We start from the raw sequence: 72,089 nt of genomic DNA, 5'->3' as shown, positions 1-72,089 counted from the left end.
TCTGGGGAGAATTCTTCCTTTTGTTCTTCTGTTAAAATCTCGTCGCCATACAAATACTCTAAATATTCGAACAGGATAAATAAAAAGAAGTAACAATTTTATGATAATTTAGCTCGTCCTTTAATTTGTTAGTATTTTATCTTTTTGTAATACAGATGGAAACAATAGCAACGAGAAGTGTTAATTCGCTATTACAAAATTTGAAAAAAAAACATGGATCTAGCATTCCCGTTGATTTACTTTTGCCATAACGGACAACTTGGACAAATAAGTTTTACTTACGGTTATCTCCATTTACTTTTAAAATGTCATCCATAGCAGCACCCTCGTTTTCATTATACGATGGCAAGCCGAGAGCGACTAAAGGATCAAGATATAGCATGTAATTATATGGTATTAATACTTGTAAGGAACTGTAGCAAATTCTTTTGCAAAATCAATTCTAAACATCACAAAAGAAACCGTATAGTAACATGTTCTTACCATATAGTTCCATTACAAACAATGTTGCTACTAGCAGCTTCATTTTAAGCAAAGTTAACTTTAAAGCTTCAAGAATGTCTTTTCAGATGCTTCTGTTCAGTTGTGTATGATTTCTACTTTTGAAACAAGCCTCTTTTATACTATGTATAGGTGCATAATTTTTCCTGTGTATTACTAAGCAGAATATATTAATTTCTTGACTCATTAGTGAACACCTAGTTAAAAATGTTAAGTACATTGATATCATTTCCGTTAATTTTTTGGTTTATTTCCAATACTGACGTATGCTAACGTGACTTAGCAGGTTCTGATTTCTAATTTCCCAGGATTTAATCAGGCATTAATTATTGCATAAAGCAATATCTAGTTTTCTAATGAATACAAAATTAAGTTTATATTAATTATATTATTCAATTAGATGACTTTAGGGAACGTCTGAGAAAAGAAAAAAGATAACATTTGAAGCTACCATTTGAATGACTTTCTGTTCATTCTTACGAAAAAGCAATTGACTACCTGTTTTTTTAATGAAAGCCTGATGTACTTTTCTTGATATTTCAGTCAGCTATGACATCATGAATGCAAAGGAAAGTTTACTTTCCGTTAAATCTTGGACGTGCAAAGCGTTTGGATAATGCTTCCTGCATTTTTCATTTTACGTGCCAATAAATTTTCAGTAAGCGTTGACCTATTAAGTTCTCAGTATTTAGATTCTCTGTCTCTCTGAATTATCATTTTGCTAGACATGAAATGTAAAATAAAAAGTGTTGTTAAAATAGCATATGATTCTCTTTTTATTCTTACAGAAAATAATGGGTTACATATTGTTTTAATGAAAGATTTATGTACGTTTCTCTACATTTCTGCGTAAGTTTTTATCTCCAGAATAACAGAAAAGAGTCTCTTTCCGTAAAACTTGACTACGAAAGTAGCTGGGCCACTCGAATCACTTTCCCGTTAAAATTAATCCCAAGCATTGTTGCCGCGAAGATCACCATATTTGGAAATTTTTATTAGTGCAATTATTGTATTTAGATTTCCCATGGGTTTTGTAAATGATCCCGCACTTTTACTACAGAAATGATTGTGCATTTCTACAGGACAAAGTATCAATTTTACGACAATGCGTCATATTAACTTAACTGACCATATTGTATTATTAAGCCAAATCAATTGGGTTTCACATTCCGTTATTGGTTGATTTAAGAATCTTAGTCATGTCTCATTATATTAATCGATTTGAATGGCGGATCATGAGTATAACAAAGTTTGTCTATACTCACTAAAAATATGGCAAGTATTTACCTAACCTTATTTAACCCTGTGTTTACATGTTTTTTGGCTCCATCGTCAATGGTGAATAAAATAGTTCCCTAGATCTATCTAACGAGTTCAAGGTATAAGAATGTAATTTTAGGTTTTTTCACGAAAAAGGATTAAAAAAATGCGAGACATAATAACTCTGCCTTCTCAAGTCAATGATCAAAAATTGACCATACTGTTTTGTTATCTAATATGGGATGGAGTTGATGGTACTCAAAAACAAGGTAGTACGATCGAGTGACCAGAAGCTTAAGATACATTATATAATAATTAGGATACCCTGAAGGAGTCGATGATGCACGAGGGAGTAGTTACTAGCCACTACGTTACGTATAGAGTTTAATAAGACTTATGCAAAAGTCGTGCAAGAAACGTTACCTAAGTCCATACAAGAACACTTAATAGCATACTAAAACGGCGTCATTTGTTCGTCATTGAGTGACGCAAATATAGTACTACTAAAATTTATTGTTACAGAAATACTAAATGTGGAAAAGATGTTTTCAACTGATATTACTAACTATTAGTTACTGAGAAAATTTAGACAAACAGGGTGGGCGTGTCGTTAAGCCATGTAGGTGCTAAAATATTTACTTGTCATTGGCTGCCCGATGACAAACAAAAGCTAAGGTTTAAAGTTAGAAGAAAGACGGGCAAGAAGAACTTTACAATATGAGGTCAAAATAGCCGCCAAGAACAAACTTTAACAAACAAAATAATCACATCAGGTACTTCACAATAAACTAGCTCTATAAACTTAATTACATGTTATAATGAGTTACTGCAAATATTTATAATTAAAATATATCTAAGATAGCGATTTTCAAGCGATTTTAAGCGGTTCAAATAAAGTATATAGTTATCTTTGTTCAGAATAAAATTTACGTAATTCTGTTAGACAACAAATACAGATATGCAAAAATAATGAGGGGGAAATGTTGAATGAAATATTGATCCTAGTTATTTCTTTGTTTTCTGAAAAGAAAAATGCTTCGTAGCTTCAGTAATAGTAACACTAATGCTGCAAGCATCTAGTAAGTATTTCCATATGAAGCAAGAAATTATCAGTCAAAATTATTATCAGATTAACCATTGAAGCGATTAGTGAATCACGATATCGAACGGAAGTATTAGCTAAAGAATAACTTCTAATTGTTACAACTCATTATTCATTAATTACTTCAATTGCATTTGCCAGCAATTATTTCTCTTTCCGCAACGAGTGCTTCTCCAAAATTTTCATTTAATGTTTTTTTCTGTGACAGTTGCATTTTTGTAGTGAAATGGATCCTATTATTTTTCATGTTATAAATAAACGAGAACGACCAGTACCGATTATATGACGAATATATGCACGGCTGCGTATCTTGTTGACAGGTACCGGTGCATATACTCAAGCAAACTACTTGTTAAGGCCATCGACACAGGAATAAAAGTGAAGGGCCATATTAGTTTTCATCCTTTTGTCGTTGTATGTAACTATATTAGCCGAAATTGTTCCAATTTAAGCAATTAGAGACCTTGTTATAAAAAATGCCAGTAAAAATACATAGAAAGAATAGAAATATTTTGACATAAAGAAACTTGATTATTATACCAGGAGTAGCGTTTAAGTATTAATAACTAAATCAGAAAACTAAATACGTCGCTTTTTCCTTTACAGGATAGGGTTACTAACAAATCCTTGGAAATATATGGGGAAATCTGTTCTTGTTAAGCTCGGTTCCTAGCAATAGAAGACATATAATATTAGAGGCCGTTAGAGAACCTCATTCTGTAAGGGAAGTATAAGAAACTTAGTAATACAATCCTCCTACAATAAAATTCTAGCTTTTTAACAACAGTAAAAATCATTTTTGACGGCCTTCGTTCTTAACCTGATTTTCTACCAGAGTAATTACCAATTTTTTTACGGCTGTTGCTTAACATCTAGACAGTTTGTAGGCATTATATGTGTTATAACCCACGCGCTGAATACCAAATAAGGCAAAGCTGTAGATTTTATGTAATAACTTTGAAGTATTATTTAGAGATTAAATTGTGGTCACATTTCATTATTTATTGTAAGCTGTAAGCAATTGACAAAATTCTTAAAATGACGTCACACCTGCTGTCATAGTGATTCATCGGTAAACAAGTGGTCGGTACAAAATGAATGCTTAAATGTTTTTTTTTTCAAATAAATAAAAATTTTCCTTTCTAACATTTTTAAACCCTCAGGGCTACTTATTAGATATTCAACATTTTTCGCTGATTTATGACTCGATTTTAGCATCCTGTTCTTAAAAGTTTTGTCGACTCTCGATGATTCCTTTGTCTATTTTAAAGATAGGTTCCAAGTTAAATTTCAAAATATTGGAATATTTTTAAATTACATAGACGACAGTTTTGTGGAAGCAACACTCAACCTAATAAAAATGATGAAAAACAGTTGTAAGGAGAACGAAAATATAAACTGATAAAAAAAGTTAAAGACATTTTTGAAAAAAAGTATGGTCCTTCGAACACTAGAAGGAAAGAAAACTCGATGAAGAAAGATAATAATCCCTAAAATGATTAAACAAAATCAAAATCATAAATGATATAATAAAGAGAAAATAATACAAAAACAACACAAAAATAAAATAATGGTTTATCTTGAATTCATAAAAAGAAAAATGTTTTTTGTTCGAGTTTTTTCTCTCCGAAAATTGTTATTAATGTTAACGTCTATGGTTAAGTTCTATGTTGCATTGCTTGTTGTCGGTGAGATAAAATGGTAACAGTGTTGGACGAATTCAGCCGTAGACTTTTTCACCGAGCTAACAACTACTTCAAATAAATATCATTGTCTGTCGAAATTTAGAGTGAAAAACGTGGCAATATCTGAAATCTAGTGTGTTTCAGCATGTAAAATACCATCGAGACAAGAAAATAACTAGTTTTTTTTATTTATTGTTTTTTTTTTATATATAGACACTACAACTTAGGTAAATGTTTACGATCTAAGGATTTAACATAACACAATTTGCGATGAAAACTCCCTCCAAATTACGGCAATTAGGCATTCCGAAATTTTCTGAAATTTTCCATGACAACCAGAAGTGATTGCGTATTTTTAGAGAAGAACGATCATGGCATTGTGCATAATTAAATTTAGAATTAGGGGAAGGTAATTATCTTCTTTTTTAACAACTTCTGGGACCTATTTTTATGTCATTTCCTCCGTTAATTACGATCCCTGAAAAAAAAATAATCACAATAAATATTCTGGGAATTGCATCGACTATATATTGATTTAAATTGAACTTCTGTTTTTCTCTAGCTTTAATAACATCTTTTTAACCTTTCCTTTTCACGTCAATTCACGAAGTTGAAGAAAACTTGAATTGACTGTAGCTGGAAGATCTTGTAATTTACAATAATAGATTTATGACTATCAATAAATTAAAAATATCCTGCTACTAATTATCTATTTATTCTTTAATTAAAAATATAATTGCAACTTTTACCGCACATGTTGACGTGTGTGTTCGTTTGTTGCTTATAATTTTTGGTAACCTTTGTTTGTCTGGCTAAGTAGCTAGTGTTTTTCACTGACCCTAAAACCCTTAATTCCTAAATCTAAGAATAATAAATAATAAAGACTACTCAATAAAGATTAGGAAAATTAAAAATCCCTCAATTTTACATTTACCAGTCCAAAAAACAATGTGTAAAGTTAAACACAAGTTATTATATGTTAAAAATATCAGATTTACTTGCTCTGTTCTTTAAAGTTAAAAAATCTCTATGCAAATTGCTTTAGTCTTTTGTAATTCTAATATACTAATATAGGGGAGAACATTTGATTAAAATGAACAACATTTTAAATTTAACATCAAAACTAAATTATTGCACGCAAATATGATACATATTCGTGATACCATGTTGAAATACTTAAATGGTTAGACTGTGACAACTTTACAATTCCTATGTTATGCCTTTTGATTTTTTTTGGTCCTAAGAAGATGTACGATATTTCCCATCTAGTACAGCTAGGACCTTTTTCAGGCGGGTCGTTTATTCTCTTTACAAGTTTTAAATATTACTTCATCTCCTTACTTCGTATAATGTTTTGGCTTTACACATCGCTGTAATCCATTCCTCTCTTATTACGGATTCTTTCAATTTCTTTCGTTTGCATAAATAAAGTGGCTATTCGGTATAATAATAATGCTGAAATTATTACTAGATAGCGCTAAAGCACTCTTGTAAAATGTTTAATCATATGATCATGTCTTGAACTATCTCGACCATCCAAATTCAGTTAAAAAAAAGAAAGTGTAGATAGCTCTAAACAAGAAGTAAAAAAAGTCAGACGGCTAAAAGAACTGGAATGAAAGACAACAAAGGATTATCGCTTTAAGAAAATTTACGCCTAGAATTTAAAAATTTAGAAAATTAAAACAAAATTGAAAGATAAAGTACTCCAAAATACCTCGTTTCCAGAGCATTTTGCCTTTTTAGGGCCCAAAGGATCCTGGGGAAGAGCAGTGGCAATAAAAAAAGGAGAGAATTCCAGTGTATTAAATGCATATTAAAATATTTCTTTTCAAGCATAAATTTTAAAACCTGTGCTTAAACTATTTTGTGAAACAACGGCATTACTACGGTGGTACTTGAACCACCGCAGTAATTTGCCCACGCGTGCGACGGTTTTCGAAAACAATAGAAAACATGGAAGATTAGCTGCGTACAAGGTTTCAACCGTACTGCAAATTCTTGCACGTAACCGGCTAAAAATGACCGCCCCCAGGCGGTCGATAAGGCGAATATGTAATCAATTTCTTTTTATGTACTTTACATTTTATGAACATGACAACGATTTTAAAGAATGAGTCCGTAACTTTAGGTTATAATTTTATAGATAAAAAAGTTTAACTGATTTTTTTTTGCCGGCTTACTTTTTGTTATTGAAGTTCAGCTACGTTACTATATGACATAACTTACACTGTATCTTGCATATCGTGCACAAATACATTTTCTTTTAAAAAAAATAAAAAGATAGAACAAAAAGCGTTTATTTAAAAGAGAGAGGAATAGACAAATAAGAATTGATGAATTGAAAGTGTAACTCATTTTAAACAACTAGACAACTATAGAAACAGGTGATACATGATTCTATACTGAAACAATGTATGGTATTCATTATTTTTGTTGCTTATTATTTTATTTATTTATTGTAGTTTTGTTATAAATAATTTATAAAAAAAAACTTGTAATACCTCATTATTAGACATTATCTGATTTAACTTTCTGACCATGCTTCAAGATAATATTTCTCGGTTGCTATGCTATGCTGTTTTCATAAGTTTCCCGCACTGAATGCAAAATCTTTTCAATAACTCTTTTCAGTATTAGGCCCTTTGTTTGCTATTTTATCGTTGAGATGCAAGAATTAAGAACGTGGCATTACTTTTTTGAAATCCTATGTTGTTATAAAAAAAAAACGTGTACTGGACTATATAATCTTTTTATCTATATATACTAAGAGAGGCTTTGGATTACACGTCAACTCACCTTCTTAATATAACTCCTAAAATCTTGCTTCAACAGGTCTTAGTTTTAAGATCCTACCTTAGTTGTTACTGTGCAAACTGTATTGCTAAATTTGGTTACACAAATCAAACGCGCTGGCAGCCTCTGCAAATCAAATTATACTTTTCTAATATTATTGCACGATGTTCTTCTTCACACAGGAGATTATGTGTATTTGTGATATGTATCTTATCTTCCAAACAAAATGCAGAACCTTCCTATCACTCTGAACATAAACTAGTGCGCAGAAGGGCGAAATTTCACAGTTTGTAAATAATAAGCAAAGACGTTTCTATGTAAGTAACACGCACTCCGACTTGTCAACATTCATCTATTCGTGAATAGCACTAATTTCTACTAAGGGCAATGCGCCCCAATTCCCCAGTATTGCGTACCTTTCCTGGTCGTGAAAGAGTGGACTGTTGTATAATGTAGCTATTGTAAAAAGCTCAGCTAACGCATTTTAATGTTGGTTACCCCTGCCGAAGTAAGAATTTTGTAGCTTACTGACTGTATATTAATTGGTATATGATGCCCTTTAGCCAATTCAAGAAATGCCTAAAAAACGACTTTGTACAATATATTATATCCAGGATTGTATATTTATGTGTTAAAAAAAATAAAATTTCTTAGTTCCGAACTTGTGTTTCATCTTTTCTATAATCGTCATCTAAAATTGAGCACATTTGGGGATTTAATCACAGGTATTTTCTCGCTTATCAGGATTGTAGTATAAGGCTTTTTTTGGCGGTTTATTTCTTGTGTTTCTTTAAATATGGAATATATTACACCGAATCTGTCATTTTGTTTCAGACAAACGAGAAGGATTTTAAGAGGCCACTGCTACAATATAGTGTATGCAATATTAATTAATTGTAGTCACTGGTGTACAATTCTGTACAATTATATACAAGAAGGATATATATACAAGTTTCCTCAAATTGAACTAATTTTATTTAAAGACACTTGTGAGCTGTGAAGCCTCGTATATTGTACGTCGTGGTTACATTTGTACAATGCCTTTTACAAGAACATAAAGTTGTGTACAATAGCTACATTGAACAGTGGAAACTACCATTTATGATTGGTCGAAAATATCCGTTTTGAGTACGCACCTTCTTAATATGTACCGTAATAATAAATTGAATACATTCTTCTTTGTTCTTTTTATTTACTTTAGCATTTGTTCATAAATAAATAATAATAACAATTTGTAATGCCTGATTATTACAGATTATATAATTTTGTTTTCCGACCATGCTTCAAAATAATATTGGCCGGTTGCTTTATATTCTTTTTATGAGTTTAAGGCACTTAACTTAATCGTTTCTATGAAGCCTTTCTCATGCTGATATACGAGGCATTGAACTATATTATTACGTTTTGCTCGAGGATCAAAACAAATTTTAATTTCTGTTTCTTTTAAAACTTTAAAGAAAGGACTGTGTAGATATCGACGAGTTATTTCAAAAGCATTTTAAGAACGTTTTTAGACTTTAAAGTACATATATTAAGAATTCTGGTCTAGGTAGTATTTAACCCTACTTGGTATGAGCTTTTCTTGGCCTGGAGATTATTGGAGCAAATGGGAAGTGTGTGGGGGGGATAATTTTTGAGTTATACTTACTACATAAAACTTAATCCCGTTTTAGTATTTTCCCTTGAGACGCCAGCCTTTTTTTTCCAATTCCTGAACGAATGAATGAGCATTTGCGAAAGAATCCAATATATGTTATATATGGAATTGGGATCGTTAAAATCGAAAAAATAGATTTGACAGGGGCAAAACGTAGCCAGATATAAGATCAGAATCATTAGCACTTTTCAGTTTTCCGTGTTTATTAGAGATTGTTCCTTGTTCTTGCCCTTCCTGTCAGTAGGCACAACCGTCCACGTTATTGTCAGGGAAGGCCAAAAGGAATACTGTATGCTAACAAAAGAGAACCACTGACAGTTTAAATTTAGCTAAAACATAAAATGCAGTTTGCTAGAATCTGGTATTTATTTTAAAATTTGATTAACTGAGGACACTGATATATTTCGATATACTGAATGCAAGTAATTTGAGCTTTTAACTCATAAATGTCCTTAAAGCAATAAAATTTATCCATTAAAGTAATTGGTGCACGTCAATTTTTTAATTTACTTTTATCAATTCAGTTGTGATAAGCTTAAGTGTATAGTGGGCGAAGCAAGGAACCTGCAGAACAGTAACTTGTTGTGCTTTAAATTTATGAAGAGAAATATTTCTTACATTTTCTAGTTAGAATACTAACAAGGTTGATCATATCAAAACTTCTACGATTCAATATTAATTTTCTTTTAAACTTAAGAATACAATATTTACAATTTTAAAGCTAATTTATTACAATGCATATAATCGCAACAGACTTTTTCAGAACTTTTAACTTTTCAAAACAGAAATTACCCATCTTACCAATCTTACCAATTTAGTACCTTACCAATTATCTTATTAAGGTACTAAATTGCATAAGAGACATGTTGGATAATTATTGTGGATCTTTAAAAAAGCAAAATATAAGGAAAACGAAAGATGAAAAAATAGCAATACATTCTGAAAAATCGAATGTAACACATGCATTTCATTAGTAGAAAGTATCCATCAACACCTGAGGAATATTTGACACCGGATACATTTCATTCACCGGTTGAAACGACGGTATTGCGTTTGAATCACAGCTTTGATTACTTGTATTATGAAAATTGATATAATCTACTCGCTGTGTAATGTTTAGTCCGTTGATACATGTTGGTACACTATCACCCATCATGTCTCTATGAGATTGTTCATTCATTAAAGCCATCAGAAAGTCCATAGATTGATACTGCTGACTATGTTCTTCAACAGGAGTTGACGAACAGAGAATATTTGATAAATCGGTAATATAGTGGCAAGCAAACTGTAAAATTTGCAATTTTGTCATACGCTTCTTTCCATGATATAACGGTACACACCCTTTCAGAGCTTGCAATGCGCCATTTAATGAATTCATTCGCCTTCTTTCGCGATCATTTGCACGAAATCTGCGATTGCTTTGCTTGGGATCGTGGTGGATGTCACTATATATGCGTCTTTTTCTACCATTGCCATCAATGATTCGCTTCACTCTACTTTTGACTCTATCTTTACTTTCATTTTTTGTAAATTGATCTTGAAGTTGTTCAGGTTGACCATCGAATTCACAAAGTCGTGAAGCGCAATGCATGATTGAAGTTTTAAAGAAAATTAAAAATTATAATTTCAGGACAAATCCTTTTTTCAAATTATTACCCCAACCTTCACATAAGCTTTCCTTCTGCACTATAAACTCCATCCAATGATCCACTGCCCTCCATTTATTCCATTCCGATGAGAAAACCAACATTACAAACGTCTGCAAACAATGACATATTTTTAAGGGGCTACTTTATCATCTGTAAATTCCTCAGCGCTTTTAATTTTGTTAAAAAGAAAAGAAGTTAAAGTAAATAATAACACATTTTTTAATGTATGATTTTATATAGTTTTTATATTCATTAGTTTATTTATAATTTATATAATGTTTAATTAAAAAATGTAAAAAGGGAAAACGACAAAATGAGAATAGAAGTATCAATTTCATTACGCTACACACGTTTTCTTATTTGTTTTTATTTTCTCCGCTACATCTTGATTTACTTCAGTTTTATGATTTGTGTACACAAAATCATTATGTCCACATTCAAATTTGACGAATCTTCTCATACCTTCTTGTTCATGCTTGCATGTGTGCGTGTGATAAAACTATGTTTAATCACACATCTTGGAATTTCCACATAACCTCGTTTTTTTATAAATAAAGAATCACTCTATATGAGTCACATTTACTACAACTCTTTTCTGAAATAAAGGAAATGGAAACGCATATATACAAAATGGCTTCCTCCCTTGTAAGTTATAACAGTGCGATAAAGAAAATATTGTAAAGAATCTGGCATGTCCTATTTTTTATTTTGGTGAAAGGAATACATGTTTTTGTTACAACAAACTAGTCATTTGCCTTAAAAATAGTTAACAATAGTTAAATAGCAATCTTCAACTTATCGGAAAAAAAATCTTCGGCAATATTTACTTCCGAAGAAAGTACTTAAAAATAAATATTTTCTTGACTACTCTTTCCCTGACAAATGATTTTTCTGCTATAAATATGCTAAAAGCTTTAAGAACTAAAATAAAGAGGTACTTTTTATATTTTTGCTTCTCCCGTTAAAAAACGCATTCCGTAAAACTACATTTTTATGAAAGAACAGAACTTAAAAGAACTTCGGAATACAAAGAGTTTAAAACTTATTAACATTTCGATGGTTTCGGCAGTAAATTGTACAATAATTTCAATCTCGCATTCCACTGGGTGTGCAAAGGGTTATATTCTGTCAAGACAAGAGCCTTTCCGCTCATGTGCCAGTTGGTTGCTTGTTGATAAGGTTCTTAGAAAATTGAAATCGTGAGCAATATTTTGATTCTAAATTGATCTGTTGACTTTTCCCCTTACTATATATTTAACATTCTTAAAGAAATATTTGCGGCTATATAAAATATCTCTATCATGATAGCCTAAAATGTCTATCCGTGAGTCAATTTAAAAATACGGGTCTTTTATAACCGATAACTTCATTATAATCGCACCTGCAATTATAAAAAAAACCGTCCAAGGAAATTTCGTTACTTTGTGTAAAGAGGCGGCAAGGATGCACGGAATAGCAATGCGAGATATATTTGTGTAAGGCAATTCGGCTAGTGGAATTCGTCAAGAATCTTCCAAATCTAGGATTGCAAATTCAACATAAAATAGTAAAACATTAACAATGTAATAAAGCACATCGCCGGAATTTATTAGAAATTCTGGTGCAAAAAAACTTTTAAAACAATGAGTTTCAGAACAGTAAAAGAAGCCTCAAGAACTAAACGCTTAGTTGGCATGAAATGCTTAATTTCAAGAAAAATGTGAAACTTTCCAAAAGAAATTAAAATTTTGTCCCTAATTCTATCAGCTTCTCTATAACCCGCAAACAGAGTCGCTAAAAGTGAAAATAAAATGACGTCATTATTTTCCTCTTCTTTTCGGTTTTGTTTTTCTTTTCTTTGTTTTTCGCATGTAAACACGAGTCAAATGTTAAAAAGAATGTTTATAACAGACATTTGTTCTCCTATTATTTCTGTTTAAAAGATTCCCATCTCTTTCTCTTGTGGAAACATTCTATGCGATTCCATTCCAAAACACGGAACATTTGATCTGAATCAACAATAACTTTAAAAGATATTTTGAGCTAGTCTTCTAAAAGTATAAGAAAAAATAAAATTCAAATGTTTCTTTATATCTCTTTAGTATTTCTTTACCCGCAAAGATATATATTAAGAAGCAGCTAAGTATAAAATTTAATTCTCTTTCAGGTAGTTAGTTTTGGAGTAAAAAAAAACGTGAAGATTATACAGACGTTTTAACCAAGGCAGACATGAAGTTACTAGCCGAATAAAATTTTCATGTTAGCTTGAACTTAGCCTATGCGTACAGATCGCAAAAATTTAAATTGTTTTTATCTATTTCGAAACTTTGAGTAAAGATTTCCTACTCAAACCTGGTACGTATTCGAATATACAAGGCAGCTCTTTTTACGCTATTTCCCAATTTACATCTATCTATTTCTATGTACTTCTATGTTTCTCGATCACATTATGACGGTGGAAGAGAATCCCCCCCCCCCTTAACAAAAATTTCATAGGCTTATCCAAATTGAATTAAACTTGGCCCTTCTTATTGTACGTCAATAAATTTTCGCTTATGCCAGCACTTTTTCGGTCACGTCATCGAAATATTGAAATTTGATCGAAATCTCACTTTCTACTTAAAATTCAATTACTTTAGTAATGGAGCAAATTTTCACATTCTGTTTAAAGCTTCTGAAAGCCAAATACATGTTATTTAACATTTGTTTCAGTTTTTATGTAGCTCACATGACAATTTTCAAAAATTGCTTGAAAATCCGCTTTTCATGATTTTTGGGCTTAATCACAATCCAATTTCGGGCTTAGAACATACAGAAGGATTCTGCTTGATGATACAAAGTTGTGCTGTGAACTTTAAGTTCTAAGAATAACCGTAACGGGTCTTTTTTCCTGATTATAAGCATTTTATAGAGATTTTTAGTGGTAGTTTTGAGTAATAGCCAAAATCAAAGCCTTTGAGAGGTATGGATCCAAAGAATTTGGCAGACAGAAGTTTAATAGATAAATATTGAAACCATATCGTATCATAGAGGAGTTATTAAAGAAAAACCGGCGGGAGCTGCACTACCTTCCGGGCCGAATACGGTTAAAGTAGCGCCGCTCTTAGTATAAAGAAGAAATCAGATATTCCTTTTGGGAGAAAAAAAAGGACAAATTAATGAAATTTGAGTCAATTAAAGTTGCATTCGTTATCTCCTTATTCTAGCCTTCTTCGTCTGTTTTCCGTTAGTTCGTAGATAAGCTGTCCTGCAACACAGAATCTTTTAATTTGGTATTTTTTTCCTTCAAATCGAATTCAATGCGCCCTCTAATAATATATAACATGCATCTTGTCTGTTATTCTTATTTCCTTCACAACCGATTTTATAAATCAACTGAGTTACAACAAAAAGTATTTCACGTTGGTGTGCATACCTACATAAATCATACTTCACAGTTATATACTATTACAGTTTGTTACGTACACGTCTGAATGTAGAAAACAAAACATTTGTGAACAGGTATTTCGTCTAAAAACCACCGAAAAGTGGATTTTGATTTTCTTTCGTAATCTCTGAATTAATAATACCCTTAATTTGTTTGTCTCTGCGCAAATTAGTACCATGTTTTTGTATAGCTGTCTTTACTAAATGCGATGTATAAAGGATAAGCCAACCTGCGTAAATCTCCAAGCCTACCGACTTCTCCCTAAAATAGCCGTATCATGTCTGTATTTTCAAAATTTTTACACGGAGTTTTAATATTTAAAGTCATCGTGAGTCAACTTTTATTTTCTTTTGTTTTTAATTTCTTTGTAGTCATGCGTCCACGGTTCATACCACGGATCTAATAGTCTATTTTATTTAAAAAAGGTCTAAATTCCCGCCTGTAAATAAAATTTACAACAAACTAAGTGTTAGAAAAGACATATTCCCATCTTGTCGATTAACTCTTTTGCGGTGTCAGAAAAGCATTTATGAGCGAGCAATGACAAGTCTGATAAGCAATTGCGCAGCTGATTTAGAAAGTCTTAAGATGCTGTGCAATCTTCCTTTGACAAAGTCCTGAACTGACGTGAAATGGCTCACTTACTTAGTCCTGAAATTCTGTGCAATCTCTATATTTACAATTCTTATCGAAGGCCACAACGATATCTTCTAATCAACTGAGAATAAAAAAACGTGGTCTAGTGGATAAACTTCGAAAACAACCCTTTCAAAAAGTTTGCTTAATGTCCCATATAAAATAAGGATCAAAGAAAATTAATGATACAAAATAAATTATTAAATGTTTGAATCTATTACCGCTTTTGTGTAGCTACTGCTTGTTCAAATATACTTAATTTCGCGCTTGTTGAATCATGAAAAGAATAGGTTATTTAATTGGATTGGATTGATCATAACGCTTCCATGTGCTATCAAGTTTCATAACAGTTATTATTACCTCTGTTAGTAAATTTACTTGCAAAGATGTTCTTTCTTCTTCGAGAAGACAATTCTTCACTTCGCTGCAGAACTTTTTTTAATCACACTAGTAAATAAAACACCTGTGGTGAAGAGTCTAGATTAAAAGTACTTCTTTAAACTTTACAGGCAAAAGCTTTTAGAAATTACTAGGCCTTGTTCACACGGGAGTTTTATTTTTGAATACACTTTATATCCTATATGTGTTTTTTTTATATAAAAAGCTGTATTCGGTCTTTGAGCGATTTTGTAGTCGTGCTACGTACACACGAAATGCGATTAATAAAAGACTGGTAAATCAGTGTATGACTATCGTGTTTTGAGTGCAGACATTTTTACAAAAAAATTAAGCTGAAATATACGAATAACAAAAAGCTTCAAGCTAAACTATTGTTTTATGACTAACAACAAATTGAGTTTTAGCTTTTCCTTAAAGTTAGAACAATCCAGAATGTATATTCTCCTTCATTTTTGTATCAAGCTAACGATTTCATCTGACCGTTTCTTTCTTTTGCTTGATTTTTCGTTAACAGAAATGTTGGTCTCAATTATCAACAGAAAATAATTTTTTTTTACATCAACAAAAGAAAATTCGAGGAAAAAATTCTGAAGTTGTGTTCTACTATTATAATTATTATTATAAGAACAAATCGTACGGGAAAGTGGTTTGAAATATATGAACAACCAGCCTTATACATAACGCTTCTTACAAAAAAGCGTGCAGCAAAAATGTACGTTTTGTTTACTACATTCAATTTATTTAACGGGAAACGACAACTTCCATATTTAGAAAAATAATGAGTAATATTTGCAAATAAACGAGCTTTCATGAGAAAATCAAACAAAGTAGATTCGACCCAGGTGTTGTGATTTACTTAATCACATTTTTTGCACATGTGTACACACTTTTATGTATGTGTGTGTGTGTGTGTTTTACAGTGCAAGATGTTTCAGGGAATGTGATAAATTGGAAATTAACCTGGCATAGTTCCCAAATTTTTCACAATACGCGTAACATACATAGCTTTGAAAAACGGCAAAAAAAAATGTAATTGTATACTGTTTTTGAGGAAGATGATTTAGGTGTGTGCCATGTTTCCAATTTTAATGTAGTAGTTAGCGCACTGGTTATGTGCTCATTTTACTTATTTTACGATAAATGCGGTAATTAGTTCCTCATATAAGTCGAGCATATGAACAATGACTGAAATTAAACAATAAATTACCGAGTATATCAAATAAAATATCTTATGCTCGGTTTAGATGATAATCTACTTCTTTGTTCGACAGCAAATTAAGTGATAATTGATTAATTGTGTAATTTAATATATTAGCCCGTGAAAAAAAATCCACGGGTTCGCCCGTCGCAGCTAAGCTACCATTTTGCGTGACAGACAGACAGACGGACAGACGTATACGGGCATTATAATATAGATGATAAATTTCCGTATTGTAAATAATCGAATTGAACGCAAGTCTCCTTTAAAGTGTTATTGACTCTACTATTCTCGACGGTGGAGAGCACTGGCTCTCTTTGATGACTACACGCCTGCATGCGAACAAAAGAATTATCGAATCATTATATGAATATTTATGTTGGTTTTATAATATATGTTTTTTTATCTTAGAATCAACTTCCCGAAAAATTCTCCTTTTTCAAGTCATCAATTGCTTCACTCAACCAATGAAATAAATATAAGCTTTTTCCACGCTTTTACAGTCAATCAGAAAAAAATATAATCTTTTTGCAAATTGGAATAGAATTGAAAAATAAGTAAAAATTCAACTTGTTTCGCGGTAGAAAATGAATGCACAGCAAATATTTCGTGTAGATTAGCCAATCAAAATGCGTGAAAAATATAACCATATGATAATAGTTTCGCCTACCCCTGTGCTCAGACATGTTTAGATAAACGTTTCTTTCTAAGAAGGTTAATCTCTCGAAAACAAAGCATTCGCTAATGTTTGATGAGTAGAAACTCCCAGAAGTTATTCTCGAGACAGGATGCGAGAATCGCTCATTTAGTTTGCAGCTGTTTCGACTTGAAATATAAATTCTCTCCACTTTTACACGTTGATAGACTTGAGTATTGCGGGAAAAAAATTTCATTTCATTTCATAACAGGCCTGAGTTTTAAAGAAAAGTGGATTGGATAGAATGTTAACATGTCAAAATCTATTGACTAAGTAAAAACAACAGAACAATAAAAATGCTTCCCCCACGGCAAAAAACACTTTCACTTTTGCTGTAAACACGGTCTTTATCATTTTAAAATTTAAAACTTATTCACTTGTTAGTATGTTTACATTATTTTCTCACAACGTTTGTTTTAATTTGTTGTTTTCCTCTTGCCATATTCTCAAGTCACTAAGTCAGTTAAATTTAAATAAAAGTTAAGTTTTGAAAAATGACGAAAGTTGAATTGATTATAGTCCAGGAGCTCATAACAGAACTTTAGGTCCCATTTTCTACAAAAGGTTTGACCCTCTAAATAGGTTGGTAGTATCACGGACAATAAAAATCACATGGTCAGCTGACCCAATTTGGGGGCGTTTGGGTCCCAGGCCCCTAAAATTACCCTAATTCGAGACTCCTATTTGGTCCCATAATTCTCAAAGCTTAAAAGTTAGTAACGTGTGTCATTATATGAGAGAATCTGAAAAATGATAAAGCTTACCGAAAAATTGGGTCTTAAGACTGGGTCAGACCCCCCTCAAAGACCATATTTAGGACCTTAATTTGTCCCCATAAGCTACAAACTCCAAATTTTGCACAAACATTCTCTAACATAGTGTAATGTCAGTGGTCATAAAGCTGACCAAAAATTTGGGTCTCTTGGCCTAGTCAGACCAAGTCTCGCCCCAAATCCCTATTTTAAACAACTTTTAGAGGGTAAAAAAAACCAATGACTACAAAGCCCAAACTCAATATTTGTGTTCTATACTAACTATGTAATACATAAATGGTCGAGCTTACCAAAAAATGCGGTCCTATCAGCAGGTCAGACAAAGATCTGAACAGGGACTCAAATTAGACCTCATAAGGTACAAACTTAAAATTTTGTAAGACTATTGTGATTTGGCAAAAAGCAAACCAAAAATTACGGTCTCTTGATCAGGTCAGACAATAGTTAGCGATATCAAATTAAAAAAGAAATGCTCTGATAGCATTTAATTAAATAAAACATTAAATATATTGTATAAATACAATACGCCATGTCACTTAAATATAATATACAAAACAACAAAACGTTAATATGAAGATATATTGTAATTCTTCTGTAAATAGCGTAAAAAATCAGTTAATATAATTAGAACGTAAAAATGTACAAAGGAATTAATATTTACAAGGCTTCAACATAATCTAACAAGTATGTAAATCAAAGAAGGTCTCATTTACATTAAAGCATCTTCAACTTACCATCACTGTCAGTATTTCCATTTGCATTTAAATTGTCATCTACAGTAGCTACAACATCTGCAAAATATCACAATAATAACTTGTTATTGGTTATCTTAAATTAATGTATTCTAATTAATTATGTTTTCCTCTTACCATCGCTTTCATTGATCTTATTGAATATTTCTTTGTTCGAAAATTCTACGAAATGAGAAATTCAATCAATGAAGTAAAAATTGACAAAATATATGTTTAAAAAATTCAGTTCAACAACAGACTATTAAAACTTTTTTTGACTTATCATCCGAAACTGACTACAACATGCAGTAACTAAAAACTTGATATAATTACATATATCTTTACCTGTCATATCTTCTATCTATCACATTTTATCTAAAGTTTCTAATTTTCTATATTTGATAGTCTAATATGCAAATATCCCGGTAATTTGTTCACGTTTTTACTTCACTTGCTTCAAAATAACTGCTTCTCTTAACTTTTTTCTTTCACTGTCTGGTTTGTTATGTCGGTTTCCTGTTGTATTTGGACGAAAACGTTCTATTCTATTTAAAAAAATTCTAAAAATAAGTTAAGGCCCTGAACACATTGGAAATAAGACAAATGTTTTTCTATTGCTTCTCCTCCGCATTAAAAATAGAGATATGGGGCGAGACGCGGTCTGACTAGGCCAAGAGACCCAAATTTTTGGTCAGCTTTATGACCACTGACATTACACTATGTTAGAGAATGTTTGTGCAAAATTTGGAGTTTGTAGCTTATGGGGACAAATTAAGGTCCTAAATATGGTCTTTGAGGGGGGTCTGACCCAGTCTTAAGACCCAATTTTTCGGTAAGCTTTATCATTTTTCAGATTCTCTCATATAATGACACACGTTACTAACTTTTAAGCTTTGAGAATTATGGGACCAAATAGGAGTCTCGAATTAGGGTAATTTTAGGGGCCTGGGACCCAAACGCCCCCAAATTGGGTCAGCTGACCATGTGATTTTTATTGTCCGTGATACTACCAACCTATTTAGAGGGTCAAACCTTTTGTAGAAAATGGGACCTAAAGTTCTGTTATGAGCTCCTGGACTATTATAAAACAAACATTTTATTAATTCTTACGATCTATTTATAGATCACATCATAAAGGAAGCACCACATTTTGCCTAAAATTATAACTTGCTCATAACTTAATTTTAATGGTGAAGTTTCTTTTTGCGGGTGCAAAAACATTGGAACACATTACAACATAGAAAGAAAACAATTTTACAAATGACTTGGCCGACAATATTTGGATTTATTGCTTAATTGAATGTCAGACTCAAGCCACCCTCTCTGGATATTCTTACTTTTGGACATGATAATAGCTATATAGGTCGTACTTCTTGTGAGATACCTTTCTGAGATAAATGCATCAAATCAGACCAAACTTCTTCACATAAAGAAATCAGAACATTTTAAGATGCTTTTAGTTTATTGACAAAAAATCCGACATATGTCTTGAATCTGAGCGAAATCTAGCATTGGTTTACAACTTAGCTTACATGCCTCCTATATCTTTCCTTTCAAAATATACCGAAAGAGATTGGAAAGGAAGATGTGAACTTAATCTGTATGAATGCACACAGAGTAAACATGAGCAGGTTTTCATTTTTAAACATATCACTTGAGCATGATAACTAAAGATAGTATGTTTTTCTAATATATGTATATATAAAAGTTATTTTGTGGTTTTTTATTTGGCAATTTGGCAATACATTGATGACGATGTGATTGTTGGTTTTAAGAAAAAAAGAAAAATAGGATAAAACCGAAAAATAGAGAAATTTAGACACGAGCGTAAAACCGAAGTATAACAGGAAGTAGTAGACAGTAAACATGAAATACACAATATTGCTGTTTTTGTTTTTGTTAATAATAAATTTATCCCTGGTGTGTAGCCGGAGACACCACAGACGTAAACATTTAAAGGAACACCACCTAAGAAAAAAGAATCACAGAAAATCTCACAAAAGACACAGGCACCTATACAGAAAATATTTCCAAAGGCCTGGAGGTGACGAAGATGGTGAATACAATATAACCAAAACTTATGATACTGTCTCTAGGTACAATAGTCAACGTCCTGATTATAGGCCAGGTTATAAAAGACATTTTGAGCACATGCGACACAATGAGGATTTATTGCATGTACCGAACGCAGGAGAAGAGAATGGAGAGTTTGGTAATATGTTTATGTCAACAGAGCCGATTGGAACACCGTTAGGTCGTGTTAATGCTGTACCTACAGACCATGGTGGTATTGGTTTAGTTGGTGCAATGCCAAATATTCAAAACTTTGGTTTAATGAACAATGAAGGTGAAACAGAAATTCCTGTAGGACCATTGCATTCTCTGCAATCTCTGCATTCTCTGCATTCAATGCCAATGATGGATGATATGCACCATTCCTTACCTCCCCAAGATATCGAATCACATCATATGCATATACACCATGATCAACCTGAACATCTTTATGAGCATGGTATTGAAAAAACAGAAGGTACGACATGAATTTTAGAATATGCATGCTGATGGGTGGTTTAGTTTAAGTCAATACTTGTGATTGTGGCGGCTTGTGTGAAATAAAGTTCAAATCCATCAAAAGTAGCCTTTTGTAGCACGGAAATAATGTTGCATTATCATGTTAAGTACGCACTAATTTTGATGCGTTATAAATACAATTTCGGCTTAATCACTACTTTGAAAACGCGTTAAACGTGAAAATGAACACAAATCCTAAAATGACAGCATTTTGAAACATACCCTGCGCTGGAAATTGTGACAACTGAGAAATATATCACTTTCATGTTTTATTTTAAAAAACTTTTTTCTGTTACTGCAAAGTCACTAAATTACATAGTTTTATAAATGTCTTCCACGTGTTTTTTTGTTTAAGCCGAGTAGAGACCTTTTTTGGTACTGTTATTGTAAGAAATATCACAATCACAATTCGTGTGATCAGTGAAAGATGTGCATTTGCTGGAGACTTTTTTTAAGTTTTAACTCACTCCATTCTCAGAAAAATTAAGTTCCGATATGAGGCTATCCCTGTCTCTGGCCAATGTTTTTATAATGTTAGCATGTTTTAGGCGGGATAAAATCTCATCCCGGGGCAAGGTCATCCCTGTCAAAATGACTGAGATGAAATTTCAACCCGGGATGAAACTATGCTCAAATGTCCATGTAAACAGAATAAATATTTCATCCCGGGATGAAACTGCGTTTAATTCTGAGTTTTATGCGCACTGGTTTTTAATAATTTCATCCCGGGATGAAATTATTTAAAACTCGCCCCTGGATGGAATAGAGATGTAAACATAAAAAATTTAAAAATACATGTAAGTGTAGTATTGCGTCACGTTTTGACTGGTGTCCTCTTGACAAGCACATTGAAATATGAGAATTTAATTAGATACAACTGTGTGTACTTTTTGTACCATATTCTAAAATTGGGATAAAGAATTTTGCTTAAGCATATTGTATTCTTATTTGCTAAAAAAGTTTAGCCTGGAAATTGTTCTCAATATTTTCTCGTAGCTAATTTGAGCGTTTTTTTATTTCGCTTTGTTGGATGTACGTTATAAATTTTCACAAACCGAGTTTCTAAGCAAAATCGAGAGTGTTAATTCCATGAAATTGTCTGGCTATTTAACATATATTTGATGGGGTTGTTAGGGTTGTTCTCCGAAAAAAAATTAACCCTTGCATTGTTCTTATTTTGTTTTTACTATATTTCCTTTTCTAAACTCGTGCTTTTATAAGTTCCCTAATTTTTAAAAAAAATATGTTGAATTGCAAACGCATTTGAAATTCTTGCCGACCATAAGTAAGATGATGACTTGAAACAATGTATTGTATTCTAACTTGTTTTTAGTTTGTTGTGGAGAAACACGCTTTTATGTTCCCACTTTTCGTATAATACAAAAAATAAACAGAGAATTTAACATTTGAATTTAAACTTTCAACAACAAGGTAGAATTTTGCATCTTTTTTATCACTGCTAATGTAATAATTTATTTACAGAGGGTGTGGAGCATGGTGGTTTTTTATCTCCTGAACCTTTAAACATGAAATTACCTGGTGTTCATCACATCCATAAACCTCCAATACATGTACAAGATCCTCATTCTACGACTTCGTATGAAACAACTGTTGAACACGGTACGTGGCTAGGGTAATTTTATAGGACATATTGCTTGTTTCAAAAATTTATGAGGACGCATTGAAATAATTGTTAATTTATTTAAAAAACAGACAATAATTTTATTAAACCTCATAGGATATACATTTAAAAATCATTAGTTTCCAATCTTAAGCCTCTGTCAAGCAGTCAAAATACATCTTGTACAATAAATAATTTTACAAGAACTCATTTAAACCAAAACATCATTACATTTCCTTACTTTTTTATTGTTGATTTCAATACACGCTTTTTTTATATAAGGACCAACATAATCTACATGCTGGCTTTTCTTTTCTTTTTACTTGGGACTTCTGAATAGCCCCAGTTTGTTCTTCTTTATGAATATGATGAAATAGTGTGTGTTTGTTGCTAATGGAAGTCTATAATTGTGCTCATAGTCCATCGTCTTAATAATGTTTAGGAGCAATACATAACCATGTTTGTCAAAATGGCGGCTTGTATTTTACAATGAAAGACAATAGCGACTACCAATGCATATGTCCAGAATCAAATTATGGAAAAAATTGTGAACGTGAGTCTGCTCTTTGATTTATGTTCTCTCTAACCTCTGTTTCGTTTTGACGAACTTGGTACTCTAACTGCAGATTTATTACTAAATCATTTTTTTTGGTTAGGCATGTTCAATGGTATTTTATCATAAACTTTGAATAGAAAAAACTAATATAGCGCAATAGTTAAACAGTTTTCCAATTGGTAATTGCACAGGCGTTTCATTTTAAATAAAACGCAGCTGAAACAAAAAAGCCTGCAAAAAAATGTTTTATTTTTAAAATGTCAAATATGGATGAGTTAGGTTGGCTTTTGTTAAGCGACTATAATAATATGCTGAATTTTACCAATGACAGTAGTAAAGAATGCGACAACAGTAACCCTAAAGTTGATAGAAAGGAATTGTACGGTACTGCATTATTCTACATTTTAGTAAAAGATTACTGCAATCCATGTCCATGCAAAAACAAAGGAGATTGCCATAACATTAAAGAAGAACCTTTTTATAAATGTTCATGCAAACGAGGATTTCTTGGTTCTAATTGTGAAAGTAAGTTGTCCTTTCGCTTGATATGTTCCACTTAACATATTCTATTTATGGCAATACCTGATCTAACATTCATTGATATTGTTTAAATTGTTACAGAATCCTTCTCCACAAACGTAACAATGAAGTCACTCACATAGTCTTAGAATGTACAATGTGACACTACAATGTGCTAATAGTTACACAAAGATAAAACTCAAGAGAAGAATTCCAATGAACCATTAGTTACAGACCATCACATGAATTTTTCCTTTTCTTTTTTAGAAAATGATCCTTGTTTTCCAAACCCTTGCAAGAATCATGGAGTATGTACTCATGATGGAACCACAGCTACGTGCATATGCGCGTTGAAATTTCGAGGACCAAAATGCGCAGGTAACATTTCCAGCCTTAGTCGTATTACTAATCGGATTGCCAATAGCAATTTTTGAGACAATTGAAAAACTTTTAACACTTAGACTATGGGTCAAGAACATATCCGGGCAAAAACCACTCTAAGGAGTTCCACTCTTGAATATAGGTCGTCAAGAAAAGATTATAAGTTGGGTTTATTCTTAGGTACCAATCGCAGCCTAAGTTTCTAAAACTAATCTTTCCAAAATCAAAATCGGGTACGTACTCGAAGGCTTAAGGATGTATTTCTCATAACATTGTATTTGTTGTGCATTCTAGTAATGGATAACACACTCTTCACAAAGTATGAACACTTGCTTAAATCTCCATTTTATTATAACTATTTCTGAAATAAAGTAATTTCGGTTCAACTATTAATATTAACATACTTTTTTATCAACAGAGCTTAATAATTGTTCACCCAATCCTTGCAAAAATTCTGGAACATGTATTCAAGAATCTGGAGAAGGAAGATTTTCTTGTGAGTGTTTGACACCATTTAGGGGAACCATTTGCGAAAGTAAGTATAGGGATAACAAATTCTCACTTAAGCTTCTTTCCTACGATGGTTTCTTGAGTTTAAACAATGTTCTCCTGTATACGTTTCATTTTATTTTTTTATTCGCGTAAAATAACCGTTACAAATACTATAAAATTCAATTTCAAAGTTTTTTGCAAAGTCAAAGATATATCAGTTATAAGTAAGTACTTTGTGTATTTTACAGAACATAGTTATTGCCACATGAACCCATGCATGAATGGTGGCATTTGTCGAGAAGCTGAAACAAAATTTGAATGTACATGTGCAAATGGATTCAGTGGACCTACATGTCAAGGTTTGTTGTTTTTCTCACTAGAAAATCTAGGTTTGCAGCATTTTATTAAAATTCTAAAACAACCACGAACTAGTTGACTCTACTCCTTACAGAAATTCCATAGTGCTTAAAAAATTATTTCTGTAATGAAGGTTTGAAAAAAAGCTGGGAAGTTTCAAGTTATTACTTTTTAGGTCTCATATCCCAATGAGACCTAAAAAAAGACCTACATAACGAACTTTTGTTTTTTTAATGTCAGGTGTTAAACTGCCCCAAAAGTATATCTAGCATGTTTCCTATTTAAAAAAACTAGTTACTTCCTTGGAGCCAAGATATATCGGTTAAAAAACAACGTCTTATATTTAGATCGAGTATGCCTGCCAAATCCTTGCATGAATGGTGGCTCATGTATAGAAGATGGCGACAAATTCAAATGTGTTTGTTTACCATGGACTTCGGGAAGCATGTGCGAAGGTGTGTTATTGTTGATATTGCGTTATCTTTACTTGATTTATTTCTTCATCAATACTAAAGCTGATACTGATTTTGTAGTCCTTCATCCTGCATTAAGCCCAATGATTGAACAAATTTTTCATCTTTATGGCCTCCTGGGCGATATGTTTTTCGTGCGTAAAAAATGAAAACGACGATTAACGAAAGAAAAAAGTACCTTCTTATTACTTTGAAAAATATACATTTGCCATGGTTTCTGAGGAAACAATACTTTGTTCCTTTTCAGAAAGCCGGCCGTGCTTGACAAAACCGTGCATGCACGAAGGGAAATGCATTGACGCTTATTCAGGATTTCATTGGTCGTTTGGTCCAATGCAGTATTACTGTATTTGCAAGCCACCATATAATGGCATGAATTGTGAACGTAAGTAAATTCAGCTTAACATTTTAAATATCTTCGTCTGCGCAAGTAGCTAGAGTGCAATATCGTTCTAAAAGAAGGACTGTAACTTTGACAACAGCTGGCATTTCGGAATATCAATTAATGTATGAATTTTATTAGATTGTTATGGTCTTGCCCAGTGATCTCTCCCACACTTCATTTGTAAAAATATAATGTTTACCTTCAGAATAGGTTTGTTTATTTATTATGTGACTGGGATGAATTTTTTTAAGTTTTAATAAAACTCCTCTCTCAACTAATTCTAGAACATGCTTGTAAGAATTGCCACAAAAATGCTCACTGTCAAGTGGATCACTGTGTATGCGATGAAGGCTATGAAGGGAATGGAGAGAACTGCAAAAGTAAGTCAAAGTTACACAAACGAATTCTTTAACCATCAGGCTGCAACGTTTATTTACAAGGTGTTTATTCTCAAAGAATATAATCAACGTTCCAAATTTTACGTTGTACACGGTGCATCTTTGACACCACTGGAAACTTTATTCCATATTCTCTGTAATCGTTAGGTGAACTTTTTATAGCAACAATCTCATCGACATTTGACCATAGATCTAAGTTTTTTTCATCTAAGCGTTATGTACTTAAAAGGTGTAAATGAACCTAAGAAGAACTCACAAAAGCACTGCTTTTCACAGGTTATAGCTCTTGACCTACTTTTGTATTTGTTTTAGAGGTTGATAATCCCTGTCATCCGAATCCTTGCTTTAATAATGGAGTTTGTAGCGAGGTAGCGGATTATTGCAGCGGTAGTGCGTGTGGGTTTAAATGCTCTTGCCCTGCTCCCTTTGTACCACCTCTCTGCAAAGGTAAGATTGACTTTTTTGTGAGCGTAATGACTTCTGATGATATTAGATGACAAATACAAAAAAAATCTGAATTCCTATGAGGAATACATGTCTGTTTTTAAGGTCTAAACTTGATAATCAAGAAAAAGACCTCATGTAGAGGGGTGTAAGTATGGTACACAAATATTACATAATCCAGCCTGTGTTTCTGATTTAGAGAAAAACCCTTGTGATCCAGATCCATGTCAAAATGGAGAATGTGTCGTTCGTGGAGATTCAACGTTTCATTGTAACTGTGAATACGGTTTTAGGGGACATCTATGTCAAGGTATAAAATTACATGTTAACTTTTTTATATAGTGATTATGCCAAAACCTTGAAAATTATTACCGTTGTAAGAAAAGCAAATTTGCATGAAGTTATTTTCAACCAGATGAAAAGTTGAGTATAATCAACGAATAATTCATCAGGGAACTTTTTCGTCATTACTAGTCGTTGCACCTAATGAAGGATCCACAATATCGCTTGTGGTGCACATTCCGGGCACAGCTATTTTGTTTGTGCTTGTCGGTATATCAGATAACAATTTTTGAATCTTTCCAGTTCATACTTTTTTAGTTCAGATGTTTTCTCTTTGACAATAGCTAAGGTTTTTATCTGGAAACGCAAAAATGCCTTTTAGTAGCCATTGGAACGTGCTTGGAAAAAAATTTATTTGTTAGAGAAGTGAGTGAAAATTATTGACGGAAATTTTATCAGTTTTTTGAGATAAGGTAGACTTTTTTGCAAGTGTTCAGCGGAATAAACTTTTCTTTTTTTCAAAATTTATTTAACAGAGAAAGACGGGTGTAATCCCAATCCATGTCAGCACCGTGGCACATGCACGTCACACAATGGTACTGCATCATGTTCTTGTGTTGGGAAATGGCAAGGACCATTTTGTAAAGGTAAAATTGTCCTTATATACCTTATCAAAGGTGAAACGCAAGTTAAATTAATTGCAGGATTGCTTTAAAGTCTTAGAAAGACGTTTTAATCTTTTCAGTAACAAGCCCCATCACCTAATATATCTAAAAAATAAACGCTTTTATAGCCTCCACCCCACACATCTGCGGACCGAATAAGTTTAAGACAGTATAATTAACTAATTGCCAAGTACAGTAGTAAAATACAAATTTCTTTTTTCTTTAACACATTTTAAACACAGTGATAATGTTTCATAGAGTGTGGTTGTCCAGAAAAGAATATCAAAGGTATTCCAAGCCTGACTTGTTCGCAAGAAGGAACATGCATTTGTCCACAAGGATACACAGTAGATATGAGAAATGGGTTGTGCAAACGAATAGGTAGTTAGATTTTTAGGTTTTTCTCCTTTAAAGCAGAAATATTAGGATACATCGAGCTTCAATGAGCTTGTTATTGGTAAAGAATTACAATATTATATAGTATTTTGATCAGAGAATACAACTTTTACTGCATTCATTCCAGCTTGAAAATGTTTTTTAACTGTTGATTTCTAAGTAAAACGTAGTATCCAGCTTTAGGAGAAGTAATTCTATCAATTTACATTTCTTTTACAAAATTGCTGTTTCAGAACCAGAAGCAATATCACCTTGTGCTGTCAATCCTTGTTCAAATGGCGGTACGTGTATTGACATCACTTCTACAGAATACAAATGCATATGTCCACCTGGTGTCACTGGAAAAGCTTGTCAATATAGATTAGGTAGGTATCTTCTGCATTGCGATAATATTTTATCATTAATGGGTGCTTTCAGAAGAGATGCAAAATCTTATCATCTTTACTTTTAAATTTAAATTTTGTAAGAATATAACGTTGCTTTGATGTTGCTGTTAAGTAGCGACATCAAGTTAGAATAAGGTTGCTGTAACGTTGTTTTAAGTGGGTTGCAGCATAACATTTCGACCAATATCTGACGTTCGACCAATATCTGACGTTGTTGCAACATTATACTTTGGTTATGAAATTTACTAATAAAAATCATCACCTAAAGAAGCATTTTTCCGATAAAACTCTTCCAGCCGTAGCATTAAAGAAGTAATATTATTTTTCGCAATGTTGTTATAACGTTGTAAAACAATTTTGTCGTGATTTCCAAATACATCTTGTTAGCGCAAAGTCACAGAGCGGAGTCGTTACAACATTGTTGTGTCTACTGGGAATTTTTAGTATACTCTCATTTAAGTATATTTGCATTTTTTTGACAAGTCGCTGCGCTGGAAGAAAGCACTAAATCTTGAAAACCTTAAAGCATCAAACAGCAGTATTATTACATTTTAGAATCACTTTATAAGTCAGGGTTTTTATAATGTTGTTTCGACTTGTTAAAGGATTGGCATATACAATTTTGTACTAGATATGGATACATTAGTTTTTTTGAGCGTTATTTCATTTAAAATTTTTAGGCTCTTAAACAATTTCTCCTGCATTTCTCAAAAGAACATTTGTTTTGCTCTATAAAAAATTGAAGATAATGTTCAGAACTGATTGTGAAGTTTTACAGTACTGTTGTGAGAAAATAAAATCACTTCACACATACATAAAAAAGCAACACATGCAAAAGAAATTATTTTTGCTGTATGTGTTTTTTTTCTTTCGTTATAAAAATAATGGCCAGTAATCATAGCTGTTTACATATATCCTTTATCATTTCAGTGTGCAATCCAGGTCCCTGCTTAAATGGTGGTATATGCAAAGAAAAGTACGGGAAATTTCTAGGTTGTGACTGTCCTCCAGGTACGATACCACCTCTTTGTGTAAAAGAAGGAAGTAGTGTCAATGCTGTTCCTGGTGGTGGCGGAGGCGCTGGTGGAGGCGGTGGTGGCGGCGGTAGTGGAGGTAAGTTAATTTTGTTTTTTGGTTTATATTTTCGTGCTTATAATCGGGTTCGTATTACTTATGTATTACTCAATCTTTTTTTCATTCGGAATGACGACAAAAAATATGTGACTTTTTTATTTTTTGGCATTTTTGAGAAATATCATATGGAAATTGCGAAAATAAAATAATTTTTATACTGGAAAACAATCTCTTAATAGAGGCAAAGTTCTCCGATGTGAAGAATCTTCATTTTCTTTAGTTTGCAAAGAAATCTTTATTTGGTTGATGTCATTATTTTATTCTACGATGATTTAGGTGCATGCACGCCGAATCCGTGTCGTCACGATGGAGTGTGCGTGGCTAACAGAGGATCTTACGACTGTATTTGTCCAGTTAGGTATACTGGACCTCACTGTGATGGTAAGATATTTTTATATTTCTTTATTGTTTCCAATGACTATTGAGCTTTTACAATCCACATTGCAGTAGGTTAATAGAAAGAAAAATTTAAAACATTGTAATCAACGTCTACTCATAATATATGTGTTATCGAATAATTTAATTTTACTTTGAATTTGGTTATACTCATTTATAGTTGACAGATGTGGTAACTGCCACAAACATGCTAAATGCGTCAATGGTCATTGCAAATGCGAGCAAGGCTTCATCGGAAATGGTTACAATTGCGAACGAGGTTTGTTATTTTTTAAAAGAAAAATCAGTGATGTGATGCTGTACATAGTGTATGGTATTTGCATCTTGTGGGTATATTTCTATTCCAGGTCTATAAAAATTTCACCCTACGGAGTGAAATTACTACACTTCCCGAGTGTTTGTACTACTTTTCAAGCATATGTAAACACATGGCGTTTTAGCATGGAACGGAAATCTTCCAGTAGCGCTTTTTTCGTATTAAATATAAATTTTGTTACTTCATGCCGTTTCTTTAGATATGTGTGATATGATATGTGTTGAATGGTCAACATGCGTCGATGGTCAGTGTGTATGCAATCCTGGATATACTAAACTGCATAACCAGTGTGTCCGTAAGTAGCTTACATCACTTGTCACATTTCAAGTGACATAAAGACAATATTTTCAGCTTGACTGATTCTGAAACAATACAAGATCAATCAATTTTTTTATTTGTTGCTACAATTGTCCGCTAATTTTTGTATGTGCAAACGGTGGCGGCTGATTGCTAACACATATGCTAACACATATGCACACATATTAAAGTTTCTACGGCAATATAATTCTCCTTTTGTGAACTAAAAAAAGAAAGAGAATGAACAATGAATATAGTCCATCACGTGATTAATCTGCTAAACTTAAGTGTTGTTACACTTTGCAAAATGTATTGCTTAAATAAAATGCTTGACACTATTACTTAAACCGATTAGCATAATAGTTTTTTATCTTTTATAACACGAAGTATCTCGCTATCATCGACGTACTAGACATTTTTCTGACCTATTTAGCTGTTCCGATGAATACAGAAGACTACGAATACGATGAAGACACTGACGATGAGATTGAAGTGCCTACAGCATCACACAAACAGACAAAACGACCAAATAAACATATAACTAACACAACTCCGAAACCAATCCCACCGAAGCTAAAAACGACGATTGCAACAACTTTTGCAACAGTCACTAAAAAGAAAACAACAACAACATCAGTACATTCGACTAGCTCACCTAAATCTACAGCCGCTCCTAAGGAAGAGTCTCTTCCTAAAGGTCCTCCAGGGTTTGAGCCAGACAATGAAGAAGACACAAACAGTGGACCACCTTCCTCCTCTGGTGGAAGGTCCAACGTTCATAGTCCAATTGGACCTCCAGGGTATTCGGAAGATCCTTTGCCTGATTTAAAAATTATTTAACTCACTATCGGCATAATTTCTGAAAGACTTAGAAATTCATACTAACGGAATATAATGCTATATGGCTTGGTTATTCGATATTTGCAACTCCAAGTGTCTTTGTAAGGGATTTACAAAAATGAACAGATCGCCCGAACGCGATCAAAGAACAATTTTAAGAGAGTACACTACTAAATGCAATAGAATACTAAACAAGAATATTGGAATATAGATGCATAGAAAAATGAGCGTAAGAATCTTAGCATAGAACACGCAAAATATTCAGGAACAGATTTAGACCATGTGTAAATATTAGCTATGACACATGTATCAATTTTTTACACCGTTGTCGTTTTTACAGTGACATTGTGAATAAAAGTTCATTCTTTTGACAAAAATATTGTACACACTGACTATTTGTCTACCTTAGTCTTTTTTGACATATATTTAACTCTATTCAGGTTTAAGGGACCCAGTCAAAGATTTGGGGAAGGGAGAGCCTAGCCATGTAACTTCTAAACTACTGCCTCTTTTTAAAGGTTATTTGACATATGACACTCATCATAAACTAACAAAGATGAAATCCTCATTTTCATGTTTGGTCTCGTAGGTAATTGATGATGTAAGCAAAATTTTAAAATAGCTATATATTGATTATTAATTAATCAATTAATAATAGATTTTAAAACTTTGAACTTGGGTTTAAGCTTTTGGTAGCTATTAAAGGGCGCCAAAGTGAATATATTTCCGTTTTTGTTTATTACTGTTGGGAAAAGTAAAGTATCTTTCAAAATATATATATCATTAAGATTAAAAATAAAGCAAAATACTATATTGGGTTTATTGTACGCCCTTGTGGCGTAATACTGTGCATTTGAACGTAAAACGTGTGCAAGAAGCGCGCAAGGTAAAAATAACAAAATCTAGGGATCATTAAGTGGTAAAATAAACTGAATAGTGTCCATTGTTATCAATGAGAAGAAAACTATAGGTTTTTCAGTTTCGTCACCTTACGAGAGCTTAAGGCGTAAATTTATAACTTCATACATTAGTCAACGCCATGTACCGAAATTATTCTAATTAACGCGCCGGTAAAAATAATTATTTTAACAGCCCTGCGAAAATAATTAGAAGCAATAAATTACAAACTTTTGAGCACGGTCAACCCGCGTTAATAATTAGAGGCAAATTAACTAATCCGCCCAAAATAAGAAACATTTTCTTAAAAATTTTCTTTAATTTTTTTTTTAAAATAATTGTTCTACAAAGCTATTTCTTCTTGTTCTTGTTTCCCTTCGTTGCACGTTCCCTTGCATCTTTGTACTCATTAAGAGCTTTCGTAATAATTTGAGGACCGGTGATCCCGTGGATTTTTCAACGGGTTAACAACTAGCATTATTGAAAACATGATAAAATGTTACATTTTTCTTGTTTTCTAAAGGTACGTAACAAGCATATTCGGAGGTAGTACAGTGGTTTAGCATTCATTTCACACCAGGGTATTTTTTTTCTTTATTCACTGTCGAAAAAATCTGACTGCATAACATAGAACTAAAACTGAGAAAATAACTCTGTCGCAAGCTGTGTTTATTAAAACAGTGAAAACAATACTACAAATATTTTTATCATACACACATAAACAATACTTTGGAGCTGTACAATGCAAAAACAAACACAGAAAATTGATCAAGTTCTCTTTTTTATGTTTTAAGGGCCCGCACTTTAATGAGTACGCGAGCTAAGAAAACAAAGAAGCCTCTAATAAAAGTAAGGACTCGACAAATCTGTATAAACGAAATTTTAATGCCGTTGCAACGATATTGGCGCTCATTCCACAGTGATTTTACGAACACGCACACACATGCACGCAAGCAGATATTGTTTGCAATACTAAGGATTATCTTTTCCTTTTTAGCTCACCACTATCCAAAGGATGATTAAAGCCAAAACACTGACTTTAAAAGAAAGACGTGGCACTCTTTAAATTCATTTCACAGTCATCCAACTAATAAAAATCGTGGATTGAAAATGTTAAAATCGAGTAATAAAAATGATCGAGGATTTGAATTGCAATTCTGACTGATGCGTTCTGTATTGGTAAGGACACGCAAAGCACCTTCATGTCTCGATAAATTGTTAAATGCAAGCAAAGTCTTTGAAAAGTCAAGAGAAATTAACACCGGGGACATTCGATTAATATAAAATTGGAAAACATTTCTAACTTACTGACAAAATTTACACAACTAATATTTTTAATTATTTTCCAAAAAAAATATTTGTAAATACATTTAATATTTTATTAGATTAATGAAATAAATGATGGAAGAAGTTATAAATAATTCTGCTCTTTCAAATTTGTATCTGTTATGTTATCCTCATTTGGCAATCGTTCTACCAACACCACGAATCCAATCGCCACGTTCATATTATAACGCTGATATTTTTTTCTTTCTTGAAGCTGTTTCGAATTTTTGAATATTAAAGCCTACAGATCAATTCTTCTATTTTTGAAATACCGTCTGCTAAGTTTTGGTTTTCCTAAATATAACAATTGATTTTTACTTTTCTATAGCATGCATACTGATATAATAAGAACATATCGGACTTGCTTAATAAGTCTCTGAATTATGCAGAGCCACTTTGAAATTTTGATCAAATCGCTTCAATGTTTTGCAGCTTTGATATAATAATAAAATGAAGTAGGATCTACCCTTATCTTTTCTTCGTAGAAGATTCTTTCTCTTCAAACACCTTTGACGTCTTTTTATCACTCTCCCATCTTTATATGCGTATGGAAGATTTTTCAATAAATCTTCCATGCTTGGCTTGGATGGTTTATGATTGTCGACGGCATGATTGGAAATGTTTGATCGAGTGATGGGACAAGCTGTAATGAAGACAAAAATCATCATGACACATAAAGTTTCGAATAGAACTGTTTTGTCGATCCTCTTAGACTTGCAATTAATAGTATTGAATATTATTGAATATTATAGGAATAAATTGGCAACTTTGATCTTTGTTAACAAAATGAATATTTTTACTGATTATTGATACCTTCATGCAAAGAAAATACTGAAGATTGTAAAATAAAATAAAATGTAGAAATTTACATAAAAAAATGTACCGTAGGTTTCAGCAAGGAGTCTAAAAATCACTAAAGCTGCAACAAAGGTAACCTAAAAAATAAAACAAAATGGATTAGAACAGGTAGCATAACAAATAGACTTAGCAATAAGTTTGTGATATTGTTAACACTAAAGTGTCTACAACAAAAAGTTTTAATTTTGTGCAAGGAAACAACATTACCGTATTTCTGAAAAACACCGTCCATAGATTTTTATTCTCCATCTTCGATGCTCCTTTCTTCCTAACCACGTATGCATGTGTTATTCATACGAATAAAATACATTTTTTAAAACGTCTGTATCTAAGAACGTGGATGATTTTGATTAGTCGATAAAATTTCATGCTTATGTAATGCTGCACTCAGTAATTTAACCTTTGAGCGAGTGGAAACCAGGGTAATTAACTTTGACAGATTGTGCAAAATAAACATTGAATTCAAGTTAATTGGTCAGTTTCAGAAAGCTTCTCTTGCAATGGACAAGGATGAATTTTTTGCAGAATTCTCAAAAAATCCCAAACCTAATGATAATGACTAGACACTAAAAAGTATTGTAAAACAGGGTTATCCAGGGTAGCATAGAGCAACACTACTTTGTTCATTTTTTTTTGGAATTGAAAACACTATCAATTAAACTGCGACTAAATAAAAAGCATTGTAAGTAATCCAGACTGTGAGAATTAGAAAATACGAAAAAAGGTATTGACCTCAATAGTAATTTAATACATTCAAGGTTTTGGATAGTAAAGAATTTTGTATCTGTCTAATAATGCTGAAAAAGCGACACTACTTTCGATGGAACATTTTTTACCTCCGGTCAAATTATTGTGCACACTATTGTAAGTTTACTTTATTCTAGATATGTAAAAAAATGCATCTCTATATTAGTTATACCCATTGACTAGTGAATTTGTAGTCGTGCTACAGACACGAAATAGAAAATAGCAAAATCTGACACAAAGGACGTACAAACTCGTGGAATTTCCCATGGACTACTGGCGAGTGCGGTAATAAAACCCTATGTCCGTTTCTGCGCAATTTAATAGCCATGCTACGAATACACGAAATAGAAAATAGGAAATGCTATATATTAAAGATGAGCAACTGGTATTCGATGTAGAAAATCTATTTCAAAAAATATTATTAGTTCGATATTCGTTCTTTGTTTTAGCAATCTCTGTTTCTGGCTTACGATATTATGTCACAAATGTAGAAATTATTGGTTAAATAAAAAATTCGTTTTTTTTTTAATTTGAAATCGTTTTTACTATTGTGGTAACTAAAGGAAGCCGAACAGTGATAATTAAGTTCGTAGCTTGTTCACATATGGTGCACTGACAGCTGCTGTCAGCAGTGAATTTTCTTCAATACCATGACTACAGAATCATTACAAGAATGTTCAACTCATTGCTATCGATGAATACCATTGCGTCCTATATACTAATGACCTGGTTTTCACAAATACTTGGCTTCTTCTCTTTTTTAATTGAAACTTGCCACGTGATTTTTTCGTCTGAACAACTTATTTTCAAGTTTCCCGAGTAAATAAATTTTTTATTTCTTCTTTTGAGCTACCGCGCGGACTGAATAGATGCTATCTTAAATGGAAGTTAGTGAGTGACTAAATTTTAGCGCAGTGTCCACGGTACGATATTGTGATCCATTTGTTATTACAAATAGTCCTTTGCTTTGCTTTTCTTTAATACTTCTAGCAAAATAAAATATAGCCATGTTGGCAAGATTTAGTCGATATTACAGTGACTAACTAAATTCGTTCGAGATACCAATAATTTTGCTGACCTTTTTTTCTTAATTGTTTTTTTTTATTGATAAGATAGCTATGTTTTTCTATTGATGTTAATACAAAATAGTAGAAAATAAGGAAAAATAACAGGATTGGTACTCTGTGTAATACACAATGACGCACAACGTAGTTCATAATTCAAATATCAACCCTGCTATTTAAAAGGATTTTAGCGTTAGCGATATTGCTTGATTCTTCTCCAATTGGGGCTTATTCTAGATCAAAAATCGCTTACAAGAAAATTAAAAATGTTACTGTTAAGTTCAGGAAAACAATTATCTTCAGATCTCTCATGAAAATAATATAAATGAACAAAAAAATTGTAATTGGACACCGCTAGCATTTTTAGTACATATTTATAAGCATGCACCTTGAAATGTAATCTGTTAAAATATAATAATTGAACATTTTAAAAAAGCGTGACAAACGGACTTTTGAAATTTTGACTCGACTTAATTAAGCAATAACCAGTTTTAAACGTGCGTATAAACCAATCAAAATCATTGCATTTTTCACGGCATTGTTAATTCTACAGGTTAAACTTTTACAGGCCGGATATGAAAACTTTGCAGAAGGCTATTCTGGTTTGTAAGTGGTGCATTGGCGTTAAGTTTAAGGTTTGTAGATCACCTTATGACCTTTTTTTTCTTAAATCTTTTTTTTTTGTAATATTTGTTTTCTATATGCTAATATAAATATATTGTTTCCTAGTCATACATAAATCTTAAACATACTAAATTTAAGATTTTGGCTACGAACGAAGACTTTGAGAGAGCATCCTAAAGTCAGATAGCTGGCTAGCCTTAATTATTACTATTCCTTTAAATTTTTTCTACACTTTTCTATAAGCGCTTTTTATCCTAGCCAGCGGGATATCTATCATATACAGTTTACCGAATAGGCCTAGCCATCATTGTCGAATTAAAAAAAAAAAAACATTTGTTGATAACTAATGTCAGAACAGCCATTAAACAACTTGGCGTCCTAAACTTTATCTAAATTAATCTTGTTTATGTTTTGTTTTATCGCCACCACGGTTGCTCATGAAAAGGCTTATTCCATAACACGTGTGCGAAATATCGATGTTAGAAGTATGTGCAGCAGGCAAATTCGTCCAGTTTATTTTGATATACGTATTTGTTGTCACATGGGCTGATCATATGTTTAGAATGCACGAAATATTTTCATCTGAAAGAGCAGATGCTACATAATTTAACTAATCGTCGGACGTCAAAATCACGGGAATTTATCTGTCGCAGCAAAGTCGAAAGTATATCACATTTACTATTTTAACTTGAAAATTTTATACGTGGTTAGTATGACAAGCTTTTAGCCGACAGACCGTTGTTACTATAGAGATGTTTGTTGTGGATTTTACACCAGTTGCCGACTGTCTATAATCATCAAGTTGTTCTACGAAAGTATTTAAAAGGTGCATGAAATATTAATACTAGAAAGATTTACCACAGTTAAATTTCCATGGTTCTTACACAGGCTAACGTCTAATTCATGTATAAGAACTACAAAAACAAGGAGGTTTATAGTGAAAACATATTATTTTTCATCACTACCCCGTATAAATAATGTCTGAAAATTTTATCTATTCATTATCCTTTTGAAGCATAGAAAATGATAGAATTACTGCATTTGATATAGAAAATGCAGGCGCGTGATAATAAAAATTGGACTAAATCTTGCCAACATGGTTATTTTTGCTGGAAACTTAATATTGGAAATATTAATATTGAAAAAACAAACAAAGCAAGCACTATTTAAAATAAAAAAGATTAAGACTGTACCCTAAAACTAGAAATATTTATCTCCAGATATTTTTGTAATTGAGGATGACTGCGAGAACAGGGTAGAAAATAGCAAATTTGGCTATAAAGTAAAGAACCTATTTTTTTCGTAACAAAAGCTTTTACCGGTGAGTTTCCCTCTTCTTCCGGATTTCACAGATGTTCTTACTTGTATGATCGGAAGTAGATTTTCTTTCACGTTAATTTCCAGAGTTATTGTCAAAAAAACTAGAATTACAAAGTGCGACAGGTCAAGTGATAACAAAGTGCAACAAGCGATAAGATTACAATGTGTGATATGTTTGGGATTCCAAAGTACGACAACATGGGCTGAAAATTGCGATTGGATTACAAAGTACGATGGGATTACAAAGTACGATGGGATTACAAAGTGCGATGGGATTACAAGTGCGATAAGATTACAAAGTGCGGCGGATACAGCTATGTGGTTTTGCTACACTTTATTCAATCAAATAAAACTTTCAATCAAATTTTTCTTTTAACAAATCTGGCCAGCTATTGAACTGATTTGGTATTTCTTAGCATTAAAAACCTGAATATTTACATGTTGACGCAATGTGTTTTTTATTGATGCAGTTGCACGCTATTAAGACTACCTGTATCCAATATAAATTGTTTAGGTCGGGCAATGCAACTTTTTTTAAAACATATTTAATACTATCCGCTAGAAATAGTTTCAACTTAAGGCAGGCATTATTGTTAGAATCACAAAACTGAGGCGAAAGAGTTAAAGGCTAGCATATGCTACGTATTTTCTTAGAACTAAAGGTGGTCAAGTTTATTCGCTCTTTGCTGTTGAAGTTTTCTTTATTACATCTTTTCTTTGTTTGTTGTTCGCCTCTACTTTCAAAAGATAAAATTATATTAAGCTCGATGCCTTTTAATCAGCAAACAAATAATATTTGTCTATTTTTTTAATTCGTTGAAGTATCGATGTGCTGTTGTTTTGTGATAAATGTCAACGTGCAGAATAATGCTACGTTTACCCATAAGTATACGCCATGCTTTTGCCAACCTGATGGGTTTTTCTTACTGCAAAATACCCCTGTCCAACATAATTTTTATACTGCGGCAGTAGTCTAAATTTGAAATTTAGCTATTCGTTACGAAAAATTGTTTTCCTTCAATATCTCACGTTATTACGTTTCACAATTTTTTCACTTAAAAGGATTGATTGATCCATTTATAAAGTCTTTGCGTTTGTTCGACGCACTTTGGTAAGAGTTGTACAATCTTACTTTTGTCAATCTTACTTTTTTAAACTTAATGAGTTTAATTATTTTTTAAAGTGAATTATACCTTCGGAAAACAACTGCTGGTTTTTCTTAGTCCTTATATTTCAAAACATCCACCGTCTGATAAAACCTTCCCATAGTTATACCAAAACTAACACTGTTCAACTCCTTTCGAAAGGTTATCGCTTGAATTGATTTTGATGTTGCGACGCAATCGGTTCCCCAACAGAGGAAGCAGCTGCCAATGTCTACGCATGTCTTTGATCAGTTGTTAGATGTGCATATTATGTTTCTTTAAATTTGAGATCATACTGTGATTCAGTTTGCGTTGTCACCCAATTGAAAACAGAGGCTTGTCCGAGAACACAACACTCGTGTTCAATATGCATGCGCATGCGCATAGCAAAAAATAATTTTCCCTATCTATCCGGGCATTGCCAATATAAGCTATATAAAGAACTTTCTCAAGGTTAACATGAGAAGAAATATTAAATCCATAGTAATGTGGAGAATCTTAAGCAGAATTAAGGCACAGTTATGTGCTGTGAAGTTAGTGTTTTTTTTTATCCATCATTCAGCTACACACTTAGCAAAATTCCCCCCTGTTTTTTCTCCCCACGGATGCGGTGAATAAACAATCATAGTTTATATGAGTAATGTCAATACAAGAAACAGACGGGGGTTAAATTATAGGAAAAGGAAAGCAACACGTTGGGGTACATTAGAGCCAAGGAAATATTGACTATTTTTCTTTTCATGAATGCGGGTTTCTTTTGTGAATTTCTAAATTGTTTTTCAGGTCTCTCAGTAAAATCTTGTTAGCTTTCCTCATTCTTTTAATAAAATTTTCTTTTTAATACACTTTATTGATGTTGTTATTTAAAGTTTATTAAATACAGGCTGGTAATCTAATCACACTGTTTCGGATTCCTTAGTCTTTAGAACTGCGATATGCGTACAGACAACATCGCTTTAAGGTGAAGGTTACCACTCTGGGTACATTGGCCCAATCGTAATATAAAGCAGATATTTATATATTAGAACACGAGGCTTCAGATAGTCGAAAAATATTTAAAACTCCGTGTCTAAAAGATATTAAAGAACGTTGACACTTTTAAGGCCAGGGGGGTATTTGACCCACCCCCTCTTTCTTTTTTAAAAATCAAATATCAGTATTGCAAATGTGCAAAAATAACGTACTTTATGCTGTAGTAAATCACCATAAAGCGAGAAGGAAGATGTACTTTTTTCCATTTCAAAAATTTTCTGCAGTGCTTTCGACCTTACCATTTTGGGCCATTTTATAGCACCAAAACCTGGCCCCATTACTTTTTTGTTTTTGTGTCGACGTCATTGATAGTATACAGAAAATGAAACTTAGGAGTATCACTACAGCATGCAAAAACATGCTAGGGGCCTGTAGTGCTCATTCAAAATCTGCGTCCCTGAGTACGAGTTGGTTAGTAATTTTTTTTCAAAAAAAACAAACAAACTATTTTTCCGTAAAAACATATGGGGGTCTTTTTAAAGAACGTGCATATAATGTACGATATATTCATCAGAATGGCTTTACCCCCTGATCGTAACATTGTGCTCCAGTGCAGGAGTTCATTTAATTAGAGTGTGAATTGAAACGATCGTATCGCCCCGGGGTCATATAATCTTAAGTGTCATAAATTTTGTTTTGTTGTTCTTAAGCGGTGTAAGAAAACATGACAGTGTGATAACCGCAAGAGACTTGCAAAGAGTTTTTTTTTTAAAAAGGATAACATGAAAAAGGAAGAAAAAATCTAACATAGAAACTTCTTGGAATATTTTAAAGAATTGACGTAAACTAAAACGCCGTAGTTTCGGAGTTAGATATCTGATGTCTCTGCCTAAAAATATTCTCCAGTGGAGCGTAGCTGATGTGACTTTCTGGTTAGAAGAAAATCATTTTCAATCAGAAGTTGGAAGTTTTAAAGGTTTTGTGTTTTTTTATATGTGTATTATATTAAATATTTATTGATTGTCTGCCTACATCAAATTCTCACCCATCCTTCATTTTTAATTTATCGTATTAGAATAAAAAAATGATGCCGTGTATACAATGCCTTAACTCGGTTATAATCTCTGTTGACTTATTTTTAATTATTCTTATTAGGAAAAGAATTGATACTCATAGGGAAAGTTATTTAATTCTTTTGTGGTAATTGTGTAACTACAGCTCTATGGATAGCAGGAGAATGTATTACTTAGAAGGGCTGGTTTACATTGTAAAAAAATAACATCCTTATTACTTTTCCTTTTCAAAACCCAAGGGTGAGTGGGGGCTCTTTACATTTTTTTAACAAAGATTTCCTCAAGGCCTTTCCACATTTTTTTTTCTCAAAACGAATGTTTATTTTTTTTACTAGACTCTGTTTGTTTTTGTTGGAGATTTTAATTCTCACCCCCCTGGAGCAACTTAATAGTCCTTGTAAATTAAAACTCTTTATTTAAAACTTGGAAGAAAGCAAGGTCATTTATAGACCCTACACAACAATTTTAATAAACAAAGCTTTTAATAAAGCTAGGTACCAACTTGGTAATTGATATAATAAAGGAATACTTGAGCATATAATTTTACCACAACACATTTTGAGGTTTCTATATTACACATTCCAGACTAACTGTTTCCCTTATCTTCTGCTCTCCCCCGCACTTTTATAAACATTTATATAAGTGTTGTTTGAGAAAAAATCGTAGCCTCTGCGATTGAAGCAAAATTTAAACAGAAAGTAGGAAGCTCAGTATCTAAGTTTGGACCCGTTCCTCGATATCGATGTATTATTTGGAATGGGCCATTTTTTATCAGGCTTCAGTGTCCCATGATAGTCAAACTTGTCAAGAAGTGCCCCTCACCTCTTGTATCCCTCGTTTTGTAATTAAAAAAATTCGTGGTTCAGTCCACAGCGAGGGCATGCTCAGTAATTGCGTTCACCACTGTCATGGGTCAACCCATGTCATGAGAGCAAAAGCGGTTGGGTAACGTTTGTTTATAAACTACATTGGTAACAGTGAATTTAACAGGGAAGGAAATTCCGTGTCATATTACAATTCAAAGGCATGCCTAAAATGATAACTGTCAGCAATAAATTGTGGCTTATTTTTATTTAATTTTTTTTATTAAGTTTGTTTGTCACGCAAAATGGTAGCTTAGCTGCGCAATAGCGAGAAGCACACAATGCGGTATAAAAAGGACGGGCGAACCCGTGGATTTTCCACGGGCTAACGACTAGTTAATGTACATTTTTGTCAATTTTTGAAAATAATGAAATTAGGTAGCAATTTTTTTCACACTCTCAATTTCACTCCTTTAAGTCACAAATAATCGAACAATTTTTAATGCGTTTTATAGAGAAAAATGTAGAGCAAAATTAATACGCCTGAGTTGTAACGGTTCATTAATGTATCGGTTGGAAAGGTAACTTATGAACAAAAAAAAACGTATTCAAAAAAAACGTAAATTCGTAAGAACAATAACGCATTTATCCGAGTTAAAATTACTCATCGACTTTTCCATTTAGCATTAAAATCATAACCTCATTTGGTGCACCTGCTTAACGAAAATTAAAGCTGGAAACCTACAATAGTACCCAAAGCCTGCTTGAGACACAAAGATGATTAGCAGCAAGAAGTATAGGGTTTAATAGGAATCTGTAGCATTGCATAATTAACCAGAGATTCACACATTAAAAATTTCTTGTAAGGGCTGACCTTTTGAAGCATCTGATTAAATATTCCAAACGTCAAAAATCTGGTATTTTCAAGATTAATTTGTCCACCACATTAAAAACGGAAGATAATGCTTTGTAATTTTCTGTATGTCTATTATGGACTGAAAAATCTTGGCAAATGTAAGAGACACTCCTCGTAATGCTAAATGAAAACAACTTAATATTATGGCTCTTAAAGACCCACTGCAGCTGTTTTTCTCACAACCTATCACATAATACAGTACCATACCGATGCAAATATGCAACAACAAAAAACATCTGTAAACAAGAGACTTCTATATTATTGCATCCACTGAACTCTCTAAAATTCTTTGCAGCATCAGAATGGTATCATAATTTGAAATAACAGAAGTGACTGAAAATTACTTTAACATCCACTAATTGTCTAGACGCCTTTAATTGTCTATAATTGTCTATGCAAATTGGAAAGCGAAATTCCATGTAAGCGAATACATGGAAATTTGTAGAAATACTAACCGTAAGAAATAGAATGGTACCGAAGGATTAGCTACTTAAGATTTCTAAAATAAGTAAAAGATGTTAGATGATTATAACTACCGTAAATCCTCGAATAAACGCCCTGGGCTTTTAACTAATTTTCGAACCTTTAGGTTGGGCGTTTATTCGTGGAGAGGCGTTTATTGGCGCGTGGGCGTTTAAATATCGGTCTGGGTTGTGACGCTGGCTAATTTTTTAATGGAAATATCACCAATACCAGGAGAGCGAATTTATTTTTATTTTCTTAGCGAAACTTTATCACGTGTCCTGGTGTTTCCACGTTTGTATTGTCATCTGGATTGATTCTACTTGATAAAAAAAGTAAAGAAAATAAAAGTTATTTTTGTTTGAGGCACGAATTAAAAAATAATATCTATACTAATGTATGGGTAAAGTGAGACAAGGATATAGCAATGCTGAGCAATATGTCTACTTCGTATAGGTAGGAAAGAAATAAAAACAAACGCACAAAGTTTTTTTAAAATGTATTTCACCACATTCATTGGACAACTTTGGTCAAAAACTAATATGGTTAAAGCAGAGGTTGTCTCAGCTTGGCCTTTTCTTACCATTGGGGAATTTTTCAAGATGTCTTACTGCCATTGGAAAACCAACACGTTTTGGCTAGACAGAAGTAGAGAAGGAGATGATTAAGAAAGAAATTCAAAATTGACAGCAAAACATTCAAACAATAATAAACAAGAAGATAGGAAAGATACCTAATATGATTTTTCCTGACATCGCTAAATCGTAAAAATAAGGTACCGAATTTAATTTTATTATCCTAAGAGAAAGTTTAGTTCACAAGGCTAGCAAAAGAAAGAATAATGCGCTGAAAGAGTCAAAAAGATTTCTTGGGGCATATAAGGCAGAGAGTTTTATGAATAAATCCAGATTAACTAATACATGTATTTTTGGATGGATATATCAATCACGTTTCTTACCTTCTCTAAAACTAGTTTCAGAAGTTTAACAAGCCTTTCGTTCCATGCTGTCATCTACCATTGTTTATTCTTTAGTAAATTTGTAAAATCTTTTTCCTACTTTTACCTTTATATAAATTTCTCGGATTGTCTAAACAAAACCTTGTTGCCTTGTTTATGTTGCATCAATTTGGTCTTTGTAATATTTTAAATTCGAGACATTTGCTTTGTTTCCTTATTCTAGGGTCCCTTAATCCCGGGTTGAACTTTTCTTGTATGCCAAAATAAATATGCGACAATTGACAATTTAAATTGCAAAGGAAATCGACTTTCTCATTGCCCTACCCACCCCTATCCCAATGTTGTGAATGCACAACATTCTTTAGCTGTCTGAAATATTACAAAAGCAGAGAGTGTTATATTTTGCCTATCATGTTTCAAGATGTGATGTCTGCATTTGTGTAACATGTAGTGATAAGCAGTGTTAAAGCGCTACTTTGTCTGGCTTATATTGTGTACAAATATGTTAGAACTTAGATATATTAAGTTTTTTTGCTTTCGACGTGTATAGTTTCCGTTGTCAGTTGCTTCCCAAATGTTATAGCTGTGTCATGTAAAAATGCAATGTGACATAAATGAAAAGCGAACCTATCAATTTATTATTCTCGATAATTAATAATGACCAAGGAGTTCGCATAACTCCTTGGTCATTATTTCAACTTATTTGATAGTATGTCTATTGTAGAGATTTAGATTTTGTCATATGTAATACGGCGGCCGATCTAAATTGCCTATCTGATTTTATCCTTATTTTCTTTTCCTTAATGAAGCTACTTAGACGAACGTTGTTACTCTCAGGGACATAATTGTGGAGAGGTTGGGGGGGGGGGGGGTTATTTAGCAGGGGGGGTTGGTATTTTACTTTAAAATGCTAGAATAAGGGGGGGGGGTCTTAATAAATTGAAATGCGTAGGATGTCACTCAAAGTTATCTAGATTGGGGGCGGGTGTTAATAATCGGAGAAGGGTATGTAAAAAAAACTTTTAAGAAGAAAAACTTCTTTTAAAGGCTTATTATTGTACTTATAAGTATTTTACATATATATAATTTAAAGTGTTTTGTGATGTTTGCATAGTGTAAAGAGAAATATATCTTCTTTTTTATTTGTATATGTGTGTGTATGGAGGGGTGGGGGAGGGGGGGGGGGTGGTTAAGGTCTCAATAAAAAGGGGAGGGGGTCGACTTATAATATAATTCTTATTTAAATTTGTGGGGAGGGGGGGGGGGGGGTAATAAATTGAAATAGGTGTGATTTTTTTTAATCTTTTTGTCTTGTATATACTTTTTATTTCTTTTATACTTTTATAGGCTTATAAATATACAATCATACTTTTTAGCAATGTTAATCTTAAATAAATAATTGTTATTATTTTGGCTATAACAGATGTATACAGTAGGTCATCTAGCTAACGTAGTCAGGGTCAGTAGACAGCCATAGACAGACATCTAGCTAGATATTTTGTACTTTTCCATTTAGTTCGGTATAAGTGCATTTTATACTAGCAATTCTTATGACCTTTTCTTGTGTTATATTAACCAACCTGCAGCTAGTCACAAATAAGAAAGTAGTGACAAAGCATAGATTTTGTTGACCAGAAACAGAATGAATTATGTTATCTTATAGTGTTTTACAAGTTTCAATGACATTTTGACTGGATTCCCACTCCTGTGTATAAAATCTAAAAAATTGACAGGCGTTATAACGCAGACTATATAGGCAAAGAAAGCTAATTGTCAGGAAGAACTGATAATTAGCCTGTAATAGGATAGTTAGTCGATGCATGATAATTAATCGGTACGTACGGTATAATTAACCTCTTATACGCTAATTATATGGTGGAAATATTCTTTGCTTAGATATTTCCACACTTCTGTGGTATCGGCTGTATTCATGCCTTCCCTGTATTATTTATTATTCATGCCTGACTACTTCATTTCAATGTTTTTCCAAAAACTCAGAGTACTGCGTTGTCGTTTCAAAGACATTCAATTTTACGGTAACAGGCTGCCATATTTGTTATGATGATGCTGAGGCAATGCGGTGCCGGCAAAGTCGGTATTTGCATATACGGCTAATTATAGGCGGTATCAGTTGCAAAAAAATATCTTTCTTGCGTGGTCATTTTTTATTTTTTATTGAAGCAGAACATGCTATGGAACCAGGTAGATGGCTATGGGAAAATCGATGTACCCACCTGTCATCCCTTTTTCCTACGTCCTTGACACAAAATGGTGACTAAACAGGAGGGGTCTAAAATTTTTCCAGCCTATTCAATTTTTCTCAGTAAAACGAACATCAAAAGCTTATTTGCTATTAGCTATGCTATGAATTTAAAGTACAATGCAAGCTCAAATAGAACTTGTTCTGTTATACAGTATATGTTCAACCTTGTGTGCTAAACCGAAGAGGTAATTAATTTACAACAGAATGCATCCTGTTTATTTTCTTTGACCTGAAGTTATATGGGTTCATATTACATGTGTAACACACGTACCTGTATCCTGATGGTCAATATGGTTTACTGTATTGGCCGCTTGACCCTTATTTTTTAACATCAGTTAGGCAACCTTTATACGGAAGCAGATTAAGTATATTAAACTATGTCATCTGACTGTTTTTGCTATAACAGACCGCTGTAAGACTTTTACTGGATGTGCAACAGGACATCTGTGTTTAGCACACTATAGTGGTTCTGCGACATGGCTTAACTGAATTAAGTGGTCAACCTGGTCTGCAATGTTAACCGTTGGTTTAACGATTTTTTATCTTCCGTGCGTTAAAGTTTTTTTCTAAATGCTGTATATACTTTATTGACAACCAGCTCTTGTGCAGGGATTTTTTGCTTTCACTGCCACAACCTTTACTAGGAACCTTATTTACTCAAAAAACGATGTAACTTTATATTTCATTATATTTCAGACTTGCGTTTGTGAAAAGTATTAAAAAAATGGCATTAGTAATTAGTCTTAGTGAAAATTCTAGGCAAGCGAGGCCTTTATTAGCTTGCGATACGTTGATGATTAGAAATTGTCTTCATATACATATCAGAATCCTTCATTAGGAGAAATTGGTTGCTGGCCTGCGTATTTCAATAAGCCATTGCTCAGTCACAGATTGACATGCAAAACAAACAAATTTTTTTACATCTATTCCATAGCTGTACAGCTACCTTGTTGGCAATCTGTGACACAGCTTGCTTTAGTAAGACACAGCTGAGATTGTATTGTTGTAGAACATTTTTAACGTTATTTTACTTTTTCTTATTTGGTTTATGCAGTAAAAGCATTGAGGTAAACTTTTCATGCAAATCATTGTCCAACAATGTATCGTCAGTACAGCTTAAAATCTATACTATAAATACCCACAGTATTCACATCCAATTATTTCGTTTGTTTCATTGTTTTAAATAAATTTGATCCCCTGACTGTTTTAGTCAGGCGAGACCTGTTTGATAAGCATTTTTAATTTGGATTGAATCTGAGCATGGGTAGTTTTTTTCACTATTTGTAAATCATTGAATAAAACGCAGGCTTCAAAATATAATGATAAAACATAATCTGAAAATTTCATTATGTATTGAATATCTCATCGTTTAGAGCATCAAATAGACGGCAAAGCATTGACTCTTTTGGAAAAGAGTGATATCAAAGAACTCATTAAAACAATAGGTCCGAGGGTAAAATTTCGATGCAAGTTGTCCCAATTACTGCTAACGAGAAATATAAACCAACCTGGCCATCACACTAATGATGTAAATAACTCACAAAGAAACGAGTCGGCACAACCAAAAGGTAGCTTTTACTTGTGTGTTACAGTGTTTTGGAAAGGCGTAAAATTAGGATAAACTTAAGAACGCTGGTTAAAGCAGTGAAGAGGAAATTAAAAAAATACATGGTATGCTTTGTAAAGATTTTTTATCGCTGAGACATATAGTAAATGGTGCAAGAAAACCATGTATTCTACTGATAGTACTTTCGATGTATTTTCTTCTTCTTTTGTTAACTCAGTTACGGATGAAAAAGTCTAAGATGTCGAAGTAGTATAGTTGTATTTCAAGAAGGCTGAAAGTATGAGGTGTCAAACTAGTTGGTTAAATAAACAAAAACAAAACAGTTCTATGATAATCGCCAATTCCGGAGAAATTTTGTTTTACATTAAAAACATTGTTTTTATTTTTTTTACCAAGTGTAATGACTTGTGGCATAGTATTACTAATTAACTTATCACCGTTTAGATGTCTGCATTGGTGGTATCGTTCAACCAAGATATAATTTTGTACAAGTATATCCTTCCCAGCCTCAACAACAAGTTCTTCGTCAACAACAAGTAATTCCGCAGCAACAAGTTCTTTCCCAAATTAGATACCATCCCGTTGAAAGTGGACCCAATCCACAATATTACAATCAAGGCATACCTACCTACGGCCCATACAACTATCAAACGGTGTATCCCATAAGGGATCAACAGTTGTACAATGTACAACCGGGAAATCCACAATTTATAAATAGGCAGCAGCAGAATATATCTCAGGGTATATTGAATGCACCAGGTTCACCAGGTGAACAAGGAAAACAATACATATCACATTGCGGCGCCAAACGTAGACATCCAAGTGAGAATGAGTCTATAATAAACAGAGAGAAAGCAAACAGTATGAACAATGAGCTAAAGGAAAATAGTCATGCAGGTGCAATTACAAAGACTTTTTCCTTAAAACAAGAACCTTCTTCACTGGAAGATGATAATATTTACAACATCAACAGAAATAAGGAAAGACATCATTTGGTAGATGAGAATAAAATTGAAAATGCCACCAGAATTTACGACAACGGTACGTTTCCTAACACAGAGGAGAGTAAAGCAGAAAGCAGTAGGGAAGAACATAATAGCTCCTCAGTTTCCAAAACTAATAGAGAGCCTTCGGAGGAGAGCGATAAGGAGATGTTTGATGACGAGGATGAAGAAGATTGCAGAGAAATGGATCGAATTTGTGAAAACATGAGCAAGAACTGTGATGATCATGAAGAATTTCTTTCTATGTTAAACATTCATAAGTCCAGGCCAAATGAGACATTAGTTGTAACGTCGGAAATTGATAAAGTTGCAAAAGATAAACAAATCAAATCCGAAAACAAACCTAGCATCGAAAGTGTAACAAATCGGTTAGCGCTTCGGGAGCGATCGAAAATATTTCGACGAAGTGAAAAGAAGTGGCACATTGCGGTAAATGAAACATCATACCAGTTAGTTCAAAAGGATCCAAAATTACTGCACAATAAAAGGGAGTTGCGTTTACTGGCTGAATCAGAAGTTCGGAAAACTTACAGATTTGCCAAAGGTAGGTTAACAACATATGTCAATTACTTTCAGAGAGGGAAACAAAGTTTACTTTCTGCAAAGCATCAAAAAAAATATGTACCGTAAATTCTTGATTCAGCATCCCCTCCTTGATTTATCACCCAGGTGGGAAATAAGCCCTATCTCTAGGAAAAATAATTTTATAAGCTCCCCTTTACATAGCGTCTACCCTTGAATAGGCATCCACCTACTCTGCTTAAAAAACAAGTGTTCGTTTGAAATTCTATTTCAATATCTCAAATTTCTACGACGTCATTTTGTTCTCAGGACGATTTGTAAACTAAACTAAAAAAAAGAATAAAAATTAAAAGATGTATTTGAAAAAAGATATATTTGCAGTCAAGTGATACAAATATTTGCACGCTCATAAAGCCTTACGTTTCGCTAAATAACCGTCGTATTTGTGGATTGATTTTTAATCTGTATAAAAAAAATTAACTGTTTAACATTTGGGTGTCTTTGGTGTACTAATTTATTACATAACTACTGGCAACATTTATGCAACGTCAGAACCTACAATCAACAAAAGCTAAAAAATCTTTAAAATAATTTTTTTTCTTGCAATGTTTTTTACCCATAATAATTTTAAGGGTACTTTGCAATATTTTAAAATGTTGTAATAATGTTAAAATAAAAAGGAAATGATAAACATAACCTTTAGACATACAGATCTGGATGTTCAATATTGGCTTTCCATTGATTAGCAATAATAGATGATAGTAACCTTTAATTTAGGTAAATCGCGTTCCATTGCCATCCCGGAAAATCGTGTTGCTGCCGAAGAAAAGAAAAAGCAGAAAATGACAAAGGAAAAGATACAGGAAGCAAAGAAACGTTTGAATTCAGAAAGAGAAAATGTCAGCCGTAAAATGAGACAATGTCACATGAATTTAACCTTAGCCAATCAGCAATCAGATTCCACACAGATTATGCAACTGAGAGAAGAAATGCAAGTGCTAAATCACCAACAAGCAAAGTTGCATTTTCGTATGACCGACCTACTAGCAAAAGAACGCAGATTAAGAACGATAAAAAAAGACCATGAAAACTATCAATATCAAGTTGTCAATGATACAAGTGAACAACCTACGAACATGGTATATTATCCAAGTAGTGTTCCGACGCAAATTTCATTGTTATCTCCATCATCCCGTATGCAAGTTGATGAACATGGTCAAGAGCAAGCATCAGTGTTATCTCCATCATCTCGAGTTAATGCTGTTGATCATGGTCAAACGCAAGTGTCGGTATTATCTCCATCATCTCGAGTTCACATTAATGAACTTAGCCAAACACAAGTGACAGTTTTACCTCAATCATCCCAGGTATACACTAATACTCACGGTCAAGCACAAGCTTCCGTGTTACCACTATCATCTCGAGTACATGTTGATGAACATGGTCAAGTGATACAAATACCAAGTGTTAACATTTCATTTGTTAGTACAACGTCTTAAAGTTAATAATACATATATAAATAAAGGTAAAAAAACATCAATCTTGTATTTTCATAGTAGTCAATTTTTTGGGTTCTGTAACACCTTATGTATGGATTTATTCACTGCTTCAATAACCTGCGGAATTTTTTGCTAGGAATATTGTTTTTACATTTCCTAATACCATAAAAAATATTCAAAAATAACCATAAGGTCGTTTACTATATAGAAATAGAAAATAAAATTAGAAATTTGTATTCCGGACCTATTGTGCATCCTCGAAGTAATTTTTTTGCAATTTATTTACAAAAATCTTTTTTAGATAGAATTGTTTTGGTTCCAAATAAGGCAGGCTCAATTTTCGGCATTTATTTAGTCATTATTCGAAGAAGGATCAATGGAGATTCACAACAGAGCGGAATAATATTCTACAAAGTACTTCTTTACCACGATATCAAACAAAAACAAAAATAAGAATGACATTATTAGTAAAATATCCTTATGACAAGCAGCTTACTTTGAGCAGAGACATTTCTACAACATACACTTGTTATAGGAATGGATGAAATTGCAGAGTCAAAATTCTATAGTACTTCTGTCTGTTTGTACAATAATTTTATGTGAAAATTTTAACATTATGCAAAAGCGATGCAGGGTTAAGTACTTAGCACATGGAATCGTAACAAGTCTGTGTGGAGCATTTATAGCAGTGCACTCTTTTAGGCATAATGCATTTTTTAAAAAACTTTCTCGTAGTTTCCGTCTAAATAAACCTGCCGTTAACCCGTCATTTCAATATTTAGCTTAAAACATCACACCCTAGCCAGTGAAACATAAGATGTACATTAGATTGGTGAAGAAAACGCAAAGAGAAACATTTTCGGTTTCTCTCTCACGATCTACGTTTGTAGTATAAACGTGATATTGTTGTAACAAAGGTTTATAGATATTAAACAACCCAACGTAAGCTTCCATGATTAGAATACATAAATTCAACAAAGTTGAGTTTGTTTACTTTTTAATACAGAAAATGAGCAAGAAAAGTAAACTGTCTGTTGGAATTAAAACGTTTAGATGACGTTTAGATGACGTTTAGATGACGTTTAGATGACGTTTAGATGACGCTTAGATGACGTTTAGATGACGTTGAATTAAAACGTTTAGATGACGTCGTTCGTGATACAGTTCCAGGGTTAAGATTTGGTGACTGTCATCATTTTTAGTCAAACTTAAAATAGCCGAAATATTTTCGAAATGATAGTACGGTAATTCCTTAGAAAATTGTCAGTTAAGAGGTGGTGAGGAACAGAAAGGATAATTCTTTTTTCTTTAAATATCCCTAATATATTTTAGCCCTTTACGGTTTTATCAAATAATTATACGCATCTAAAACGTTTGAAACTCTTTTCTAACCGACGTTTATTTTTGCTGCTTCAGTCATGCCCCAGGTTGTGAAATTATCCAACTCATTTCTATCAGGTTAGAAATTTTATAAATCGTATTTTCACAGTTTTTCTTGCGAATGTCTTGAGTAGCTAAATTTTTGCCTTTCAACAACAGCCGCTAAATTGCGTGCTTCGAGTGCCCTCGTGCTACGTGCTTTGAGTGACGTAGCTTTTACGTGCTTTCGTGCCATTTCGTGTTTATTTACGTGCTTTTGTAATTACGTGACCTAGGGATTTTGCGTTAATTGAAATTTCATAATATTTTGACAATTTTTGTTGAATTTCCGCGCCCGAAGGCGTAGGAAATTCTTTAAAACCGTCGTTTTTTCTTTTGGAGCATTTTTTGAGAAAAAATCGACCCTGGGATTTCACGTTTCTCTGATTTTTTGTTACCTAAATGTCATTTTAGGCCAAAATTGGTTCAATAATTATAACTACTTTATTTTCCACAATATTTCGCACAGATCACAAAAAAAATATGCTGAACATGATAGTGACATCAAAATTTTGATTTTTTGCCACCTGAAATATCATTTTAGGCCAAAATTGGTCCAAAAATTTAAACTACTTTATTTTCGACAAAATTTGGCACAGTTAATAAAAAAAGTATGCTGAACATGATGGTGGCATCAAAATTTTGATTTTTTGCCACCTGAAATGTCATTTTAGGCCAAAATTGGTCCAAAAATTTAAACTACTTTATTTTCGACAAAATTTGGCACAGTTAATAAAAAAAGTATGCTGAACATGATGGTGGCATCAAAATTTTGTTTTTTTTGTCAACTAAATGCCGTTTAAGACCATACACGTTTCAATCGGAAGACTTTCAATCATGAATGATAGGCTATAATTTTTGTTCGCAATTTCTTTTAAAGTGTGAGTTTATTATGACACGTCTCGTTTTGTTTGCGTTTGTTGTAAGATGTAATGTCACTTGTGTGCTTTATCTTCAGAGCTTCAAGCACCAAACCTCTTCGAATGTTTGGCACGATAACACAACGAATTAGCAGGTTGTCATCAAATATTTTGGTAGCGAGCGGAAATTCTTAGAGCCCCCAGGGCTTCTTGTTTCATTATAAAACTGTTTTCTATATAATGCGTTTGATGTAGTTTGAATGATTCGTATAATTATATTGAGACACTTTTTGAAAAAGGGTGGAAACTATAATTGTTTTAACCCTATTCGGTCCGGGGGGGGCGGATTTGGCAATTTTTTATCCGATCCATGTAAAAACCGGAAGATATGTTAAATAACTTTTATTTAGCTTTCAGAAACTTCAAACAGAATGTAAAAATTAATTATATTTATAAATTAATTATATTTCAAGCAGATAGTGGCATTTTTAACAATTTTCAAGCTTCTGATGACGTCACAGAAAATGTGCTGACGCAAGCAAAAGTTTATTGGCGCCATTTTGTACCTTTTATGACGTAATATAAGTGTGCCAAGTTTGATTCAATTTGAACAACCCTATGAAAAGTTATTGAGGGGGGGGCGGAATCCGCCCCCCCCCCCCCCCCGGTCATAGTATGTTCGAAAAACCCCGGACCGAATAGGGTTAATTCATGTATATTTTAAATTTCCCAATTTTATAAAGCGATTAATTTTTTAAATTGTGTACATTTTATTATATCTGCAAAAAAATTATATAAAAGGATTAATTGATAAAGCATAAATACTTCGAAGGGAGAAACTTTCGTTGGAGAAACTCAAAGTAATCACTCCTGCGTCGTAAAGATACGTAGCCTTGTAAAGCACAAAATCACGTAAATCAGCGAGGCACATAACAAATTAAGGAACTTGGGCACGAAGGCACAGAGGCAAATAGGCACGTAAAGCATGTAGGCACTCGAGGCGCGTAATTTAGCAGACTTGATATTCTGTAACTATCTCGTGATACTAAGTACAATGTATGTTAAATAAAATAATCAAACTGTCAGTTGATGGCTTTTTCACTTACAAGCTTTGTTACGTTTTTGGAGTACCCTCTCCATCTACTTCAGGCTGTATGTACTCTTTCGATGGTCTTCGCCGTGAATCTAAACAGTCTGTCAGATTCACATCCCTTTTGAGAGGAATAGCTCCATCACTAGCACCATCGTTGACATTATACAAAGTTTCAGATGAAGGATAACGAGAAGCCTGTCGCCACATCATAAATACATATGTTTATTACTATGATTTTGAGTGACATATTTGCAAATGTGGTAGTTGAAAGGCTTTTGTTTCGCGTTACTTTATGAAGTAAACATAAATGTGCATGTGCAGAACTATGCTTGCAACAAATTTTTGTAAATCTTTTTTGCTATGTTTCATAATTGAGTACTGAGTTTCCATATCTAACTATTCAGTACCAGTGTGCCATGGATTTAGGTCCCATCACAGCTTTTGATATTGCACGAAACTATTCCTGAAAATCTCTATGAAATCTTTGTAATAGGGACAATACAATAACCTTCAATAATACTATCCCTAGAACTTAAAAATAATAAGACTGACAATTTTCCGTAAATTTTGGTCTGTTAATTAATCCGATTACCCGATTTTTTTCGGATTTTACCAAAAAATCGAAAAAGATGATTTTTGGGAAATTTTTTGCCTCAATCCACGCGAACTGGAAATCATGTAAAATACCTTTTGGCAGTTAGAAACTTTAAACAGAATTCGCTCTAAAATGTAAGTAATTAAATTTTCAGCAGACAGTGGTACATTCGACAAATTTTAAGCTTCCGATAACGTCACAGAAAAAGTGCTGAAATAAGCAAGAATTTATTGTTGTTATATTGATTCTTTAATGACTGTCAAAAGTCATGGCTAACTATGACATCGAGTATTTGTTCCAAACCTGCCTATGTAAAAAATATATGCTCCACTTTTAAGTCTCTATATTTAAAAGGTTTTCTTTAACAAACACTGCATATTGACAGTACAAACTTGACACCAATAAGGGATAACAAAATAAAAAACCTTTCCATAGAAACGTTTTAAATAGAAATCGCAGCTTGCAGAATTATTTCGCAAAAACCTTTTAAATATATGTGAGAATGAAACGAAAATGGTATAAAGTTTGAAATGGATTGAAACAGTGGAACAACTTAAAAAAGGGAAATAAGAATAATCTAAAGAAAAGACGCTGTAGGAGTGACAAGGTGCAAAAGAGGAATCTTTAAATAGAAGGTTTAGACAAAAGGCTTGGTAAAATGAGCGCATGCGCTGATAGCAAAAAACTATTGAGCTTTCTGGGGTATAGGGAAAATGCATTTAAACAGAAACGAACCAAACTCGCCATTTAAGGATGCCATACAAGCTAAAACTTTGTCTGCAAAATCTTTATTAATCCCAATTTTTAACAAACGTCTGTCACCTATAACCGACGAACGATTTGAGTCAATGGCAAATGTTCGTTATGAATTTAAAAAATGCAAATAATGTTGAAGTCAGGTAGCTGATGACACTAAAAACTGAAGTCATTGGAAAGTTTATAGACCTTTAAATTACCTAAAACTTTATCTGTTCTAGTCATCCAGCTTTATACTAATTGTACTAAAGTTTAAGAATTCAAAAATGCATGTGGAAAGAAGCATGTGACACTGTCCTCCAGCTTTCACATTAGTCAATTTATTTTACTTTATAAATGCTTTCACGTGTCAAGAATATTTGTACTGAATAACCCTGGATCAGGTACATCAGAGATGTAATAAATCAGTTTTCAAATCGTATAGGCTTGTCAAAAAACTCTAGCTTAGGATGCATTTCTGAATTAGTAAGTGTAGCTTTTTACGGTAGTCATAAAGAATTGAACCAGAGTTCTTCGATTATCACAAACATGTATCATTGGGTAAGTCCTCATGACTACGACTACTTGTAATTTCCATTAGCAGGAATATGCTTAAACATATGTTATATCACGCGTTCGCTGTTGACTGAAATTGAAGGGTCTTTAAAACCAGGAGATCCCATAATCTGTTCAAATTAAATGACTTTTCTTCTAGGGGTTTACTAGCAAATGCTAAAGAATTAAAGAACCTGTTCGATTAAAATGATTGTTCGACTTAAAGCAGTTCGGTTTACATGTGTTCAGCTGTACTTCTAAGCCATATTTCCAAGTCTTAGTTATTTTACTTACTTTAGCGGCAAATGTTTATAAAGTAGCATCTTACGTGCAGAAGTAGGGCAAATTCTCTTTATTCTAACCAAATTTTGACATGGTGTGATGGATAGCAACTGGATTATTTACATTTACAGTAACGTGTTTCAAGCTGTAATTACCTGTTACAAATTACTCTACAGACACAGTTATTGGCAGATGAAGCTGTAGTTGTTACAGTCGACACTCGATATCTGGAATACCCGTTATCTCGAACTTTTGCTGCCTCGAACTCTTTTTTTCGGTCCCTTTAGTCATTAAACCTCTGGTAGGCAAAATTACATTACGTATCACGAACTGCGTTATCTCATGACTTTCGCTTTGTTGAACTATTTTTTTTTTGCTTTCAGCTCATTTTGTTACATTATCTCAAACTTTTCCCTTATTGTTGGAACAAAAACATTCGTTTTTTAAAAGTTTGTTGATGGATACATATATAAGACGTTTATTTGTTTACTATTTGGGATTTTTCGAAATCCTTTTCTTATTAAGATGGCTAACAAGGCAGCTCATGGTACAAACGTTGGCTGAGAAGTACATATATCCTGTCTTTTTTCTGTTCCTCGTTTTCGGCTAAATAATCTCATCAAGAACATAAAAAAACGAGTATTTTGCTAAATCGGATTTTGAAGGATTTCGACGCTTGATATCTCGCTTATCTGTTATCTCGAACTTTTGATATCTTGAACTTTTTCGTCAATTTCAAGATATCGAGCGTCGATTGTAATAATTATCTTGTTTAAAACGTGTTTTTACGGTCAAATCAGCAACAACGAATAAACAAACAAAGAAACAAGCAAAAAGCAAACAAACAAACTGAAACTATCTTGTCAAGGAAACGAAGTAGAAATCAAAATGCAAGAACTGTTAAGGCGTCACACGAGATGGGAAGTGTTTGTAACAACAAAATTTTTGATTTGAATTAATATCTTGATATACGCACAACCTAAATGAATACAAAACAACGGTAAACATTTAGTTCAAATTTAAATAAAAATTTCGACATAGAATAGCTAATACTTATCAGCTCCCCTAGTGGAAAGTACAGTGAAAATGTGTGACAAGTGTAAACTTAATTGAAATTGAAAAACAAGCTATAGCACTCAGTGAAATCTTGCGCAAGTTAGATCATGATCATTGCTGTGCATTAAAGTATTGTCCATTGCAACTCAAGAACTTGACGTTGACTGATCAAGAGCTGGCTGAGGAATGACAAAAAAGGAGTGGCAAAACTTGTATACATCACACCAGGTTTGCATGGTAAACAAAAACAAATATGGTGATCTGGATGCTGATGATTACCATGGTGCGTCCCTCAAACTAAAATACTTAATCTAGTGCCTAGCCTAGACACACCAATGGAAATGATAAAACGACCTATGAATATATAAATTAAATTGTGGTATATATCACTAAATAATTATAAATATTAATAATTAAATATTACTAAACTTAAATATTATTTTTTTCATATATTTTGTACTTTTTGAATTTTAACTTTACAAGAACCGTGAAAGTTTCTATCATTACAATAGATAAGTGTACTTCTTTCATAATTTTGTTCTTCCTTAGCGTCCACTCATCGATGAGTTTATCTTCTCTCTGACATGTTCTTGCATCTTTGTGCGGAATGCAGCTGATGTGTTTTTGTCTGACTTGAACCATACCGTGTAGATTTTGTTTCCATAAATTACAGTTAAAAGTGTGGCATTGCACATAAGAATTAACATAACTTGCAAAAAAACTTGTGTAATAGCATTAGCTGCGCTATAGTACAAGGGAACCATACAAGCTAACATAAGCACAGAAAGCAAGTTTGCCACTGTAATATACTTTGTGTTGTTAAAGTACGATGGCAATTTCCATGCTCTTAATCCTTGGACAACAACAATCAACATGATAATAACACAACAAAAAAATTGCACGTTTAAATGACCACCAGTATTGCAGTATATATATCTCACCAGATTTTTTGAATCAAGAGATTCTAAAACCTTTGCAGGCGTGTGCGAAATCATGAATATTGCCGTAATCACTTGCACAGAAAAAAATAATAAAGCCCAAAACATATCGACCAATGTAGCAAAATATCTTTCTTGTTTTGAAACTCTAAGTTGGGCATTGAATATGAACATCAGATTTTGAGTTTTGATAAATATTATTGAACATATGATTGTAAGAAGGAGGCCAACAATTACATGTCTTGTTTGGCATTTAATTAAAGCTGGTTTACCAATAAACATAAAAGGAGTCGCAAGAAACAAAATTAAATGACATCCTTGTTGAATCACAGAGAGACGTACATTGGCAGACTTTATGATTGGTGTTTTGCGATATTTGAGAAACGTGGCAAGTATTATGATACTCAATACAGACCCCGTTCCTGAAAACGCTATCACAATAAGCCCTCTTGTGCTGTTGTATGAAATACAGACGTTGTAGTATGGGTCATAACATTGTGTTCTCTCAATATTGGATACCAACAATCCGGTACATATTGTACATTCTCCTGTTCCGCTTTTCCGTTTGATACTTCCTTTTTCACACGGAACACATTCCCAGTACTTACGACCGTATGTTTTATTATCTGATATCACCGCAAGGATTTGCCTGTATCCCGCGGGACAATGCCGTTTCTGACACCTAGTTACAGGAGATTTATAGCCGTGACTTCCCCAATGAACCTTCAATGGGTAATTTGAAGCATGAAATTCTTCACATGTACGATATAGTCCTTTGTTTATTTCAACTTCATTAGATTTTCCACTACTTGAGTTGGTGTAAAAGCAATTACGGTCGGTTTTACCCTTTAGCAAATATTTTATAACAAAAATAGGAAATAAACGCAGAAGCCTATTGGTATTCATTGTCAGTTCGTATGCTATATCTAGTATAAATTTTGTATTTGATATGTTATAGCCAAAATCAATACCAGTACTGAGAATTATGGAGCCGTCACTCGCCCCCACGGTGGCGTTGTAGTGGGTTACAAATGAAGGACTATATTTATTCCAAATCCAATTGCGTTCTGATAATTTCAGCTGATGTGAAATGTTCACAAGTTGAAAAAATACATCACTATTTTCCCCCGTAGATGTGTAACAAAAAATAATTTTTTGTTCTCTATTGGATTTGATTGCTTTGATTATCTTTTCCATCCGGCCAGTGTCGGTATAATTGACATTAAAACGTTCAACACACAATTCTAGATCTTCTTCAAGCAAATCATTCCAAATGTTTTTATAAGCAGTGTCTCTTTCATTATGAGTCAAAGCTATGAAGGCTATATTGTTTAAATTAAAGGCTTTGATTATTGAAAGAACTTGTTCACCGAACGTGTTTACAAATCTTTGATTAACATTGGGATATCTCTTAGGATCTATCCACACTTTTCCTTTGTGCATAAGTTGAACGGTCAATTGAAATGGTAAAACCATGCTTGCTACTTGTAATGTCAAGTTTAATGGTAAATGAGATATAATAATGTAAATATTAGATTCCTCATTTGTTAGAATAAACTTTTTATCCAATAACAATGTTAATACAATCTCCTGCAATATTTTAATGTCATTACAAACAAAATATTCTAAAAGTCCCATACGTTTAGTTGGTATTGGACTGACATTCCGAACCTCTTGAACTTTCTCATTAAAAGCAAATGGATATAAAGCGATGTAATAATACTCTGTCCCAATGATGGATTCTTTTGGTACAATACTGCATTGATGAATTGTAGAGCTCGCGGGAGAGAACATACTATTTGCAGTAACATATATAATACAAAATAATTTGCAGAACATTTCAATGCCACCCTGGTTATTAGTACTAGTTGGTAAAACGTTACCCTTAGCACTTCCAAGCTTTACTACACTGATATTTTACAAATAAAACAAAAAAAATAAAAAAAAAACAATTATTTATTAAACAGAACATTTCGAAATATATTTTAAGAGGTTTTATTTGCAAGGAATAACATTTTATTGATCTTATCTTTCTGTTGTTTTTTTTTATATAAAAAAGAACAGAAACAATTTAGAATTTAATCGAAGTTAAATTTAATTAATATTTAAAGACAGGTGCAAGGTACGAACGAAGAACAAATAAAAAGGATAAATAGCTTTGTATTGTGACGGTACGACGGTACAACGGTATCTTCATGTGTCCCAAAGTAATGTGATTAACTATGACCGACTACATAAAACATGCACATTTAAAAATAATCAAAGGCATCAGTATTAATTTTTCAGGACAGCTTCGAACAGCCATTTCTCACGATACTTAAACCATGCAAAGGCGGAGGTTGCATTTGTCTCTATTGTTCATATCAAAAATACGGCTTTCTACGACTTTACTGAAGAGTTACTGTAATTTCCTTGACATAAAAAAGATATTTGAAAGCATGTGCGCTAAAGATTGTTTTGCGTTTGTGTGTGACAAATAGAAATTAAGAGTTTGGGAGCATATAGCAATGTAGTGTGAAATGTTTTGTGAAAACAGTAACTGCTACGCTAACGAAACTAATTGGATAATTTCAAGCACTTGTTCTAGTGCATGTTTTGACAGAACAATCCAGAATGTAAATTCTGTTGCAATTTTTTTTTTAAAAGGGGACTAAAACACAATTAAAAACAATGAAAAAACAAATTAGTACTGTAGTTTATCTTAGTGGTCTTTGCTAGGAAGGACTTGACATTTTAAGCCTAAATAAGAAGCTACAATACCTTCTAAGAAAGTTTTTATAATATTTAAGGATAGTTTAAGGTCTCTTTTTTATGCAAATATATAATGTATATTTCACATGTTATGTAACTAAACTTACATCGGTTGCATGCAATATGACAAAAGGATTTTTATTTAACATGTAGTAATTCTGATGTTCTAGATGTTCTTACTCAAATTTCTTTGTTTATGACATTTCGTGTTTTTTAAGAAAACTTTACACCTTTTCGAGAGAGTTACTTCATGCCAACACCGAAAAAACCTGTTTTTTAAATTCTTATTTAATAGAGGTTTTTGACATTATGGGGAAAATTTACGTAGCTTTTTTACATTTTTTGATTTTGTTGCAGTATTTACATGGGTTTTTGATTATTTTGTTTATTTATTTTTTGGGGGGAGGGCGGGGGAAGGATTTACATGTTTTTTTTTACATTTGGGTAAAAAATGTACAGGGAAGACTGGGGTGACTTTCCATATATATACATGGTATATAAGCTGTTTTGCTTTTCTTTTGAAATTTTGTGTTAACTTTTTTTGCACAAGGATCATGCAATATATACCGAAAGAGCTAATTTTTGTAAATTTGACTTTACACCTTGCAAGCCTTTCATGTTTTTATATTAAACTAAGAAATTCAACTCTGACATTATATATATATATTCCCGCATTGTATATATAAATACCCACAAAGCTCATCAAACGTTAATAACTCTGACAATTTTAAGCATTTTCCTGGTTCTTTTTTTGGTTTGCGAAGTTCTTTTCCTGCAAATATTCTTAAATAAAGAAACCAAATCAAATAAAATAAAATCAATCTATATATATATATATATATTATGAAAATTTGTGACAGAATACTATGTGAGATTTGAAATTTTGTTTACTTTATTGATGGTAAAATAGCATGCAAGTTGCTAAAAGGACTTTATTAATTTTAGGTTTAAACACCGTTTTTTGTTGGCATTTTGTCTAAAGTTTGGTGAGGAAGGACCGTATGCATTACATCACAAAACGTTTTATTGCATTATAATTTATCCTTGCAATCCTGTTTTAACACCTTAGATAAAAATTTCTACTTAGGCACAATTTATTGTTTATTTTTCACAATTTGTGTCAACCTTTGCCAGGGTTTGCAATAAACTAACTGATTTTAACATACACAATGAGAGAGATTTGTGTTTGACATTGATAAGCTTTTTTTGTGACGTTTTGAGTGATTTAAATTTTATGGGTGAGATGTATGTTGACATGCTTTTGAAAACTTCTTTCCGAATAATTTTCGCATTTGTCAGATAGTCAGAGCAGTAATTTTAGCAGATTTAGATTTTAAATGTCACATATATATATGCTGCAGTTGTTGTACACCTTTAATTTTTTTGTTCATTTATATAATAAGACAGATGTAAGGTGCGCACTGCTGTATTGTTTGTTTTTTAATGGACATATATCTGCTACATAAATTAAATGCGAATACAGTGGATTCTTCCACGGGAAACAGCTAGTCTATATAATAATACGTTTGTGTGAGTAACCATGTGAGTCCACGACACGCAAAGTACGGGTCACTTTCTTACGACGTGGCGTTACGCTAAAATTTACCAAGTTAAAAAAACGCAAAAAACAGGGGGTTAATATTTAAACATTTAATTCTCTTTTCTTATTACTTTAAAAAATAAAACTCTCTTTATTATTTTATTAAAACTAATTCTTATTTTATTTTCAAATATTTCTATTTGTTTTTTTTTTGTTTTAAAAGCCCCGTTGGTCGTTATAGATAGAATAATGTAATTTTACCCCCGGTTTACAATTTGCGCGCCGTATCTATCCTTAAAAAAATTATTTCAAACATGTTCACTCATCATGAGGTTAGATTAAAGCTTATTTGTTTCTCCTATCATTTTTGTTTTCTGGGATCGAGGTTGCCCTTTGTTTTTAAAAAATATTATCGAATTCGAATGATAATTCGAATCTAAGATGTAAAAAACAAAACTGTTGTTGTATGTAGAGCGGCTTTTGTTGTCGAGCGAGTATAAAATGTTTATGTTGTTGTCAAAAATATTTGTTATAAAGAAGAATAACGTACGATAATATAACGTGAAAAAGAGAATTGATTGGAAATGTATCAGACAATTGTAGCTAGCTATACATTTTCAATTTGTTTTCTTTGGGATGAAGCCAAGTTTAGTAATCGAAGTAAAAAACTGATTGAACTTTTATCCAGAGAACGCTAGCTACTACTGAGAAAGCAAAAGAAACCAGGTGTGTTGTTTAGATTATCTGGTAGAGAAATTAATTTAGGTGAATAACGTTTTTAAGCCGTTTATACGCTTCCAGCTAAACTTTCCCTTAAATATGATGTTAAATATGTTTGTCTTCAGCCTGAACATATTTTTTTTTGTAAGAATATACTCAGAGTAAGTTAAAGATATCTTAAGAACATGTCCAACCTCGATTGTTTGTTCTAAATAAAGATAAAAAGAATTTGACAATAGCTATAGCAACTTTGAGGCATTATATATCTTTAGGCCACGAGGATAGTATTTGTCAAGAAAGTTAAGAATTTTTTTTTGTAAGAATATACTCTAAACAATGGGTCAGAATAACCTAAGAATATGTCTAAAGCTTCATTGTTTGTTTTAATACAAAAATTTGTATGATGCACAAATTTTATTAGAAGTTTACTTTTTTATTGCGTATATATCTCACAAACTGAATCTTTTTCTCTCCAAAGCAATGGGCAAGTACACCAGGGAAAGTTAAGAGCATGGTTAAGGCTGAAACGAAAAAAACACTATTCTTATAAAATACAGCGTGTATATCGTGGAAAAGAATTAATATAAAATGTAAAAAGTAATTTTTCCGTTGCTACTGTTTTTAACGCTACGAAGTGGTTGATGTCGTTATAATAAACCTTAATGTTAACAAAGTTAAATCAATGTTTACATCTGTTACGTTACCGTTTGAAATATATTCGATTCTTTAATTCGAAAACACTGCATTGTTATCATGCACGGCACGTTTACGCATTGGGAGGGTTGCTGTACGCAATAGACTAAATAGCTAATTTGGTATAATGCATTAGAAACTGGAAATTTTGCAATAATCTTTTTTGTTTGACTTGACGATTTTTTCTTATGTCTGGTATACTTTTTCCCTGGTGTATTTCTGGCATGGCAAAGCAAGTATATGGTTTTAGCAGATTTAGCTTTTTACATAACTGTTGTTAGACACCTTCGATTATGTTAGACCTTCTGCATTTTTATTTTTATTTATTTTTATTTTGTTGTTGGACCTGCTTATATTTTTAAACGTTCTGTATAATGTAGATTGTGAGCAACCTCAATCTCAGGGCTTTTTTTCTCTTTTATTTTTATTTTTTTTATTGCTGCACATGCTAATTTTTTTGGACGTTTTGTTTCAGCGGTTATACATATAGAATAATGCAAATTGTGACTTTTAAAAATTCAAATTACTGTGTTCTATGTTTTTATTTGGCACCAATGATATGGACTCGATGAGAGATTCAGTAGATTCTCCCACGGACTTCGGCTAGTTATCAATATTTTGTAATTTTATTAAATAGTTTTAAAATGGAATAAGTCAAGTAATAGTGCTTTTGAGGTATGTTGTTAAGCATAGTGAAAAAAACATAAGAAATTAAATAACATGGTTATTTTATGCAAACAATGAATTTTTAATTCCTTTGCAACTAAATTTTAACACTTTTAATCTTTTTTTTAAAATTATTTTCAGATAAATTATGCGACCAAGTTTCAGATGCAATTCTCGATGCTCATTTATCTCAAGACCCTAATGCAAAAGTCGCCTGTGGTATGTACTTACTTCTGTTGAACAATACATGTATTCAAAATTTTGTTATAACTTCAAAATTTTGTTATAACTTCACGTTAAGCAATCAGATTATCCATCATACACTCTTAGGTTTTAGCAGAGCATTAAACAACGCGAAACAGAACGTGTAAATTTAACTTCTGTATTTTATAGAAAGTCTTGCAAAAACTGGTAGGGTTCTGGTAGCAGGGGAAATTACTTCAAATGATGTTGTAGATTACCAACAGATTGTCCGTGATACTGTTAAAGGGATCGGATATAATGACTCATCGAAAGACGATGAATGTTCTGGTTGCAATTGAGCAGCAAGACAAGGAGATTGCGCAGGCTGTTCATATCGGTATCAAGGAGGAAGATATAGGTACAGTAAGAGTGACGTGAATAATCAACATGTGAATGACTTTATTCTGAATTTTTAAGAATGGCTTAAACTTTTCTCAAATTTCATGCTCTTTTATGTTGTTTCTGTTACCCTCATCAAAGAACCTGATGTTCCATCATAGGCCATTGATAAAAGAAGAAGGGGGAAGTTCAGTACTATAGCTATGTCCTAAGTCCAAAATTACTGATGTCAATAAACTTTTTTGTTCACTAGGTGCTGGCGACCAAGGTCTTATGTTCGGCTACGCTACAGACAAAACTGAGGAACTCATGCCATTGACCTGTGTGCTAGCTCATAAACTGAATGAAATATTAGCTGAAAATAGAAGAAACGGGATCATGCCATACTTAAGACCTGATTCTAAAACTCAAGTCACTGTCGAGTAGGGTTTGGAACAAGACCTGAAAAAAAAGTTGTAAAGGTATGTTACATTGATATTCTTAACTGTCTTTGTAACTACTAATCTTTGCGCCTTCGCTTAACGTTCGATAGTACGCAAAGTTTAGTACAAAAATTACCACGTGCGAGGCATACTTTTTTCAAAAAGCTGTAAATTGTGCTATCTTTTATTCGTTGTTTGTGGGGCATTGTTAACTTAATGCGTTCATATTGCTATAGCGCTGAAGTTAGTACATGCGAAATAAATAGTAAACGTAAAATATTGTACAATATGGTACGACAGCAAGACTGGATGACTGAAAGTTTTCATTACGATGAGTCATTTTTTAATTTTAACTTTAATCCTAATATTTTAGATTGTTTTAAGATTTCTTTATGAAACGCTCAGGAATGGATCCTGGAGTTTTTTACCTTAAGCCATTTTTGGATGTTATAAAAAAGTATCCCATAATTCCCATAATTTTCAAACAGGCTCTTAACCTATTTCAGACTCTACTTTGCAGTTATAAATGAAAATAATACCTTAGGTATATTCCAAAGATTCTTGGCTAAAAAATAATTAGAAACCGAATTGACTAATAAACGCACGAAGGCGTGGTTATTTTTTGTCAATTCCAACACCTGTTATTGTAACTAAAGGCCTGACTGAACTCTGTAATACGCAAATGTATGTAAACAATTTTTCTTTGATTTGTTCAGGCTGTTATGAAAGAAAAGTATTTAGACGACAAAACTATTTACCATCTTCAACCTTCAGGTAGCTTCCTGATTGGTGGACCAATGGTGTGTTTATTTTTTTTATCAATTATTAGTTTATTATTATTATTATTAAAACTATAAATTGTTTTAATGGACAAAAACGCTAAGAAGAAAATTTTGGAATGTATTTTTACACATACGTTTTCAACTATGTTTTAGGGCGATTGTGGATTAACGGGAAGAAAAATCATTGTGGATACATATGGTGGTTGGAGTGCACATGGTGGTGGTGCTTTTTCAGGAAAGGACTTCTCAAAGGTATGGCATCCTTATCATCACAATGTTTTTACCCATGCATTAGTCTGTACTATTTTACATATTTTACATTTTCATCAACTCAGTGGGAGCAGTAAATCTCATCACCTCCTTGCACGAAGAGTCTCTGTCTGTTTTCTTTTAGGTGGATAGATCGGCTGCGTACGCCGCGCGATGGGTAGCCAAGTCCGTTGTAGCAGCTGGCTTAGCGCGAAGGTGTCTTATACAACTTTCTTACGCCATCGGTGTTGCTAAGCCGCTCTCCATCTCGGTGCGTACCTACGGTACTGGCAAGAAAACTGGCAGTGAATTATTGGAGATAGTCAATAAGAACTTCGCTCTTAGACCGGGAGTTATAGCGCGGTAAGTTTTGTTTCCTTTCCGATAGAACCGCTAAATTTCCGGTGTACTATCGAATGAGAGTATTAAAAACTGGGGGAAAGAGTGACTATGTTTCTATGCCTTCTCCCATATGGTTTAGGGCGTCATTGCAAATTTAAGGAGGCCTGACGTGGTAATTTATATATTTAGTGCTATTCTTTAGAAAAATCAACATAATAATTTGCAAACATGCGGGGGTAGAATAAATAAGCTCCGGGCAGCAATTTTGAGCACACAAAATACTGATACTAATAAAGGAGACTTTTCATTTTTAGAGAGTTGGATTTAAAGAAACCTATATAACAAAGTACCAGCACATACAGACACTTTAAACCTGGATTTAGCTGGGAAGTTCCGAAGAAACTAGTCATGTAAATAGGTTCTTGATGAAATTACGTATATCGAAAGCATATATACTTTTATTTCATAGACGTATATAGATAGGATAATAGATTTTAACAACGAATATTTGTAGATCTTTGTCTAGACCAGTCCTGCTCTAGTTCCGGAAGCATAATGTTTCTCGTAATAAAGCTATTGCCACATTGCTTCAATATAAGGTAAAATCAATCATGTGAAATAGCGGTCTAGCCGCCTTTCTTGTACTTACGCGGTTTTGGTTAACAGAACTGGTAAATTCGCATCACTACAATCACAATTCGTGTAAGTCACTATAGTGAAAGGATTAGGTCCATTTCGCAGCTTGGTTCGTCTCAGTGCTAAAGTTTTACTTCATAGTGTTATTCGTGAGATAAGGGTATATTGTATTGAAAACGATTGGGTGTTACTGATATGTTTTGATTAATGTGTTGTTGCTTTCTAATTCTCAAATTTTAATGAATTATATTTTAAAGGAATGGTGTTGTTATTGTTTGTTTATTTTTGTCTTGTTTAAATAAGTTTTACCTACGCCCATCATTTATATACAGGCGTTAATCACGTATGAGTTTAAATGCTTATTGTGGGCGTGGCAGAAACGCATCTAAAACACCAGTTATTACCAACCAGCGCTTCACCTTTAGCAATTTCCTACCGAAGAAATGTATAAAATTGAAAGACGTGTCAGACAATTTTCCGCAAGTAAATAAGCGAAAGAGGGAGCAGGATGATGAGAACACGCCTTTTAACACGCGTGGTCTTGTGGTTATGGAGGTCCATGGTTTGGTTCACAGTGCGGGCATGTTTAGCAAGTGTCTTTACTAAAGCTACGGGTAAACCCATGCCATGTAAGAGAAATTGGTTGGGTAATACCATTGTATAATTAATGTATACATTCCGAACACAAGACGCACATTAATAACAGCGTTTCAAACACTGAAGTGGCTATATTCTGTATAAATTTTCGGAATAATAATAATAAAAAAAATACTCCACCAACGCTAAACAGCGAAGTAAATGTTAGGTAACTTTTGTTACATGAACTTTCATATAAGCCGAAAAAAGATTTTTTTCCTACTCAAAAATACCTTATTAGTCAAAAAAGTCTAATTTTAAAGTAATTTTTTTAATTTAGATGCTAATAAGGAATAATTGCATAAAACTGATAAAGCTGTCCTTTAGAGTTGCATGACAACTTTACTAGTAGTTTCTGAAGTCATATCGCCAACTGTAAAGGTCAAATGCTGATGTACAACTTCATGCAGTTGTGTTTGAATTTTTGAACAAAGGTTATAGTCCGGCGAGGAATAAAGTTTCCGGCGCAGAATAAACTTTTCAGCAAAAAAGATTAATTGCGTTAGAAAGTAAAAGTATTAATCATCTTCCAGCCAATTTCAATAAGTTTGCATTAATTTTACGCCTTACATTTTGCGAGGTTTGTATTGCGTTTCCTGTATAGTAATGAAATAAGTCAATTGTTATCTTGTTCTGCTCGTTTAATCCAATAAGGTTATACCAGTTTGCTTTCTAGTCTTTGTTTAAATAATTTTGTACACTCTAATTTGAAATTACTTTTACTGACGTTTTTTATCACAACATTGTCGCTAATAATAATGTTTTAGTCGTTAGTTGAGACTTCTGTACTTTTTGAGGTGCAAAGTACAGAAGCCAAAAAATTCGTAGAGACATTTTGCATTCTCTAAAAATCTCTTTAGTTGTGCGTAATTTACTTCCTAGATTGGCCCTTTTAAAACAAAGATGTGTAATATTGGCGCGGACCGGAAGTTGAAACCATTTTTTTCACGAATCTGAAAACTCGATCGTCAATATTTTGGTCCATCCCTTGTTTCATTCAAAGGATAGATAAGGAGTGCGACATCAAAGTTCGGAGTAGACATATTTTGTTACTGTGTGAATTTCAATTTCTTTCGCTGGGGGTGGGGGTGCCTTCAGTATTTGCAATAAGAATAGATTTAAGTGCTTATGTTAAATATTTTCTTGTGCTAAAAGTTTTGCTTTTGTCGGCTATGATGATCAAATCCGCCTAATTAACACATTTTTAAAATGCGTGACGAAGGCACTGATTCTCATTTTCAAGGTTTTGCAGCAGCTGTATCATCAGCAAATGCAAATCAATGTTTTGGTTGGAGTATTTTATTGTACACACATCCGATACATTTAATTTTCTCCTTTAAAATAGCAGTATACAAGGTGTTTATAACAAAATAGAATAGCAAAGACGATAAACTGTGACATTGCTTTTGTAAGAATTTTGCCTGTAAGTTCACTAGAATGGTACTCGGCATAAGATGACAATATGAGGTCAATAATAATTGGAAGGAGATGGTGGTAGTGTAAACCAACCCTCAACAGAGAGTTGTCCGCTTCACCAAAGGTTATTTTTTAGGTTAAATAACGTACATATCAGGCTGCGTTGTTTGCTTTTTGATTAGTTTATAATCTGCACGCGTTTCGGTGTGTTGATAAGTTCATTGATATCTGACCAGAATCCCTTTTAGATATCAAAAGTTTTTGACACAAACTTATAGACTCTTACCAACGACGTAAACACTTTACGTAATACCATGCGTAGAGTGATAGGTCTATTTTTTCTGGAGAGTCTGTTGAAGGCTCTTTATGAATAAGAATGGTAATAGCGTTTGTCCAACAAGAAGGACACTTTTTTTGGTCCCAACAAGACCTTTCTATATTCTACAAATGAGTTATTATTATGCTCATTTGGTCAATAGCGCATGGGCAAACACTGATCTGAAATACTGTTAGCATTTATCTTTATTAAATGTTGGTTTCAAGCATGCGTACAAGCATGCATACTTATTCAAAATCTTAAACTGCATGATACTTTAAGGTGCGATTTACATGGAAATCTCGCATTGGAAAACTTTGGGCAATCCTAGCAAAGTAAAATGCCACATTTTTGGTCTAACTACCTTTAAAACTTAACAGGCGTAGAAAAAGCCCGTAACCGATAATCTAAAGTCAAGTGCATAAAATACTAGAACATATCTGACTATAACGGTGTTTCCACTTTGAGACAGGTGGTAGAACATTTAAAGTATCCATTTGTCCTAACTCTACGTTAAGTGACCTACCTAAACTGATATTGTACTTGATTTATTAAGTGACTTTCAAATTGGTATTTCCACATTATTAACTACTAGGCACTTTAAATATGTTAATAACGTTACACAAAATGTATTTTCCTAAATACAATTACCTCGGTGGCGCAGTGGTAACCAATGGTCGAAGTTAAAGAGAGAATACTAAATGTTATTCTTAGACTTTCTAATAAAGTTCCGTTTTTACATCCATTAATTACCAACCGGCCATGAAAATATACTTAGTTTCTTAAAAGGTGAACACAAAGTAATAGTCAAGTTCCTTAGTGATATGCAGCTTGATTTACTTTTGAAAGATTTTTTTTGGAGAAAAGCACTCTTAATTGGATACTTTTTTTTCAAAATGGTGGAATTTAATTTTTCTTGCACTAACAATTCCTAAAAAATAAAAATAAGCTAAACAGACTGTTTTGCTTTGACGTGGTAATTCTGCGTTGTAAACTGGGCTTGTATTTTTACTAAAGTTGCGGAACAATTATTTTTTTAAATACACTGGAACACCGTAATGTTGTCTGCGCTTCACTTGATATTTTGATGACTCAAGATCAAGAAAAAAGTGGTACCAATAACCCTATATAAATATTCGTTTCCATTCCCCAAAATACACAGCCGGAATAAACATACTGACATAAAAACAAGGTTAGTTTAGAGACAATTTTTTTCAGCGAAGTGATGCGCTACCTTTATTATATCTCAAATTAACTTGTTAAATGGGCTAATTATGAGTAAAAATAGAAAATGGCATTTATTTTATTTCAATTGGGCTAATTAAAGTTGATGTCTTACATTCTTATCTGGTGTTCAGCTAGCTAAAATTTATTGATTTGGATTTT

General features: G+C 32.8%; 6 protein-coding genes across 8 annotated transcripts in view; 3 read left to right on the top strand and 3 right to left on the bottom strand.

Moving 5' to 3' along the window:
• The window catches only part of LOC130647305 (zinc metalloproteinase nas-4-like), a 4,082-nt gene extending 2,416 nt beyond the window's left edge, over nt 1-1,666 (bottom strand). The window contains exons 1-3 of the mRNA XM_057453101.1: nt 484-1,666; nt 283-360; nt 1-58 (exon numbers count right to left, since the gene is read on the bottom strand). The exon at nt 1-58 is cut by the window's left edge and continues 110 nt beyond it. Coding sequence (XP_057309084.1) covers nt 1-58; nt 283-360; nt 484-526 — 179 coding nt within the window. The 5' untranslated portion in view covers nt 527-1,666. The remainder of the gene's footprint in view (nt 59-282; nt 361-483) is intronic.
• An 8,003-nt stretch (nt 1,667-9,669) lies between these two features.
• Nucleotides 9,670-10,737, bottom strand: LOC130647531 (helix-loop-helix protein ngn-1-like). The gene has a single exon (XM_057453417.1). It carries the CDS (start codon nt 10,590-10,592, stop codon nt 9,972-9,974), a length of 621 nt encoding a protein of 206 aa, XP_057309400.1. The 5' UTR covers nt 10,593-10,737; the 3' UTR covers nt 9,670-9,971.
• Nucleotides 10,738-20,143: 9,406 nt separating this feature from the next.
• On the top strand, nt 20,144-33,587 carry LOC130647454 (neurogenic locus notch homolog protein 3-like). 2 transcript variants are annotated; one of them, XM_057453319.1, is made up of 20 exons: nt 20,144-21,020; nt 22,544-22,681; nt 23,125-23,235; nt 23,647-23,763; nt 24,025-24,135; nt 24,557-24,673; nt 24,879-24,989; nt 25,335-25,442; nt 25,708-25,845; nt 26,130-26,225; nt 26,556-26,690; nt 26,887-26,997; nt 27,506-27,616; nt 27,893-28,015; nt 28,264-28,395; nt 29,347-29,529; nt 29,827-29,931; nt 30,107-30,205; nt 30,462-30,557; nt 33,294-33,587. In XM_057453319.1, exons 1-20 carry the CDS (start codon nt 20,357-20,359, stop codon nt 33,317-33,319), a joined length of 2,832 nt encoding a protein of 943 aa, XP_057309302.1. In that variant the 5' UTR covers nt 20,144-20,356; the 3' UTR covers nt 33,320-33,587. The 2 variants fall into 2 exon arrangements, with proteins under 2 accessions (XP_057309302.1, XP_057309300.1); XM_057453317.1 differs by lacking the exon at nt 33,294-33,587 and adding an exon at nt 30,993-31,791 and having other exon boundaries at nt 20,146-21,020.
• Nucleotides 33,588-33,696: 109 nt separating this feature from the next.
• Nucleotides 33,697-34,800, bottom strand: LOC130647455 (uncharacterized). 2 transcript variants are annotated; one of them, XM_057453321.1, is made up of 4 exons: nt 34,688-34,800; nt 34,506-34,557; nt 34,089-34,265; nt 33,697-33,916 (listed from the first exon to the last, which is right to left on the bottom strand). In XM_057453321.1, exons 1-4 carry the CDS (start codon nt 34,727-34,729, stop codon nt 33,864-33,866), a joined length of 324 nt encoding a protein of 107 aa, XP_057309304.1. In that variant the 5' UTR covers nt 34,730-34,800; the 3' UTR covers nt 33,697-33,863. The 2 variants fall into 2 exon arrangements, with proteins under 2 accessions (XP_057309304.1, XP_057309303.1); XM_057453320.1 differs by having other exon boundaries at nt 33,697-34,265.
• Nucleotides 34,801-40,531: 5,731 nt separating this feature from the next.
• On the top strand, nt 40,532-51,593 carry LOC130647525 (uncharacterized). Its single transcript, XM_057453409.1, has 4 exons — nt 40,532-41,328; nt 48,201-48,395; nt 48,839-49,942; nt 50,698-51,593. The coding sequence occupies exons 1-4, from the start codon at nt 41,232-41,234 to the stop codon at nt 51,417-51,419; spliced, it is 2,118 nt and encodes a 705-aa protein (XP_057309392.1). The 5' UTR covers nt 40,532-41,231; the 3' UTR covers nt 51,420-51,593.
• A 10,561-nt stretch (nt 51,594-62,154) lies between these two features.
• On the top strand, nt 62,155-67,857 carry LOC130648037 (S-adenosylmethionine synthase-like). Its single transcript, XM_057454056.1, has 13 exons — nt 62,155-62,173; nt 63,716-63,789; nt 63,932-63,969; nt 64,938-64,951; nt 65,037-65,039; nt 65,464-65,541; nt 65,716-65,853; nt 66,158-66,326; nt 66,563-66,617; nt 67,043-67,126; nt 67,262-67,360; nt 67,503-67,720; nt 67,839-67,857. Exons 1-13 carry the CDS (start codon nt 62,155-62,157, stop codon nt 67,855-67,857), a joined length of 1,008 nt encoding a protein of 335 aa, XP_057310039.1.
• Nucleotides 67,858-72,089: the final 4,232 nt, after the last annotated feature.

This window comes from Hydractinia symbiolongicarpus, chromosome 6, assembly GCF_029227915.1.
Source record: "Hydractinia symbiolongicarpus strain clone_291-10 chromosome 6, HSymV2.1, whole genome shotgun sequence".
NCBI classification, from domain to species: domain Eukaryota; kingdom Metazoa; phylum Cnidaria; class Hydrozoa; order Anthoathecata; family Hydractiniidae; genus Hydractinia; species Hydractinia symbiolongicarpus.
Note: the sequence above shows the minus strand (reverse complement) of the source record. Positions and strands in the feature narration are given on the sequence as shown.

What these genes read in the sequence shown, in the direction of transcription:
- LOC130647531 (XM_057453417.1), bottom strand. Translation starts at nt 10,592, where the DNA reads ATGCATTGCGCTTCACGACTTTGTGAATTCGATGGTCAACCTGAACAA.
- LOC130647454 (XM_057453317.1), top strand. Translation starts at nt 20,357, where the DNA reads ATGAAATACACAATATTGCTGTTTTTGTTTTTGTTAATAATAAATTTA. An exon ending in TAATGGCATGAATTGTGAAC is followed by an intron (nt 25,846 to 26,129) that starts GTAAGTAAATTC and finishes AACTAATTCTAG; the next exon opens with AACATGCTTGTAAGAATTGC. An exon ending in TACTGGACCTCACTGTGATG is followed by an intron (nt 29,932 to 30,106) that starts GTAAGATATTTT and finishes ACTCATTTATAG; the next exon opens with TTGACAGATGTGGTAACTGC.
- LOC130647455 (XM_057453320.1), bottom strand. Translation starts at nt 34,729, where the DNA reads ATGGAGAATAAAAATCTATGGACGGTGTTTTTCAGAAATACG. An exon ending in CGGTGTTTTTCAGAAATACG is followed by an intron (nt 34,558 to 34,687) that starts GTAATGTTGTTT and finishes TTTATTTTTTAG; the next exon opens with GTTACCTTTGTTGCAGCTTT. An exon ending in ACTCCTTGCTGAAACCTACG is followed by an intron (nt 34,266 to 34,505) that starts GTACATTTTTTT and finishes TCTTCATTACAG; the next exon opens with CTTGTCCCATCACTCGATCA.
- LOC130647525 (XM_057453409.1), top strand. Translation starts at nt 41,232, where the DNA reads ATGTCTCTGCCTAAAAATATTCTCCAGTGGAGCGTAGCTGATGTGACT. An exon ending in CGAGTCGGCACAACCAAAAG is followed by an intron (nt 48,396 to 48,838) that starts GTAGCTTTTACT and finishes ATCACCGTTTAG; the next exon opens with ATGTCTGCATTGGTGGTATC. An exon ending in AACTTACAGATTTGCCAAAG is followed by an intron (nt 49,943 to 50,697) that starts GTAGGTTAACAA and finishes CCTTTAATTTAG; the next exon opens with GTAAATCGCGTTCCATTGCC.
- LOC130648037 (XM_057454056.1), top strand. An exon ending in GAAAGACGATGAATGTTCTG is followed by an intron (nt 65,854 to 66,157) that starts GTTGCAATTGAG and finishes TTTGTTCACTAG; the next exon opens with GTGCTGGCGACCAAGGTCTT. An exon ending in TCCTGATTGGTGGACCAATG is followed by an intron (nt 67,127 to 67,261) that starts GTGTGTTTATTT and finishes ACTATGTTTTAG; the next exon opens with GGCGATTGTGGATTAACGGG.